General features: G+C 33.1%; 5 protein-coding genes, 1 long non-coding RNA gene and 1 other non-coding gene across 16 annotated transcripts; 5 read left to right on the top strand and 2 right to left on the bottom strand.

Moving 5' to 3' along the window:
- The first annotated feature begins 5,693 nt into the window (after positions 1-5,693).
- On the top strand, positions 5,694-6,807 carry LOC131655544 (protein MIZU-KUSSEI 1). Its single transcript, XM_058925393.1, has one exon. The coding sequence runs from the start codon at positions 5,782-5,784 to the stop codon at positions 6,553-6,555; it is 774 nt and encodes a 257-aa protein (XP_058781376.1). The 5' UTR covers positions 5,694-5,781; the 3' UTR covers positions 6,556-6,807.
- Positions 6,808-14,593: 7,786 nt separating this feature from the next.
- Positions 14,594-19,478, top strand: LOC131661164 (4-alpha-glucanotransferase, chloroplastic/amyloplastic). The gene is made up of 15 exons (XM_058930596.1): positions 14,594-15,129; positions 15,220-15,308; positions 15,396-15,456; positions 15,969-16,047; positions 16,883-17,019; positions 17,132-17,290; positions 17,403-17,479; positions 17,816-17,955; positions 18,035-18,066; positions 18,145-18,219; positions 18,351-18,423; positions 18,532-18,620; positions 18,821-18,865; positions 18,955-19,107; positions 19,197-19,478. The coding sequence occupies exons 1-15, from the start codon at positions 14,725-14,727 to the stop codon at positions 19,299-19,301; spliced, it is 1,719 nt and encodes a 572-aa protein (XP_058786579.1). The 5' UTR covers positions 14,594-14,724; the 3' UTR covers positions 19,302-19,478.
- A 134-nt stretch (positions 19,479-19,612) lies between these two features.
- LOC131661165 (F-box/kelch-repeat protein SKIP6-like) lies at positions 19,613-22,261 on the top strand. 3 transcript variants are annotated; one of them, XR_009301133.1, is made up of 3 exons: positions 19,613-21,000; positions 21,517-21,579; positions 21,849-22,261. XR_009301133.1 is itself a non-coding variant. In XM_058930597.1 (2 exons), exon 1 carries the CDS (start codon positions 19,928-19,930, stop codon positions 20,981-20,983), a length of 1,056 nt encoding a protein of 351 aa, XP_058786580.1. In that variant the 5' UTR covers positions 19,613-19,927; the 3' UTR covers positions 20,984-21,000; positions 21,849-22,261. The 3 variants fall into 3 exon arrangements, 1 of the variants encoding a protein (XP_058786580.1); XR_009301132.1 differs by having other exon boundaries at positions 21,517-21,590; XM_058930597.1 differs by lacking the exon at positions 21,517-21,579.
- On the bottom strand, positions 19,724-19,804 carry TRNAL-AAG (transfer RNA leucine (anticodon AAG)). The gene has a single exon. It is a non-coding gene; the product is annotated as a tRNA-Leu (tRNA).
- Positions 22,262-37,114: 14,853 nt separating the features above from the next.
- On the bottom strand, positions 37,115-40,410 carry LOC131655543 (uncharacterized). Of its 8 annotated transcripts, none has more exons than XR_009299813.1 (8): positions 39,976-40,410; positions 39,689-39,852; positions 39,464-39,535; positions 39,267-39,313; positions 39,059-39,116; positions 38,694-38,786; positions 38,058-38,577; positions 37,118-37,836 (listed from the first exon to the last, which is right to left on the bottom strand). It is a non-coding gene; the product is annotated as an uncharacterized LOC131655543 (long non-coding RNA). The 8 variants fall into 8 exon arrangements; XR_009299812.1 differs by lacking the exon at positions 39,464-39,535 and having other exon boundaries at positions 37,119-37,836; positions 38,058-38,306; positions 38,399-38,577; XR_009299815.1 differs by having other exon boundaries at positions 37,116-37,836; positions 39,283-39,313; positions 39,464-39,852.
- An 839-nt stretch (positions 40,411-41,249) lies between these two features.
- LOC131661163 (large ribosomal subunit protein eL6z-like) lies at positions 41,250-42,848 on the top strand. Its single transcript, XM_058930595.1, has 4 exons — positions 41,250-41,564; positions 41,714-41,820; positions 42,282-42,463; positions 42,551-42,848. Exons 1-4 carry the CDS (start codon positions 41,299-41,301, stop codon positions 42,704-42,706), a joined length of 711 nt encoding a protein of 236 aa, XP_058786578.1. The 5' UTR covers positions 41,250-41,298; the 3' UTR covers positions 42,707-42,848.
- A 9,740-nt stretch (positions 42,849-52,588) lies between these two features.
- LOC131661162 (developmentally-regulated G-protein 3) lies at positions 52,589-60,162 on the top strand. The gene is made up of 10 exons (XM_058930594.1): positions 52,589-52,864; positions 53,402-53,455; positions 54,533-54,706; positions 55,562-55,633; positions 57,204-57,263; positions 57,454-57,563; positions 58,396-58,695; positions 58,947-59,138; positions 59,504-59,555; positions 59,693-60,162. The coding sequence occupies exons 1-10, from the start codon at positions 52,823-52,825 to the stop codon at positions 59,741-59,743; spliced, it is 1,107 nt and encodes a 368-aa protein (XP_058786577.1). The 5' UTR covers positions 52,589-52,822; the 3' UTR covers positions 59,744-60,162.
- The last annotated feature ends 11,927 nt before the right edge of the window (positions 60,163-72,089 follow it).

Below are 72,089 nucleotides of genomic sequence, written 5' to 3'. Positions count from 1 at the left end.
ACCTCATCATCTTTAATCTCCAGCTTCTCTGATTCAAGCCAAAGGCGTGATTTTGCGAATGGAAACTATTGAGGTTGAGACTTATCCCATTGGATTGATCTCTTCATCGTCTATTCAACCATTTGCACCATGAAAATTTATTCAAAGTGTGTGATGTGTATTTTGAAAGAAAAAAACAAAAAAGCTTTGAAAATGATTTTTAAAAAATAAAATATGTAAATGTATTAATTGAAAGCAACCAAGGATAGAGTTAGCTTCAGCATGATGAGCAATACATCTTAGTGTTTTAGTTTGTTCAAAATGATGCTTCAAACTACTTGTATGAAGTATGGTGAAATGCTTCTGAAACTTGACTTGATTAGGGATCTTCAGTGGATGATTTGGCTTACTTTTGATGTGGTTAGCTTTAGTGAAGATCAAGGAAGGTGTTTCAATCAAGAATTTGGACTTGGAAGCTCTTGCAATATGAAAACAAAGTGAGAAAATTTGAACGTTTGAAGTGAGTTTGACAGGGTATTTCTGGCTTTCAAAAGCTTGTGAAATGAAGGAGTATGAGTCTCTATTTATAGCAAATGATGATGGAATGATGATGGGTGAAATGATAAATGTTTGATTGAATTCATGTGCACCCTTGAAGCATGAAATTTTTGACTTGCTTAAGCTCAAAGCTCAGCCAAAAACTTGTGTTTCAATTCTGCTTTCAACTCTAGACACTTGCTAAACATGATTAAAGTGAAAAACGTGTGCTAATTGGACTTGTAATTGGGAATTAAGAAGTTTCAAATTCTGATCATGGCAAGTTTTCAGTTTTGAAGTGACCGTGTTTGAATACACGTGCCCACTTCCTCAAGAAGCTTTATGACCACATTCCTTTTGCATAGTACTCTCTTCATGGCAAAGAGTACAATGTGCCAAGAAAGGTTCCATTTGGATGCTTATGGAAAAATTTATGCTCAATTGAAAAAGGTACAAAAACTATCTTGACACGTAGAAAATTTTCTAAGTATAAGTGCTTCAAAATGACCTATAATGTTTTTAAATCTTCCCTGGTCTTCCAAGCATTTTCAGTCTTTGAACCTTGAAGTAAACTTGTAAAGGACATCCCAAATAATTCATAGTAAAAATAACCACCTCAAAATGACCTATAATATGATCACCGCATTGTAACCAAACATCGATGCATTCATGGGGTTGTTCTCGACCATTCATGGGCATTATGACACTTGGCATGTAGGGCCTGAAATAGCTATCCACAATCAGTCTAGGAGTACTAAGGTGACTGTGTGTCATTGTTGGGGAAAATATCGCCCCACTATGTGCAGTCGATGGAATGGTCGTCGTGCTGGCTGTGGGGGCCACTTTTTTAGTCGAATTCGCAGCGACTCTGCCTTCCTATGTAGTATTAGAGGGTTGTTGTCCATTGTTGTTATTTCTTGGACTAACCATTCTAGTGTATTTTATTTTGGTTCTACTAGGATAATCTTTGGAAATTTAACGAGTCCTCAATCTCATGCACACTCCGATTCAGAAGTTTCATTCATGAAGAACTTAAAAGGAAATACTAAAACTTTTAGCACAAATGATCCCACCGGGTGTGTCAGTTTGTTTACTTGGAAATTTGGTAAACTAAGACAAGTTTCAATTCACTTAAGGGATTAAGCTCGAAAATATCTCGGGCATATTGTGCAAAAGTTTTTAAGTTTGAACATTCTTAACAATTAAGTCATAAACTATAAAAAGTAATGGTTAAAGGCCTTTTACCCCCTGCCATATAGGCTTGTTTTAATTTTCCCCCCCTTAAAAAAAAATGTTGTATCTGACCTCTCAAAATATATTACCATCATTAAAGACCATGTTCCATTTTTTTGTGCAAAAAATACCTACGTGGAATTTTGTTAATTTTCTTTTTTTAATTTTACTTTGTCACAAGTAAGACTTGAATTCATGCACTTTAACTCCTTACCACCAACGCACTTACCACTAGGCCATATGAATTTACTTGTAACATTTACACACAATGCATATATATTATTATCACTTAATTATAAATTTTACTTTAATTATATAATAAACTGAAATTAATTATATATAAAATAATTAAACAGAAATAATATATATAAATAAACTGAAAATAATTGAAATAATTGAAATATATTAATTTCAATAATTAAATATATATATATATATATATATATATATATATATATATATATATATATATATAAATCGAAACTAATATAAACTTAAATTATAATTTATTATCTTAAATATATAATTTTATTCTAATAAATAAACTGAAACTATTATTAAGCACTCCCCTCCACTCAAATGCTTGAGCCTTTACCCTACACTATAACAATTGGTTTGTTAATATTTCACATGATATTTATATGTAGTAAACATTGTCAACACAATGTATTTCACATGTTCTCTTTAAAAATATTTAGAAATTAATATTTTAAATACATTTGAAAAATTAATATTTTAATTATTTTAATATTAACAACTATTAGATTTATTTTAATTAATTTCCAGTTTTAATGTTTTGTTTTAAGTGCTTTTTATAATATATAGCATATAATTATAAACTGAAATTAATTTATAATATAGTATAATTTGGGTAAATAAACTGGAATTAATTTTTCATATTATTTCAAAATATATACTATAGTTTATTGTTTCAGTTTATTTCTAAATTTATCTTAATTTATTCTTATATATCACTTTAAAAATAATTTTACATCAAAACACATTTTAATAGTATATATTATAATAAAAAAACACTTAAAATCGGAAATTAATTAAAATAAATTTAATAATTCTTAATATTAAAATAATTAAAATATTCATTATCCAAATGTATTTAAACTACAAGGCAAACTAATTCAATGTATTGACATGTTTACTACATATAAGTATCATGTGTAATATTAACAAGGCAGTATATGGCAGGGGGTAAAAGGCCTTTAACCCAAAAAGTAATGCAAAGAAAACTTTAAATGTAGGAAAATAACTTGAACGGAATAAATGGCTGTAAATAAAGAACTTAATTCATAAAATGCAACACAGTCACATACATTGTAGATCACTCGTTTCTCTCAATACTGATACTTTGAGTTTCTCAAGTTTGTGTAAAATTGTATACGTCAAAAGCATAAACAAACACTACTTATATACTAGTTATAAAATAATCATCCATAACAATCGACTTAACAATTTTTGCCACATTTCCAAAACCATGAAAATTGACTTTTTCAAGCTTTACATGTATCTTCAAATAACTTTCTAATCTTATCCAATCCATCCCGATGCTCTGTGTCGAAAATACGAGATAACAATTTTATCTTTGATTGACTATAGAAACTTATCCTTTGTCTTAAACAATAGCAGTTTGAAAGTCTATGACTGGAATATGGGGTTGGAATGGTTCATATGTTTTTCTTGTAGGTTTCTGTTCTATCGATGGTGGCTTAAGCTCTAGTATGAGCTCCTTTAAAGGTGATATTTTTTTTGTATAGGTTTTTTCCTTGTTGTTTATTTATGTCGACTTTTTAATTTTTTCAAGTTTTATTGTTGGCTATCTAATACTGTTTTTTTCTTCATGTTTTCAACTAGGCATATCTTGTGTTATCTAAAACAACAACTTTTGTATTTTGTTGGATTTCTCTCTCTCTCTCTCTCTCTTTCTCTCTCTCTCTCTCTCTCTCTCCATAGATGTTTAAAAAAACATGGATGTATCTTCTTCTTAAATTTTTTTGGCATACGTAACATTTTCATACGCGGATCCTTTGATAGTTTTTTCTCTGTTGCCTTCTATTCAACTTTAATTTTAACCTTTGAATTACAGTATAGGCGGAAAACGATCCATTAACAACATTTTTATATGACTCATTCACAATATTTTCATATTTTATCACATGGTTACAATTTGCATGTATGAATGTTATTATTGCAAAATATGTGGAAGTTAGGACCACCAACGGGCGCCAAATGCTCCAAGACCACAAGAAAAGAATACACCACAACTCCACCCAAAAATTCAAGGCATTAGGTATGCAAATCATCTCTTTTATACAACTCACACTTGCACCCAACAATCACCCCGACAAGTGTGGGTTCCCATATCATATGTCATGATCCAACACCAATCTAACTCTAGCTACCTCACCTAGAGATTTAAGATTTAATCACTCACATTTGCATTCTACATATATTGTTGATATGATTCAATTTGCACTTTTAGATATTCATGTTTAAATTATTTTTATGTTTCTCTAATTTAATATTCAATTATAAATGTTTATATATTAAATCATCTAGTAAACTAGACACATTGTTTTTGCCATTTTATTAAATAAGTTTTGAAGGGAACATGAAGCACCTAATTATAACTTAAACAAGACATTATTATTTTAAAAAAACAATAATAAATTTCTTGTTTTTTTGTAAGATAATTTTCTTGTTCTTAATAGGTTATTTTTTTTACGCACTTTCTAAGATCGACTTCAAAATAAAAATAGATGTGATATTCTTCGTTAGAAATGAAATATAAGTAGAACGGATATTAAAATGACTTGGATCTTCTCCTTCAGTTTTCTCTCATCCTTTCTCCTTCATCTCTATCTTTATCTTTCTCTTAATCTCATTCTCACTCATCATTAAAAAAACAAAATATAATTAAGAGAGAAAATAAAATTAAGAGAGATAGAGAAAATGGAAAAAAAAGGAGAGAAAAATAAAGGAGATGATCCAAAGTAGTATTGAAAAATTAATATATTTGATCTTAATTTTTAATTTGATACATCAACTTTTTATATACCACTTTTTTATTATGTTTCATTCTCTACTTTTGATGGAGTATAACTCAAGACGCCGTCTATTGTGAGAGACGTCTTTTTTTCTCCATTTTTCATTAACTTTGCGGGGGTTATTTTTTGTAGGTCAAAAATCAGCTATTTACAAATTTTATTTTTATTTATTAATAAAAAAATATAATGTTCATCAATCAATATTTTGCGGAGTTTTTTTATTTTTCTGAGGTTAATAACCTCCGGTAAATACTTTGAAATAAAAAAATTAGAAAACAACAAATCATACTCGCTCACATGAGAAGGTATCTCAATGTAGCCTGAACCATAACTCGATGAATAGATATTCATAACTCGATGAATAGATATTGAATCATTAGGTTTATCTAAATTATTGTCTCCAAAATTTAAAACTCTAATTAAATTCGAATCAATATCATGAGATAATTTATTTTTTAAAATTTATTGAGTAGTAAATCTATTTAAATTAGATACAAATTATAAAATTTTGTCTCTTAGAAAACAGATAAAAATGTATATGTTGGCTAATCTTTATTATAAGAAATAATTTATTTTTTTTATTTATTAAAAAATTAATATAATTAGTCTATATTATATATATATCCTATACAAATTTTATTATGAATTTAAAAAATAATTTATTTCATATATAATAATAACTACAATCCACTAAAAAAACAAAACTAGCATACTTATAAGTTTTTTTTTCTATTTAAAGTTTATTACACCACTTGGTCAATCAAGAGTAGTTATAAAATTAAGACAAAAAATAGGTTGAAAAACAAATTAAGCCCCGAAGAACCATCTTAAGCCTCAAAAAATCAAGACAAAACGTTGAACGTTCAATTCTCAAAACCTGTTGCAACCAATTCTCTTTCTCTTTCTCTCTCTTTCTCTCTTCTCTGATGGCACTGATCTTGATCTTCTCTTCCTTGTTCTCAATCACCAACCAATGGGAGAGCCAAGATCTTCATCACCCGCCTCAACATCTCAAAATTCTTCAACTTCAACAGCAACAACAACATTACCATCTCCACCACCACTTCCTACAAATATCTCCCTCGTTCAACCCTCTCAAAAACGAAAACACAAACCAAAAGTCATTCGTGTCTTCCGCTCCGTCTTCCGTTCGTTTCCCATCATAACACCAGCATGTAAATTTCCAACAATCCCAACAGGACCTAATGACACCCACCACCATCATCATCACAAAAACATCGGTGGAAGCATCGGGACGAAAATCTCTGGAACGTTATTCGGTCACCGGAAAGGACGTGTTAGTCTCTCCGTTCAAGAGAATCCAAAGTGTCTACCTTCATTGGTTGTGGAACTTTCAATGCAAACAAGCGTGTTACAAAAGGAAATGGCGGCGGGAATGGTGAGAATTGCACTGGAATGTGAGAAAAGGCAAGAAAAAGATAAGACATTGTTGATTGAAGAACCACTATGGACGATGTATTGTAATGGGAAGAAAACTGGTTATGGCGTGAAGAGAGATGCTACAGAAGAGGATCTGCATGTTATGGAACTTCTTAAAGCTATTACTATGGGTGCTGGTGTTGTTCCATTGAAAAATGAAGTTGATGATGTTGATGCAGAAGTGGCTTATATGAGAGCTTCTTTTGAACATGTAGTTGGTTCTAAGGATTCTGAGACTCTTTATATGTTGAGTCCGGAGGGAAATAATCCTGGGCCTGAACTTTCTATATTTTTTGTGAGGATTTAAGAACTGTTGTTTAATTGTAAGGTGTTGTAAGTTTGATGATGAGGTTTGGTTCATACTTTATAGGTTTGAGATGAGTGCAAGAGGAATTGATTAACTAGAATGAGATTATCTAAAACTAGGGTAGTAAAATTTGATGTGTGTATTGGTGCATAAATTGGTTTATATTTATATATGATTCGATTTTTATCTTGTTTGGCAAAGAATTGATGTGTAAATATAATTTTTATGCTTTACCTTGGGCTGCTTATCGTATGTGATGTCTGTTATAAATATTATTATTAGTCACATAGTTTGTAGCTTGAGATCATAATCAATTTTGAAGACATGTATCTCTCCCAGAAAGGTATACCAGTCACACTAACTCCTTGAGCCATTGTGCTTCTATGAAATGAAGGAATCAAATACATAAGACTAATGATGTTTGAAAGTGTATCATTACAAATAGTTTTATTAAAATTGGGATTTGTAAGTAGGGTGTGTATTGTATATTTAAAAGAGATTTTACCTTAGATAAGTGAGTGCATTAAGAGAAGTGTATCATTTCAAATAGTTAATTTCGATGCCGTATAAATCTAACATGTCTCACAAATAAAAACATATATGTGCTATTTTTTAATAGATGAAAAACTTTTAGCATTAAGTTGGTATGTTGATTTCTTTAATCTGTCTACATTTTTTTCAGTACCATATTTCATTATTCACAAATTTTGAATCATATTTTATTGCTTTTCATAAGTTGTTATTTTTGGAAAAATGGAAATACATTGAGAGGGTGAAGTATTTTCACACTGTCAACTAATGATAAATATGCATCAAAATAAATCTCATTTTTAATTTAAAAAAATTGAAATTACATGACAAATTAAAACATTTTGATTAGTTGTATATGTAAAATTGTTTTACACTGACAGTGCACTATCTTTAAATTTTTTTTAAGCCTTGTCAATGCTTCAAACACAGCAATTCCAATGCACTGTATATTTATTCTATAGGTTATATTTTTAATTACTATCATAAGTAAAATTATGGACAATTCATATTATATATTGGAAGCACATGTATTATATAAATAAATCTATTTTCTATAGTAATGATTTTAAAAATCTTTCACCATAAAATAATAGTGACATACAAAATGAAAGGGTGTCCATCTAATTTTTATTCATAACGCTTTAAAGCGTTATGAATGCCTCAAAAAATCACATAGTTTAAATAATTAATAGTTAGATTATGATTTAAATGCATATCTGAGCCTTGATTTTAAATCACATGGTTGTTATTAAAAGTTCTCAGTTCTTATAATAACCAAAGCTCTCATTTGATACGTCGCCATATATATATATATATATATATATATATATATATATATATATATATATATATATATATATATATGTCTTGCTAACGAATGCCCTCAGAGCACTCTTTAAGCATACTAAATAAAGAAAATATTATTTATAAAAGTTATGATTTCAATTTCCAATGCATTTTCAATGCACTCATATCAAGTGAGAGCAATTTATAATGACTGATGAGAGGATTAAATATTAACTTTTTATATTCATCAAGAGAGAAAAATTAATAGTCACATTAATGCATTAACATTCTCTCTCTTGATAAATCCAATGGTTGATATCTATTCATCTCATCTATCATTTTAAAATGCTCTCACATATCAAATTTTATTCTCTTTAATGAGTATTTAATTTAATAACCCCTTTATGACCATTAAAATAGAACATGTGAATTTTCCAGTTATTGCTAATCTCAAGGATTCTTTGATAATTAAAGTAAGAAGTTAGAAGCATTATTATTGTTAATGTTGTTGTGTACCTAATTCAAAATGGAACAAGGGGGTTAAAATTGGATGAATCATACACCGAATCAAATATTTTTTTTATGTCCGAGTAATTTGATGATATAATTATCCTTTATAGAAATCTTTCCATTTTGTAGAGGTTTGTCGGATCTATTACATCAATTGTCAGAATTTTTTAAATAATGGAAAATTGAAAATTGAAATCATAACTTTTATAAATAATATTTTCTTTATTTAGTATGCTTAAAGAGTATCCTGAGAAATGAGAACTTTGGTTATGAGCAAAATTCCACTTTTTAGTAGGGATTGAACCCAGGACTATTAATATAGCCAGCCAATACCCAACCACTAAACCAACTCCTTTAATTTGTTTTAATCTTACTTCTTAAATAATATATTATATATTAACGTTTTTTATTATATTATATATATATATATATATATATATATATATATATATATATATATATATATATATATATATATATATATATATATATATATATAAACGATAAACATCAACAAACAAATTTATAAACATTATTTAAAACTGAACTATATATGAAACAAAAAACGTCAACATAAAGTTATAAAAAATATATTAACATATAAAAATTGAATTTTATAAAAAATAATTAATTAATACAGTTTATAAAAATGATAATTTTAAAAAATGCAATATAAAAAAAACGTTATATACTGAATAAATAAAAAAACGTTATAAAAAAAATAATATAAAAAACGTAATATAAAAAATGTTAATTACATATAAAACAAAAATAAAAAAAACGCAAATAAAAAATGTTATATACTGAATAAACAAAAAAAAATGTTATAAAAAAAATAATATAAAAAAAATGTTATATAAAAAATGTTAATATAAAACAAAAATAAAAAACGCAATTTATAAAAGAATTATTAATTTATAATAATCAAAAACTTTAAAAAGTTGAATTAGGAAAACGTTAATATACAGTAAAATTGTTAATATAAACTAAATAAAAGCCTTTATAATCAATAAGTTGTTGTAGATATATATATATATATATATATATATATATATATATATATATATATATATATATATATATATATATATATATATATATATATATATATATATATATATATATATATATATATATATATATATATATATATATATATATATATATATATATATATGGAAAATTTATTATTAATTGGTAAATATCATCATTGTTACATTTATTAGTAATTCTTATTTTATGATCGGTATCCATGATTTGCGTTAAGTTAATGTTGTTCATTTCTTCTTCTATAATAAGATGTAGTCCCAGTTTCCAACGAATTTAAACCTAAAGCTTTATGCGCTCATAATATATCAAAACTTTGACGATTTTCTACAAATATATTATTCTTACTTTGAAGCTACATGGAAAATATAGTTTCAATTGATAAATGGTATTTACCCCTGAACAAAAACATGAAGGAACAATTACATCTAAGTTGATATCAAGTTCTAAAGAGACATCCCAAACAAAAGAAGAAATTGAAGGTAATTTCACATATTTCCTTATTCATTATATTTTGTTACTTTGTCTAATTCACATTAACGAAACTCATTCTTTTTATTCTACGTCGCTGATAGATAAGACATTTCGGTTTGAAAAGACATATAAAATCAAAATTGAAAAGGTTACAAAGAAGAGCATTAATTCTAAGACTAAAGATTTATCTTCAAAGATCTTGAATACTTCTTGAAAACAAGAGAAGAAAGACAACAAGCCTTCATCAAGTAAACAACGAGCTAGTAAAAAACCATTAAAACAACAATTTAACTACGAACTTGCAACATCCATGCGACATTGACTACGAACTTTTGGTATCTCGAAGAATTTACCTTGGTTGTATACACACACACACATAGGTTTTATAGTGTTTAAGTTGATGTTTTAATGGTCATAAAGGAAATATTAAACTAAATTCTCATTAAAGAGAATAAAATATGATGTGGATATGATTGTATAATAATTTTTAAAAATAGGGTTAGCGCGAGGGATTCCTCCTTTATTAGTAAGCAAATATTACGGAAGGCAATAAACCTCACATCACTACATTATAAAATATCTAAAACCTCGATAGTGCTTTTGTTTACCATTAACAACAAACCCTTATGTTGTTCTGTGTTCTATCTCTCAAACAACATTGTTTCAGTAAAAATCCAGTACCTACACAACAAGTTTTTTTATTTACATTCCTATGTATTATTTCTTTCCATGTGTATGTATTGTATGCTACATGTATGGATTTCTCAAAGTTTTATTTTCTTATATTTATGAAAATATCAGTATCACCATTGTCATATATATATATATATATATATATATATATATATATATATATATAATATATTAGTAATTCGTATTTTATGATATTCCTAAGTTGCCTTAAGTTAGTGTTGTTTATTTCTTCTACTATAACGCGATGTTGTCCCAGTCTCCTAGTGATTTAAACATAGGGCTATATGCGTTCATAATATATCAAAACTTTGATAATTTTTTCCAGATATAATATTCTTACTTTGAAGCTGTAAGAAAAATAGTTTTAGTTGATAAATGGCATTTACACCTAAACAAAAACATGAAGGGACAATTACATCTAAGTTGATATCAAGTTCTAAAAAGACATACCAAACAAAAAGAAGGAATTGAAGGTAATTTCACATATTTCCTTGTTAAGTTTATTTTTCTACTTTGTCTAATTCACATTAACAAAGTCCATTCTTCATATAGTGTGTCACAAATAGGTAAAACAATTCGGTTAGAAAAGACATCAATAAAATGAAAACTGAAAAGGTTACAAAGAAGAGCATTACAGGGTCATCGACATCATACTAGTACTTGATACGTTTCACACTCAAATTATGGGATATACATTTGACAATTATAATAAGTCACATCACCCCAATACACTATAAAACAGTGATATGTTATCTCATACACCCATGTACACCTTAGATAATGTCGAGTATTACATGATCGTCAACATCATACTAGTCATCCTCATATCGAGTCTAGTATTATGGAATTGGTGACATCCTAGTAGTCATTCACCAATCCAGTCTAGTATTATGTGATCATCAATATCCTACTACGATTTGATAAGTTTCTCGCTTTGATTGCAGGTTATACAATTTTGGGGTGCAGTAAGTCGTATCACTCCTCACGTGTATCCAATTAATTCTACCGGCCTTCACCACAACATAATCTTATCCGTAGAATGATCCTACAATCCTAATCTAGGTATTATCAACTTACAAATTAGCACCTAAGTTTATACCTACAAATTTGTTCAACCAACTAGGGTTTTCATCGTATCCTTCTTGAACTCATCCTTTCATTATCTGACCACCTCAAAGAGAAATACAACTTAACAGACATCATACCTTATCTAACTATCTCGTTCCACTAATTAATACCTAGTCTCATTCCTAAGTATACAATGCTCTCTTAAACTCTATCAATCCTTACTTGATCCTAAACATGTTTATGTATATGATCACCATATTCCCAATCAAGTGAGTTCTTGGTTTCAATCCTACATTTACTTATTTTTAAGATTATAATTGTATTAATCACTTAAGGAATCATTACCCAACTTAAACTGGAGTTTAAGACATGAAAATCAGGGTTTAAGACACATTTTGACTTCATGATTTGAATCAGGAACTTTCTTGATTCCAATCACACAACCAATCCTGATTCAAATCACATCAACCTTGATTTGAGTAAAAAAAACTATCATTATTCAAATCACACACCTCTTGATTCAAATAATATGTCCATAATTAAGAAAAACACCATTTGACTCAACCAGAACAACTCTGATTTGAATCAAATCGTCCTTGACTCGAATCACAAGTCTAGAACCCAAAAAATGACACTTTCTCGGACCAAAACTCATCCATAAGCTACCATTTCAATCCTAACCATTATATATTATCTAAACATATTCATTCCATAATTAACATAGAGAATCACAAATATTCTACAACATAACCAATAAAAGGGTCATAAATTCATATCATTTTTCAAGATCATACATTATCACGTACAAGATTTTATACATTATTATAATCATCACCTAAGGGATGGGAAATCCACCTTCTTTTTTTGCGGAACTTGGAGATGATGTTTATGAATCTATTCTCCTTTTCTACATGCAAGCATTCCAATTATCAAATCCTACATGATTTCCATGCACTTCTCAAGGACAAGCCTTCCATTTCTCATTGGGTGGTTTAATCATGACATACAAATTAGAATGATGATTATATGAATGAAAATTGGATAAGAGAATGATGATGAAGTTAAATTGCTTACCAACTAACCTTGAGAGTGAAATGGGTGAAACTCGTTTGCCCTCCTTCGAGGGCTGCTCTTGATGATGAAGAAGATGGATGATGAGTTCTTAAGCTCCATATATTCTCTATCTCTACTATTTCCTCTCATGTGTGATTCTTCACTCTTAAAGTGAATGAGAATCTCTCAATTTTCTCCTAGGTGGTGTTCCTGAAGAACAATGTGATGATTTTCTCGAAGCTGGTCAGGAGAAGCCGCAGTGAGTATTGAGTTTTTTGGTTTAATGATTGCTTGCCCCTATCGTTCCCAAGCCACCTTCTATACAGTGTTAGGCCCGATATGAAATCATCTCATATTCATGGTTATTTACAGGGCCGACCCAATCAAATTGGAGGCCCTGTTTTGAGTTTAAAAATGGACCTAAATTAAAAATTATTAAACAAAGTATTTGATAATTAGTAACAAAAATTAGAAATTAAGAATTAATTAAGCCAAAAAAAAAGTTTGTGTGTTTATTTGAGGATGTTTTAAAATTCTTTCACCAAACATATTCAACATACTTTCAAACAAACAAGTTCGTGTGTTTATTGGTTAATCAATTTCACAAGAGACAATTGTTAACATGCCAAATGAATAGAGAAATCACATATGAAACCATCGTCATCTATAAATAAAGCAAGTCCACAATTGTCTATCATGATATATAATTATCTCAAAAAGAGTAGTATATTACTAAACAAACAACAAACAACAAACAATAGAGTTTCTAATTAATTTCTTCTACTTTTTATCTACTAATTATTCAACTTATTCAACAAACAACAAACAATTTTCTGCATAGAACTCAGATCTTCTACTTTCCTCTACTTTTGATTTCTAATTAATTTCCTGCTACTTCTTCAACATTCAAGAAACAAGAATATTAATACAATAGAAGAAAAACATGCAAATAAACCTCTTACCACTGATATAATGAGTACACAGCACTGCCACACCGCCATCATTTTGTCGTGTCGACGTCGTCATAAACTTGTGGTGGACAGTGATGCGGAAAAATAGCGTTTTCTCATGTCTCCGTCAACGTACTTTTTTTTGACGAGGTTGAAGTGATTAAACGAATGTAGGAAAAGAGAAAACAATTGAAAGAAAGAATAGCGTGTTTGTGTTCTATTTGGTTTGTATCCTGTTTGAATTTGTGTTTTTAAGGTTTTTGTTTTTTTTGCAGTATAATAATAAAAAAATTGGGCCCTCAAAATTTTGGGGTCAAGTGCTATAGCATAGCCTGCACAGGCTAATGGTCGGACCTGGTTATTTACTATCTCGATTTTATTGTCATGAGGGTATCATGAAGGGCATTGATGATGTTTAATGAAAATGTTCCTTGTCTTTTAAGCGAGGTTCGGTAGAAGGAGAGATATCAGGCTAATCCAGGATGAATATCTCAAACGTTCATAAGCCTTCCCGGTTGATTTTGTAGAAGGTGGGTGTATGAATAATCTGGTATGTATGTCTCGGATGAAAGTCATCCCGTTTGGTTTTGTAGAAGGTGGGGATGTCTAGCTAATTTGGACTATATGTCTCATAAGTCTTCCAAACGTGAGGTCTGAGAAGGAAAAAATCTATAAATTGTCTGGTGGTCTCTGAGACTCCTCTCCCGGACATACATCTGAGATGTACAGGTGGCATTTATATAAGCCTTGCCAAATGACCAAAATGCACCCTTCACGTAATTAGTGTAATTTCCATCATGTCCACTTGTTCAATTGAGTGGCTTTTCACTTGATTCTTACTACATTAAGTTTTAAAAAATTAGTTTTAATATTAAAACAAAATAAATGACAACAAGGATAGAAAGCGTGAAAAGTGAGCGGTTCGTTCAAACACCTCAAGTAATTGTCACCCCTCTCTCAACTCACGTGTTTCCATTCCTGCGTCCACGCCACTCTTCATTCCCACCTCTCTCGCTAAAACACAGAAACAACCCAACTCACCAAAACTGAGAAAGAAATGTCTTTGACTCTCAGTCTCACCATTTCAACACCGCGTTTCTCACAACTACATCACTATACCTCATCACCCATTCTCAAATTCAAACCCAATTCACCACTTTCCTTCACTCGTGCTACTTCCTCTATGTCCACCTCCTCCTTATCTCATCTCACCGTCGACGAAGATTTACCGCCAAATTACGGAGACTGGCTTCCCAAACCCGAACTCCACCTCCGTAGAAGAGCCGGTATTCTTCTCCATCCGACTTCCTTTCAAAGCCCCTACGGAATCGGCGACCTTGGAATTGAGGCATTTCGGTTCATTGACTGGCTTCATCGAACCGGTTGCTCTCTTTGGCAGGTTCTTCCTCTCGTGCCTCCCGGAAGAAAGGCTAACGAAGAAGGATCACCTTACTCAGGCCAGGTGCTTAATTTTGTTCTAGACTTTGTTTAACATCATGGAGTTTCGTTTCAACTCTATAAGGCAATGTGGTTATGAATTTTGGTTTTTCAGGATGCGAATTGTGGTAACACACTTTTGATTTCTCTTGAAGAGCTTGTTGAGGATGGATTGTTGGAGAAACACGAGCTTCCCGAACCAATGTGAGAGTTTTTATATGTATGACCAATTTAGTTTTGAACTATTTCCTTTTTGGTGTTCATCTTATAGTTTTTATTGAATGAATGCAGTGATGCGGAGCGTGTGAATTTTTCGGTTGTTGCTGAACTTAAGGATCCTTTGATAACTAAAGTAAGATGTTAGAAGTATGGTCATTGCTAATGTTGCTGTGTGCCTCATTCAAAGTGTAATAAGGGGTTAAAATTGGCAATCATGCACTGAATTGAAGAGTTTTTATCCCTGAGTAATTTGATGATATATCCTTTATAGAAATCTTTACATTTTGTAGAAGTTTGTCGGATCTATTTCATCAGTAGTCAGGGAACATTTTATCAGTTTTATAGTCATTTAATCAGCCACACTAATTTCATCACTATAATTTTGTCAAGGAATATGCATGATGCATGTAGCTTTTGCTTGAGTAATAATCTACAGATACGATTTTATTTTCTTGGAAAAGTTTAGTTTCATAATGGTGAGTTGCAATAGACCGCAAGTGCTCTATGGTTAGCCTGATCCTAGGAGTTTCTTAGTGGTCTTTTGAGATTCTTCCTTTTATCATACTAGCATTACCTTATTTTCTTTACATCATTGAACTTTTCAATGCCTTGTGTGTATATGGTATTTATGTTAATTTTTCTCAGGCTGCAGAGAGGCTTATTTCAAGCAAAGGGGAACTCAAAACACAGCTTGAGAATTTTCGCAGGGATCCTAACATATCAAGTGAGGCACTCATTTAGTTGCTATTTTAATTCTATACCCATGTTTCGTGTTAGCTTATGTGTTTCACTTTAGTGACAGCAACAGCAACTTATAAATAAAGTTGATTTATCTTACATGTGAATGCATTGTAAAGTTGATTGATTTTGTGAATGCATTGTAAAGTTGATTTGAAAAGCATCCTTGATCATGTTTTGTTACATTTCCCTTAATTAATTTTTCATTTATCTTAAATTATTCAATTGGACAATGCCAATTTATAGAAACTTTCTCTGATGGGAAAATTCAATTAAACACAGTGCAATTACTTTTAGAAACTCTCCTTCATTTCTGATCTATGATTGAGCCAAGGCAATCAATTCAAGCTAGAAACAAGCTAATAATTGAAGACTGTGAGAATTTCTTACTGATGCTTGCACAGTGGAGCTAACTTAGGGATTCTAGGATTATGTGATGCAGAAGTTTGAAGGAAAGAATCATTAGGATTTGTGATTGTAAAATATGAGGGGACAAAAGACTTTAACATTATTTACTTGGCATTTCTTTCATATGAGGATGCATCTATCAGGTATGGATCCTCTCCATTCTTAAAAAAGAATGGAGGTCTTCATTACTCTAATTTAGAGTGTACAAAGAACACATTTCTAGAACTTGTGAATTGTGACACAATTAAGTTATACATCCATAGTAATGGAGCTTTCCATTTATTTTGAGAAATGGGTAGGATTTCTTTACTCTTGAACGTGGCCTGCATTCTTTGTTTCCAAAAGAGGTTTTGTTTAAACAACTCATTTGGGAATTTTATTTTGCAAGGCCGTAATATCTTTTAATGTTGTAGGTTGGCTTGAAGATGCAGCTTACTTTGCTGCTATTGATGACAGTTTGAACACACTCAGCTGGTACGATTGGCCCGAACCTTTAAAAAACCGCCACCTTGTAGCTCTAGAAGATATTTATGAACAAAAGAAAGATTTTGTAAGATCATAAAAAATCCTTCTTGCTATAATTATCATTAATAATTTCTCTTTGTATGCCCTGCTTATAGACAGAAGTGGTCTTGATGTATCGTTTATACTCTTGCGTGCAGATAAATATATTTATTGCTCAACAGTTCTTGTTCCAAAGGCAATGGCAGAAAGTTCGCAACTATGCACAGAGTAGGGGAATCAGAATAATGGGAGACATGCCCATTTATGTGGGTTATCACAGTGCAGATGTTTGGGCAAATAAGAACCAGTTTTCACTGGTTAGTTGTCTCCAATGAATATGTTTCTGAAGTATGAAGTCTTAACCAACCATTTTTTTGGAGTATTTTGTAACTTTTGATAATAAATCATCTCCACTTATTTATCTGGTAGAACAAGAAAGGCTTTCCTCTTTTAGTCAGTGGTGTGCCTCCTGATGCATTCAGCGAAACTGGTCAGCTGTGGGGAAGGTTTGATGCTAATCCCATGATAAATGTTTGGCCATAAATCTTAATTTTCCACGTTCTTTATTCAATTCTTGTCCCAATCTCAACATAAAATGATTTTATTCCTTAAAGGTATCTATCTGCTCATTATATAATCATGATCAGCACAAGTCTCCACTGATGTCATTTTAGTTCCTTTCATCTTTTTGTGATTCAATATCTTGCTTGGTTTGGTTCTCTAATCCCGTTTTCAGCATTTCCCCTCGGTTTTTCAGCACTTACGCATTGTAGAAGGCTCCTCTCCCGTTCAATTTACTGATTCCTTATTTTTAACATTTTTACATTTAAATGAAAAAAAAGCCCCCTGTATGATTGGAAAGCCATGGAGAAAGAGGGGTACTCATGGTGGATACGCCGCATACGACGTGCACAAGATATTTATGACGAATTTAGAATTGATCACTTTAGAGGATTAGCTGGATACTGGGCTGTTCCCTCTGGTGAGTATACAGAGTTTATTTTACCTTTTTTGCTCGATGTAATGTTTGTGTAACATGTGTGATTTGTATGAATATGCAGAAGCAAAAATAGCTATGGTTGGAAAGTGGAAGGTCAGGTCCTGTCATTTTGTCCTATCTTTGATCTATTTGATCAAACTATTAAAAGCTTCATATATAAATGATTTATAGGTAGGACCTGGGACATCCTTCTTTGATGCCATTTCCAAAGCTGTTGGAAGGATTAATATCACAGCAGAAGACTTGGTACGTATTATCAAAGCCAGCTATAAGTTTTACCGTATTGCTTCATCAGTCTTATGGGGGCCTTGCTTTTAATTCATAAATAACTCTTGCCGGGCCACCGCTTAATTTTTTGGTTTTGAAATCTACGGTAGGGAGTTATCACTGAGGATGTAGTGCAACTAAGGAAATCCATTGGAGCCCCTGGAATGGCCGTCCTCCAGTTTGGTAATGATTAATTGCTAATTATGTTTACCATCCAAACTATCATACTCTAAAGCAATCTCAATTATGAGAGCCTGAATATTTTCTTATTATCATTGTTACTCTGTCCAGCGTTTGGAGGTGGTCCTGATAACCCTCATTTGCCTCATAATCATGAGTGTAATCAAGTTGTCTATACAGGAACTCATGACAATGACACGGTAAGAATTTATTCTGCTATGTGTTTGCTGATGTTTCATATATCTTCTTAGAAAGGACCTGGGCATGCTTTGTAGATGTGCGTTACCAACATGTTAGCTTATAATATTTTAGTTGTTTTATTTTCATACTCTTATCACTGTCTTGAATAATTTTCTCATGTCAACGATAACAAATCTTGAAAAATGTGTTTCTGCTACAGATTAAGGGTTGGTGGGAAGCTTTAAAGCAAGAAGAGAAATCGCATGTGGGTGGCATAGCCGATATGTGGTAATGAGGTGTTATTGCTTAATCAAGTTGGATGAGTACATCACCTCCTTTGTTTTCATATTTCAGGTATTAAGTTATATTTCATTAACCGAGCAAGATGATATTCCTTGGGCACTAATCCAGACAGCCCTGGCTTCTGTTGCTCAAACATCAATAATACCTATGCAAGATATTCTTGGACTCGGGAATTCTGCCAGGATGAATATTCCTGCAACTCAGGTAAAAGTCCAGGCATAGTTTGTTCTAGCAACAATAGTTTACTTGAGCATAACTAAGAAAATCAATTGTTAATCTTATGATCGATACAGTTTGGAAACTGGGGATGGAGGGTTCCAAATTCTGTGAACTTTGACAGGCTAGACACAGAGGCAACCAGATTAAAAGAGTTGCTTTCATTGTATGGCCGGCTTTGAGATATGAAATCCCTTTTAAAGTGTATTAAGAAGAGTTTTCCATGCAACAGACAGCTTAAGTGGAAAATGTTAAGCATAGTCTTGTTCAAGAATTTCAATAAAGTTGAATGCTTTTGTAAAAAAAATGTTAAGCCTAGTCTTGTTCAAGAATTTCAATAAAGTTGAATGCTTTTGTAACCTTGGTGAACCTGACAGTTCAGGTAAAAAAAAGCAATTCTGCCATGTAAGAATTTTGTAATATGACTTCTATGAGGATCAATATGTCCAAATAAATGTATGAATTCAATAGTTGTGGTTGTTGTGATGTGATTAAGAGATTAAAAAGCAGTTAAAGCCATGGACATCAATAGTTGTGGTTGTTGTGATGTGATTAAGAGATTAAAAAGCAGTTAAAGCCATGGACAAAAATAGAAAAATATATTTGTTGAGAGTGGGATTTGAACCCACGCCCTTTCGGACCAGAACCTTAATCTGGCGCCTTAGACCAACTCGGCCATCTCAACTTGTTGTTGACATTTCTCCGAAAAACAATATTATACAATAATAGTTATGCAACCAACAAGGAAAAAAAATGAAATTATGCATCATGTGAGAGGAGGTAGAAGGCGATGAGGTAGCAGATAGGTATGAAGAACCAGAAGTTGAACCTGATTCCGTTTCTACCGGACGATGTCGCTGTGAACTGTCTCGTACGTGTTCCACGCTCTCAACACGCAACCCTCTCCCTTGTTTCCAAATCATTCCGTTTTCTCCTCTCTTCACCACTCTTCTTCACCGCTCGCTCTCTCCTTCACTCCACCCAACACATCCTCTACCTCTCTATTCGTACACGAGCCGCCACTCTCCAATGGTTCACGCTCCATAACAACAGTCACCTCATTCCCCTTCCTCCTCTCCCTTCCCCCGCAATCGGATCTGCCTACGCAGTCATCGGACATGCAATCTACGTCATCGGCGGCTCAATCAATGATATCCCCTCCCGTCATGTTTGGATCCTCGATTGCCGCTTCCACCGCTGGCTTTCCGGTCCTTCCATGCGCGTCTCACGTGAGTTCGCAGCTGCTGGTGTCGTCGACGGCAAGATTTATGTCATTGGTGGTTGCGTTCCTGATAATTGGTCTAGGTCAGTTAATTGGGCAGAGGTATTCGATCCTGTTACCAACAGGTGGGAAGGCATTTCCAGCCCACCGGAGATTCGCGTGAAGTGGATGCACGCCAGCGCTGTCGTGGAGGGTAAGATTTACGCCATGGCTGACCGCGGTGGTATTTCGCTTGATCCTGTTAGCGCCGCATGGGAGAGTGTGGGGAGTGAACTTGACCTAGGGTGGCGTGGGAGAGCAAGTGTTGTGAATGGGATTCTGTATTGCTACGATTACTTGGGGAAGATCAAAGGTTTTGACGTGGAGAAAAGGTTGTGGAAGGAATTGAAGGGTTTGGATAAGGGTTTGCCGAGGTTTCTTTGCGGGGCAACAATGGCTGATGTTGGTGGAAAATTGGTTGTGGTTTGGGAGAGCCAAGGGAATGCGAATGGAAAGGGGAAAGAAATGGAGATTTGGTGTGCTGAGATTGATGTGAACAAGAACAAAGATGGGGAATTGTGGGGTGAAGTTTGTTGGTTAAGTAATGTTCTCTCTGTTCCAAAAGGATCCTCCATTGTCCATTGTTCTTCTGTTGCCGTGTGATTATTGTGCCTCACCAGGTATTCAAATCTTGTTTTCTTTCCGTATTAAGTATCTGTTCATGTTAAATTAGTTAAATTAAATGTACAGAATGGAATGGTCAATTGGTGCTATAAACTTCTCTTCTGCCTGTCACTTGTTAGAGATCATAGGTTATTAAGCAACTGGTCCTGTTGTTTATTTCATTAGAACAGACCTGTTGTGTTAAGATTTTGCAGGATAAAGACTTTGTATTGAGGAGTTACCATGAGTCATAACTTTTTAATGTGTTGCTTTCAAATTTCAATATATTTCTTCATCCATTTGATGGGGTAGGTTCAAAATTGAAATTGAAGTATTGATCACCCTTTCAAAACATGTTGGTTAACACTACCTGACAAGATTTCAGCTTGATTAAATAGAACTAGCTAGTTCAAGGCTTCTAACTGTGACTAGGATGGAAATGATTAAACAGTTTTAGGGGAAATTATTTTTTTACAGTGGATTGAGTTTGACTTCTGATTGGCATATACACCCTCTGCGTATTCTTTTTTCAGGTTTATTGAATGGTGTTAGAAATGCTACTCCTTTTGCTGAATTTATATTCCATATAAGACGAAGTATGTGGATTGTAAGTATGTGGTTTATGTAGATAAATCAGTTATTCAATGAGTGTGAAAAAAAGAATATTTGTTTATAATAATGACTGGAGGGTGCAACTTTTATGGCTGACAGTTATCTTCAACAAATTCTGTATATTACATTTTTTTATATCTGTTCTAATTTTAAGAAGTTATACTAGTTTTTCCTCTCTCCTTGTAGGCAACACGTAATGAATGATTTATGTTATGCTTGTGGTGAAATTATTTCTGCTTTTTTTTTTCTTCAGGTCACCAGTTTCTACCAACACATGTCCTGCAGGATAAAGATCCTCAAACACCCAGTGATTACACTAAATTTCTCCTTGGTCTTGCAAACTCTTTCTAGTTTGATCGGGTGTCATTTATTGCTCCACTGGCGTATTAATAAACAGGAGCTGCTCTAGTAGTAATAGATACATATTTATAGCTGTAGTGTTTTGTATGTACAGTTTTGCACTTTCATAGTTATGTCTTCCACATATTTTCGATGTGTATCCTTGCCAATCCTTATGTTGCACATAGTTGGTGAATATTGAGGCTTAACTCATTTGCACAACTTGGGAATCTGAGCTTATGAGTTATCTATCAAAATTGCTGGTATGTGTGTGTTCAGTTGGAAGTTATGCACGTGACTTATATATTTGTTTCGTCTTAGTTGTTATTGATGTTCGCTATGTAGGACATATTGGATCTACTGGGCAATGCTCATTCCACATTTCTACTCACATCTCTTCAGACATCTTAAATTGCAGTATCAGAATCGTGCAGGTGTGGAAGGGATATGAGTGGAAGGAACGGGTAATAAGCATTACTCAGTGCTACATCAGGCAATCTTTGTCATTTCTTAAGTGAGTCCATGGGTTTGGAACTTAGCCTTTTGGATTTATTTGGATTCAGATGGAAACAAAATTTATTTTTATCAGAAGAGATGTTATGCATGGAATATGGTGAGTATATGGAGTAGGGATGGCAAAAATATCATATGCGGATAAAATCTGTCACGGGTACAGAGCAGATAGTTTAAAAAATATCCGCAGATAAAATAAATGGATATTTTAATACCCGTCTATTGATGGATATGGATACGGCTTTAATGTTATCCATACCTACGGATATCCGTATCGTTAATAAATTATAAAAATTATTTAAATATTATAGTTTATTATATTCTATCATTTCATCTTCTAAAAAACTAGAAAACTAGTCTTCTTTATATTATATACAAATTTTATTGGCCATTTCATATTTAAGTTTCTACTATACTCCATATCTCATTTCAACAATTCCACTGTTCAACCAATCAGTCCGTTTTTCCACCATAACTTACAATCACAATATCATTGTTTTTTTTGTTAAAAATAAAATGTATGGATATTATGCTTTGGGGAAAATGAAGGAAATTAATGTGATAAAATTTTCTTGTTAAAATAAGATAGATTTGTATGACTGTTATGCAATAATAACATCTTGTGTCTTAAAAACAAGTTGAAAATATTTTTTCAAAACATAATTTTAGAAAAATAGTATTATCCATGGATATCTATAAATATCCATGGATATCTCAAAACCTGCGGATTACCTGTTTAACAGATATCTGACGGATATGGATATCATATCTATCTAACGGGGCGGACACGGATATCATACTATCCGTTCTATGGATATCCATTTATATCCCTAATATGGAGTGATGCATAGGAAATAAAGAAACAAAGACATTTAAATAGTAAGTAAACAGTAAACACACTATAGAAATGTTTGAAATGTTTAGGAGGAATGTGATGGCGTGTGAAGAAGGAAAAAAAAATCAGTGTGCCACATTATCATAAACTTATTTGAAATTTTTTTAAAATAAAAATTGTTTTAAATAAAAGGGTTAAATATACAATGCCCCCCTACCATTAGGGCGAGTTTCGGTTTTGCCCCCCTGAAGTTTTTTTTTTGTAAACTGCCCCCTATAAAACACAGATTCTGTTTTCAGAAGCCCCTATCCCTTGTTTGGCTGACTGGACATGAGGGATCTGCTTATGTGGCACCAATTTTGCTGATTGTGTATTAGTTTCCCTTTATTTAAATAATGACATGTCAATATTGTTTGAAAACATAGAAATAAAATGTTAAAAAGTATCCTCCTATGGGATTCGAACCCAGGAGTGTACCCATATATACTAAGCTCCAAACCATTAAGCCAACTGTTTTTATTTGTTAATACATGCATTGTAATGTTTTTATAAATTGATTATTCTAAATCTCAATTTTTATAAGTTTGAATTTTTTTCTAATTGAACTTTTAAAGTTTTTGGTTTTTATAAATTGATAATTCTTTTATGAATTAAATTTTTGTAACACTTTCAAGTTTTTAATATTTTTTTTAATTAACATTTTTATATAATTTTTAATAACGTTTTTAATAAAGTTTTGCATTAATGTTTTTTAATAATGTAATTTAATTAACGTTTTAAATCAACGATTTTATATATATACTGAATGTTTACATTTAATTAACATATAAAATAAAAAAAGCTTTTTTAATCAACGTTAATATATATACTGAAAGTTTTGTTAATATATACTGAACGTTAACATTTTGTTAACATAAAAAAGTTTAACATATATATAAAACAAAATAAATGTTAACTATATATATAAAACAAAATAAATGTTGTTAACGTTATTATAATTTTTTTTAACATATATATAAAACAAAAAAAATGTTAACATTTATATTAGGAGACCTTAAAATATTATAAACTAAGTATTAATATATAAAGTATATTTTAGTATAACTAATATAAATTAATATAAAAAGTTAGTATAGCTAATATAAATTAATATTGCTTAATTTTTTATAGGAATTGCTCAGTTTTTTTAAAATTTTATAAATTTAAGATGTTAATATATTATATAGGAATTGCTCAGTATTTTAAAAATTCAGTTATATATAAAAATTAATTGTGTTAAATTAATTGTGTTATAAATCATTTATATATTTTTTTTATAATGATTCTAATATATATTATATAAAACAAACAAAATTATAAATTAATATGTATATTGTCTAAACAAACAAAATTATAAAAATGTACGGTTTTTTAAAAAAAAATATTCATTTTATATGTACAGTTTTCTTAAAAAAAATTATTCATTTTATATTACAGTTTTAATATAAATATATTTTATATAAAAGTATATATATTAATAGTTTAAAAAAAATTCAGTAATTAATATGTACTGTTTTTATTCAGTTAAAATATTAATAAGAAAAGTAAATAAAAAACGGAAGGTTTCAACAAAAACGTGTAGCTTAGTTGGTTGAGATATTACTCATTGACATGCTTGTATTAGGTTCGATCCTTGGTTGAGCCAAAAATTTTAATTGATTTTTGCTTATTAAACATTTATACAATAAGTAAGCAAGTCCAGTCAGCCAAACAAGGAATTCAAATGCCCAGTCAGCCAAATCCCCCACGTCCAGTCAGCCAAACAAGGGATAGGGGCTTCTGAAAACGGAATCTTTGTTTTATAGGGGGCGGTTTACAAAAAAAAAACTTCAGGGGGGCAAAATCGAAACTCGCCCTAGTGGCAGGGGGGCATCGTATATTTAACCCTAAATAAAATATATAACACTATAAAAAATTCATTTATGAAGATGGAAAGAAATTAGTGTACTTATTTGAACTTATTTATTGGCACATTATAATGAACTTAGTTGAAGTTTTTTTTTAAATAAAAAGTGTAAAACTATTTTAAATAAAAATGTATAAAACTATAGAAAATCATTTATGAAAAATAGTTGAAACAAATAAGTCTCGAGTAACTTTTCCCTTCAAACTTAAGGCACATTAGTAATACCATTTAAATTGTTAATTCTTCGTCCTGTAGATTAACCATTTTACCATTTTGGTTGTATACGCGTGCAATTATGTTTATCTCCTTAATCTTTTTAGGGGTTTTTGGCGAAATTTTAGTTTTATCTCCTGAATTCGAAGATGCATATTCGAACGCACCGCATTTCATTTTTGTATGGGTGCTTTCGGAGATATGTTTCCGAATTCATCCATTTGTGGGTTTCGAAAGTACATATCCGAAATAAACACTGAATGATTTTCAGAAAACAAAATCTAAAAATCAGATAAGCTTAACATAAATTTAACATAGATAGTCGAAATTTCATAGATATTGAAACAAAAAGTTTACATTACATGTTGTTATAAACGGGTAACTAGGGTAACTGGGGATGTTGCAACATTTTGATAACATCTTCTCTCGATCTCTGAATCATCACATCCACTTCAATCGGACCCTTAGTAGAGTATTAGCGGAAAGTGATTCACATAATCTTTAAATCGTCATCTGCAAGTATATTTATCGACGCAACTTTGATTATCAACATTTCCGAAATAATTTCTTTCACCTTCGGCTTAAGTCGATCTACAATTGGATGACATTGTAGCTTGTTGTCTGTCATACCCCAAAATTTGTCCATCTCATTTCTCCTATTTCAAGCTCATACCAAAGTTCAAGGCTCAAAGATACATCCTCCTAAACAATGGCTCAATGAACTAGGGTTTTGATTTCTCTGAAGAAAATCAATGAATCAAAGCCTCCAATGGATTTCATATGTCCTATGATGTTTCAACCTATCTCTATGGCAAAGTACAAGCCTCAATTCCAAGGATTGCCCAGTCAAATGATCAGAAAGTCAACAGTCGACTAGTTTGACCTAAAAGTCAACTGTGGCCAAAGTACAGTCAAAACTCCTGATTTTTGTCTACATCCTTGCTTTGAAGTATCATTCATCATTTGATCAAGGATTGATCATGATTCATCAAGGAAAGTTCAGAAATCAACAAAACCTAAAATTTCTAAATTAGGGTTTTTTGACCTAAAGTCAACTAAACTCTGACCAGCCATAACTTTCACATGGAATATCAGAAATTTCCCATCCAAAGCTCATTTTGAAGGAAATTGAATTCTCTACAACTTTGTCTCTCACAAGCCAAGTCTAAAAATGCTTCACTTGAAAGATATGGTCAAAGAGATTATAGGTCCTCCAAAAAGTCAACAAAAACACCTTTTGGGTCAAAGCTCGTAACTTGCAAATGGATAACTGAATTGAGATGAAACCAAAATAGTAATTTAGAGGACACTTTAAGCTTTCTAAAATGATCAATAACACCTTCATAGGGTTAAAATTGAGAAAGTTATGGCTTGCACAAGTTGGGCGATTTTGAGAGAATGCATGAAAGGCAAAGTGGTGAATTTTGAGTTTTTAACTAAATGGGCCCAAATATTTGACTCCAAACTTGTCCATGGGCCTTAGGATGATCTTTAAACTAATAATTTTATATCTATAATATTTATCTTATTTACTTGAATTTTCATTCATTTAAATATTGAATAAATAATTATAAAATATGAAATAATTACTTTTAATCAAAGATTTGATTTCCAATCAATCTAAATCAATCAAAAGGGGCCAAATATATGATTAAATTCGTGCAAGGGAGATTTGAAAGATATTTGAGCCAAAATAGAAAGATTTATGTAATATTTTCTTCAAAATTTTCAAGTAACCTAAGAGGGAAGGATCCAAGCCCAAGTCTTGCCCTAAATCATTCCTATATATATGTCCAACATTGCAGCCACGAGGGAGAGAGTTTTTGCAGCCAAGATTTAGGGTTTGCATGTTACAAAACTCAAGAAAACTAGGGCATACAAGGTGACGGATTGCAGCAAGTTTCAGTCACTCCCAATCATCTTATTTAAGCCCTGAGGCTTCCTGGAACACGATCCCACCATCGGTGAAGCTTAAGGCGTGCCCAGGACCATCTTCATAAAGTTGCACCTTTGGTAAAAGTTTTTGAATCTCAAACCTTTGTTTTACGCAAAATAAATGATCTTTATGCATTTGTCCATGTTCATATTAATGTTTGGAAATGTTTGGGACAATCATGAATGAGTTTTGATGCCTAGACCGGAAGCCACCATGGTTAGGGCTTCGGAATTTCGTTCTTCGTATGGCAGGTTACAAGCATTTTTATGGCAAACTAATGTCACCATCGGATTCGCAGGGTCCGAATTAGTGGACCAGGGTTTTTGTTGCACACGTTTTTGTTCGGTTTTGCAGGTCCGACAGCAGGCTCACCGGAGAAGATGGAAGTAACCACCAGCGGCAGTGGTTTGATATCCCCAGGGTTTGGTCAAAGCCAGCATGGCGCAACGGCGTGTTTCAATTGGCTTTTGTGTAAGTTGATGGGCCATTGACTGCAACGGTGGCGTTTTAGGATAACATGATTGGATGGATTGTTAAGTGCGTGGGGCCCGGTTGACCATTTGCTTAGATCCACGAATCAGATACGTTTCATTCTTTTTATTCAATTCGTTTTATTCATTTAACATCAAAAACGCATAGCACAGGTGGAATAGCGCTCATGAATGACTGAGAGGACCTGGGTTCGAACCCAGCGTCCTGTAACTTATTTTCATTATTTGTTTGATTGTACCTGCTTTCAGATCCAATGCGTAGCTTCCCTGAAGCCTCATGGTGCATCCTCACGTCAATGCCTTTGGATCTCAATGAGACCAGATCCAACGTCCACAAAGCTGATGGCTCACCATGGACCTCTCTCTGCAAATCACACAGGATCAGAGCTAAGTGTTTTTAATTTTTTTTTTTAGTTTAATTACATAATCCTTTTTTATTTTTCTCTTGTTTTCTTATTAATTATTTTATCTACAAAATACATGTTAACTAAATAATGTCATATTTTGACAATTATTTATTTTTAATCGAAAACTCGATTTTTCCATAATTTTAACGATAACAATAAAAATTATTTTGTTTGCCTTATACGGTTTGCCTGGCCTTTATTTATTCTATTAATGTGGTTAACTTTTGTCCCATTTGGGGTTTTCCTTTTGCCTCGCCTTTTTTATTTTGTTTGCCTAAATTATTACTATTTTAATTTTTGACCTGTTGCATTATAATTGTTGAGATCTTTAATCTTATGTTTTTTTAAAATCCTGGTTTACCCCGGTAAATCAGGGTTGTCGATCAGTCAATGCACTAACATTTCTCTTCTTTGTGCCTAATTTTCAGGGTTAACCAAGATCCTTCAACCACGCGCCACATCAGATCAAAAAGCTAAGTTTTCTAAATTTTTTGTTTAACATCATTTTATTTTTTATTTTGCCCTTTTGATTAAAATAGGGTTTGCATCAATAGTCAATGAATCTGTAATACACTAACCCTTATTTATTTGCCTTTTAATTTTTAGAATTGATCAAGGGTTCGAGGAAGATCAAGGCATTCAAGGATTTTGATTAATTATTGTTCCCTCTTATTTGGTGCCTTTATTTCCCCTTTCCCGCAGGTGTTTATTGTAATAGCGTAGGACTATTAAACTGTTTTACTTTTCTGCTGTGGTTAGTAATCCTAGGGAGTGCAACCTTGAATCGAACTAGGATAACTAATTACAAGATAAATAATTGAATTTAATCACTTGATTATGCACCCACACACCTTTAGGGTAACCCCTCTTGTTGCCTGTTGCCTTATTATTTGCTGCCTTGTCGCCTTTTTATTATTATCATAAAATAGTCAAGTCCCTCGATTCCGAGGATACCTAAAGCAAATGTTGCCCTCAGTTCGTTTATCATCAAAGTTGTTCCTCGAAGTTGCCTCGGTAAATGATGATTTGTCCCTATTGCTAAGGTATCCTCGCACGATGCCTAAAAAGATTAATGACTATTATATTCTTCCTTTAGACTACCTGCCCTCTTTATGGCAGGGACAATCTTGTGGCGAACGATAATATCGATGACCCTTTTAAATCCAATGAAAGGACTATCTGCCCTCTTTATGGTATGGATAGCCCTTTCCCATTAAAGTCTAAAAGAACAAAATTCTTAAACTTAAGGGTAATTGCTTTTTTAATTGCTTGCTCTTTTTCAAATTTAAATTCAAATCAAAATATTTTCCCACTTCTTTTCAAAATCAAATTCAAAAAGACTACGCTTATTTACAAGCTAAAGTTCTTATTCAATTTCTATTCACACACTACTTTTCAAACAATTCAAACATTTCAAAGTGAGCTAAGCAATTAAGAGCCCATGGATAACCATGGATACAAAGGGTGCTTTAAACCTCCCCTTTGTATAACTTACCCCCCGAACTCAAAATCTTTTTAAAAAGGTATTTTCCTGTTCTTTTAGCCTTTCCTAAAATTGGATAAAATAAAAGTCGGTGGCGACTCTTGCTTACCGCGACATTTTCTTTAAAGTCAGTTCACCGTATTACATTGTCCAAAGCATGATTATGTTTACCAAAAATGACACTAAACTGCTACGTATCATCCACCTTACATGATCCGCACAATTTAAACGGACACTCACATTTTCTCGATCTAGTATCATCATGTTTTAACGTTCGAATTTTTAAAACATATTTTCCACCTCTCTTGATTCCCATCGTGGCAAATGCTTTCCTTCTACTAGTGTCGTTGTTGGACCTCCAATCACAATGCCAAACTCGATTTTACTAGCTTCCATTCAGACTCATTCAAGCATATGTTGACAAACATTGAAAATTTGATCATTTGTAAATTGTTGTCGCACATCTATCTCGACAACAACTATTCTAACATCGTCTTTCACCTCATATGGCTTAGCATCATCATTAACCTTGTCCGAAACAGCTTTGGGAAACATGTCGGGGTGCACCATTTCTAAAACGGGCAGAAACAAGAAATTTGTTAAGAATTTTGTTTATGTAAAAGTCAATTTCGGATATGCACTTGCACATCCAAAGCGACACGGTTTTTTCATCCCAAAATTAGCTTCAATGGAAGGAAATGAGAGATAAAATGAGGAATGGTTATCTTAAATTGTAGTTTTTTATGCTCTCTTTGACATGATAAAACACTTGAAACTTGGTTTGAAGAAGAAAAATTGATTGAGAATGGATGAAGTTTTTTGGAGGATTTTGGTTATGGGGTGAAGTGAAGAGAACGAAATAGTCCATGCAGAAAGGTGGTATAAGTTGAATATTTTCGGAAATGCATCTCTGAAAATATCACTGAATATTTAAATTTAACTTTCAAGTATACATAAGGTGTTTTCGAAGATACATTTTCGAAACACCTTAAAATTTGATTTAGGGAACGATCGGAGTTTTCAAGGTTTTTTTTTTTCACCCCTACAAGATATACAAAGAAATTTCCTACACATAAACCTCTTAAATTTGTTCCATTAGGCATGTTGATTAGTTAATAATAAAATATAATAGATGATAAGTGTTGCATGCTTGATATAGACTTTATTTGAACAGAATTAACTTAATTGTTCTGTTTAAACTTTATGATTAGTAAGCTTTTGAAAACAACTACTTTTGTATTTTGATCTTTGTAATCTTCTTTTGTCTTCACTTCTTGCTCTTTTGTGCAAGTAGTCATCCCATTCAAGGCGTTAACAATGTAGATGATAAAGTAGGAGGGAAGAAATAGTCTAAGATTTTAAATTAATAATGTGAATAAGATAACTTAGAGCACCATTATCGGCTTCTTTGCATCGTTTCTACACTTTTACCAAAGTTGTTGTGTCAGGAGTTATTGGATATTTGTGGTAGCATGGTCGTGCTTTAGTTTGAGATCGTGTCCCTAGAAAACAACGTTATTTTCATATAAGTTGGATTAAATATTAATAAATAATTAAACATGTAATGTTACATAATGTCTAGTGGGACCTATTTTAAAAATTTTAAAGAGTTGTATGAATATTTAAAAAAATGTAGATGAGTTGTTTAAATAATTGGGAAACGTGTAATAATATAAAAAATTAAGTGTGGTCCATGTAAAGAATTCAAATGAGTGTAATGGATGTGGATGCTCTTATAAAAATAAAATAAGAGTTTAAAGGGAGATATATAATAAAATATAGATAGACTAAATTATCTTTAGTCCAATTATAACAAAAGATCTATTAAATATTATCACAAGAGAGCCATGCTCTTGAATGAACACTTTTAAAACAATATCAGTACACCATAACTTTCGAATGAAATTTTTTACTCTCTTAACACTAATGAAACTCTGGTGAGAAATAACTTTAAAGAAGAATGAGAGGAAAAAAAAATCAAATAAAGTTTCTATTCATAAAGCTGGTGTATTTTGAAATGAGGAGAAACCTTCTTCATATAGGAAAAAATATGGCTAAAAAATTAAACAATATATGGACCTTTTTAATAACTTAATAGATTAACCAAACTAAAATTAGAAAGTTTGAATATCTACATCACTTAATCAATACCAACACCCTTAATCGATTGGGAGGAGTTACACTTTGTTTATTTGATTAGAGGGAAATCTTAGCCGATCACTAGTGTGTTTTTATTTTCCTAATTGACTAAGCAAGCTTTTAATCAATTAAGTGCTTACTCATATTGGTTTTAAGAAGATTTATCAAAAGATAATAGATTTCAAAACATTTTAGCGTGTGTGTGCGCATTGCCTAAGTATCTCAAGACTTGCTCCTGTTCCTTTACAATAAACTAATTTAATCCAGGGAAAAATCTTAAGTGCGGGACTAAGAAAGCTCTTACACTTTCACATCTTTAACTCCAAATCATAACTTTAACATCCTTTGCAAGACTCAAAATTGTCTAACACCTTCGATTGGAGTTTGGCGCTTGACTAATGAGGTTTAATGTATCTCTTTCTTGTTTAGATGTCATCATCAAGAACCTTTAGAAGATTCAATGTGATAAAAAATATTTGAAAGTTGTCCTCAACACGTCCATTTGAAAAATGTAATCATCAATACCGTTTGACAATTGTCTTCAACACTATAATTTTTCAATTGTCATCAACACCACTATTTCCATCATAAAAAACCCTTGATGATATTACCTGCATATTACATAACTCGAACACCGCTCAATTTAAACCACGTAAGTTTGTGCCAATGTAGGATGATAGTCTCTCTCAGATGAAACATTTCACTATCTTAACATTAATGAAACTCTAGTGAGAAATAACTTTAAAGAAGAATGAGAGAAAGAATGGTTGAATATAGTTTCTATTCATTGAGTTGGCTGGTGTATTTTGAAATGAGAAGAAACCTCCTTCATATAGGAAAAAATATGACTTAAAAAGGAAACAGTCTATAGACCTTTTAAACGAGTTAATCGATTAACAAAGATAAAATAGGAAAGCTTGAATTTCTATATCACTTAATCAATAATCAACACCCTTAATCAATAAGTAGGTGTTACACTTTGTTTATTTAATAGATGGATATCTTTAATCGATTATCCAATGTGTTTTTATTTTCCTAATTGATTAAACATGTTTATAATCAACTAAGCACATGCTCAGATTGGTTTTAAGAAGTGTTATCAAAAGAGAAGAGGTTTCAAAACACTTGCGTGTGTGCATTGCTTTAGTATCTTAAGACTTATTTTTGTTCCTTAGCAATAAACAGATCAAATCCAAGGAGAAAATCTTAAGTGTGGGACCAATATAGATTTAACACTTTCACATCCTTAACTCGAAGATTGCAACTTCAACATCCTTTATGGACTCGTTTGGGGGCATAATGAGCTTGGTTGTAGTAAGCTACCATGTCTTCAAATTTCTAACCATACTTGGCTAGTGTCATCTCCCCTCGACGGAGTTATAGGAATTCAAATTCCTTCAGAGCCTTCAAGCTATCTGGAAAATAGTTGTCCAATAACATTGCCTTGAAGCGATCCCCCACCTTCATAATATTTTGGGTAGTCATCCTAGTCGATGCACTCACCTACCACATTGCAGCAGGACCCTGCAACGTTTGTGTCGCGAATGTCACATTTTCCTCCTTAGTGCATTGGATGGCTTGGAACACTCTTTATAGCCCGGTCCACTAATCATGAGCCAACAACAAATTCAAACTGCCTGCGAACTCTGGTGAATTCATTATAAATAATTCTCAAAAACCCCGCTCCTAACATTTTGAGGGGCAGGTTGCAATTGAGGTTGTGTGTGTGCTTGCAATTGTTGCATAACTTGCAACAATTTGGTTTTGTTGATGTTGCATTTGTTGCGAAACTTGAGCGCACTAATTCCCCTCTTCCAACTCTGAGGCAGCACATCGGGTTCGAGGCCTTCCACGTACTTCAGCAATCACTTATCTGTCATACATTTATAGAATTAAGTTGATTAGGCCCAACGCCATACGATATGACATTAAGGTTCATGTTGGGAAGCGTGCAAACGAAGCAAAAAGGATTAGTTTATGATATTTTATGCCTGGGTTGAGAATCTATCTGTTCTGATATCAATTTTATTACCCCATACATATGTGTGTAGAATAATAAGTACATGGAATCCAAGTAAAGCGCAAGAGATCTAAACGATATCATCATAAGCATAAGTGTCACCAGATGGTCTTGCATTACGATTTGGTTACCTTTGAAATCTCATAGCAATGTGAAAGACTTTCCTCGACTAATTACTTGTCTCTCGAGTGGGATCTGGGTCACAGACAATCACGAATAGAGGCAAAATCTTTCCTCGGCTAATAACTCTACTTTGAGTCAGATCCAAGCAACCGATTTCACATACAAAGTGAAAGTCATTATCCAGATACCTGCTCGTCTCTTGAGTAGGATCCAAATCATTAACTCACTTCATGAAGTGTCTTATTTTTCTCGGCTAGTTGCTCATCTCTCGAGCATGATACGGGTCACAAACACTTCTCTCGTTAGATTATACTTCCCTGGCTAATAACTCCACGTCCGAGTCGAATCCAGGTAACGAATAGTCTGATAGGACTTTTAGAGCGACTTTCCCTGGCTACTTGTTTGTATCTCGAGTTAGATCCGAGTCACGGTGGTTCCTCACCAATTCGTCCATTCCCGGTCGCAACTATCTATAAATCAAACTCGATTCTCAAACGTTACTTGATTTCTCATTATCGGTAACTATTCACGATAAAGGTGGATAAGGCATTACAACCAATTATCCTAAGGTTCGTTGGAATTCTACATTATTTTCTCATGACGATAAGGGAGAATCGTCATGTACGAATATTCCAACTTTAATTCATTCTAACCATCCCAGGTTTCCTCGCCAACCATGTTGTCACACTCATCAATTAATTTGGGGAACTTATATTAATCATCTAATGCTAAAAGTCAACGAGTTTCTGAACTTGCAATGTTTTCGTAAAAAGCGTATTGATTCGATCCTTATCATCACCTTAGACGCTTTAGATCGAAACAGGGAAAAATTAGGGTCCGAAAAGGCATTTTGTAGTGTCGAGGCAGAGGCATAACATTGTCTGGCTGTGTCATGCAACACGAACCATGTTGGCTTGTGTCTCTTCTTCCCACAAAACCTGGGAAAAACACGGGCAATGACACTGTTTTTCCCAACGACCATGCCCATGAATTTGGTGTGCTTTCCACACTTTCCTGTCCAAGTTACCTGCATCAGTCACAACACAACCTGTTCATAGACATAATTTCCCATAGTAATTACCTAATACAATCAATTTCACAAGGCATAAGTATCACATGGTCAATTCTTGGTTCATTTCCCTAACATGCACATGACTTCTCACACCTCTACATATCAACCAAGGATCCTCATGCTCATCAACATGGATATATGTAACAAGTAGTTAATTCAGACATTTATGCTCATAGCAACATATAAATGGTTGAATTAGGGACCACTTTCATACATAGGCATCATTCTATGGAACACACATACGTCACACAAGAACACAACTTTATTTTGTCAAGAATTAGAACCATAACCTTTATGCAACCCCTAAGAGGTGAGTTCCCAATAAAACTTAAATTAGAACCCACCTTGAAGAATGAGTTCATATACACTGGAAAGGGTGTAGAATTGATGGTCAAGAGTTGCTTCACTTGAATTTAAATCTCCAAAACTCTTCATATGCAACAACGGGGTTAAACTTGATTAACTCAATTAGCTTTTCTTAAGTCTCAATTTTCGATTTCGGAAAGGAAGAATGAGAGAGAGATGTCCACTTAGGAACATTCTGGTTTGGCAAAAAGTCCATTATGTCCTTGAATTAATCCCTTAATTACTAATGATGCAACTTATTCCTTCAACCAATTAATAATTTGCCCTTTCAAGGTTAGAAATGCCAATTAATCTTACAAACTCCACTAAGATCCACACTAATACTTAATTAGTGCGCTAGTTGAATTGATCTAGAAGTTAGGACATTACAATTTTGCAAAAGAAAAAAAAGAAGACTCTCTCAGTCATATAATTTTTGGACGGAAAAATTGTAAACTCTCTCTAAACACACAACTAACTAAACCGTGAATACACCCTAATGACTACATTTTATTATGTTAAAGAAAACTCAAACTAATTGTATTTACTTTTAATACTCCAATTCTATTTTCATGTTACTATCCAATATGAGACTTAGATAAATATACTATTTAACCTAACAAAAAACTGCACTTTTATCGGCACAAAACTAAAAACAAACCTTTCAGGAGATTTGATTCCTTAGAAATATATATATTAATTACAAAAGACAAACAAAAAATATAAGGAATAAATCAAAACGTCTTGAGTAGTACGTATATAACAAAACTAGTGGGAAACCCGTGCGTCCGCACGGGTTCTGGTGTGGACCGCGAATATGTCATCAGTTTGTCATGAGAATTCAAACAAATTAGAAAAAATTAAAAAAATAATTGGAAAAAAAATAGACTGCAAGATAATTGTATAAGTTTTTAAAAATTTCTATTGTTAAGAAAAACTATTAAACACATAATTTGTAAAAAAAACAACTCTGAAAAATAAAATAAAATAATTTTTTTTTAGGATTGATAGAGTTGTAATAATAAAAGAATTTATAGAGTTTAATAAATAAGATAAATAAATATTTAAAAATAAAATTTATTGAAAATCAGTAGAAATATAATTTTACATAAAAGTACAAAAAGAGAATGATATAAAATAATTAAGTTTAATGCTGTATTTATTAAAATTTGGACTATGGTTTAAAATATATAAAAAATGAAAAGTCGCTAGTATAATTCACATGAAACATACATATTTAATGTAATAATTCGTACATCCGCACAAGTACTAATGTGTTACCTGTGCGTTCACATAGAATTTGACCTGCTTACCCTTGCACGGGTACTGGTGTGGTACGAACGCTTTTGCTTTCATAATATAATAAAAAAAGTAAATAAGATAAATAAAATAGTTTTACTAAAGTAGTTGATTATTCAAAAAAAGAAAGACATATTTTAAAAATAAAAATAAAATTGTATCGAATTTTCAATTTTTAAAAGAAAGATATTTTAATTATTCATATATCATCTTAAAAATTATTGTATATTAAATTTAAAAAATTGCAAAATAAAAATTTAAATACATACAATAGTAGTGAAAAGTTGTCTTTGACAAAAGGAATAATTTACTTACATATAGACAATGAGATTGAAAAAATAGGTTTGAAGAGAGTAAGAGATATACAACACCACATGAGATTAGAAGATTGTTGAGCCCTAATATGATGCCAACTAAAACTCGAAAAGCTCTTCAAACACTCTATTCCAAGTCCACTTCTAATATGATAATTTGCTTTAGGCCTAACATTTCATTTGATTGATCTTGAGAAAAACACTTTCTAAAGAGAATAATTTTATGCACTTGTAAGGTAAAATAACTTATCATGTCAACTAATTATAACTCATTTTTAGGATGACATTTAGACCCTGTTTGCAAATTGTTGGCCAGTCTATTTTTCTGTTGTAGCAGTAGCAAGACATCAAACGTGCAACGAATGCAAAGCACGCAGGCATTGCGCTAAAGTAATTCCTGGCATATGCTTATACAAAATTCATTGAAAAAAAAAAGTCAAAAACATAGGATAAGAATACTTCATTTCAAAACATGGTTGAGTAAATATTCTCCAAAACCAATCTTACAATGTTAATATTACAACTACAAATAGATATGAATCTGGAACTCACAATATATTCAAGTATTTGAGATCGATGTAGCGATTACTATATCACATCTTAAAAAGTCCAAGAATAGGTTGCAGCCGAATGTTGAAATATGTAGCCGGAACCAAATAAGCACATACTAGAGACACGTAAAGTTTACACCAGACAGAATGTTGCACATACATAGGGCATAATGTTGGTTCAAGCACTGCCTTTTCAAATATCAATGAAATAACTCCCTGCAATTGCAACGAAATGATATCAAATATCAGTTTTCTATAAAAGTAACAACACGAGACGACCACCATCCAAGAACGCCGGGTGTTTTCCTTGCTGATATGTTAAACGCAAATATTCACATCTATCCAATGCCTACGAAGGAGCCAAATTCAAATCATATGTCATCTAGTAAAATAAACAGACTTGTCAAATATTAAAACCATCAAAGTTGAGCGCTTACAGAGTGAATAATCCCTTTGGTTGTATCATTGAATGCACCAGCACTACCACCGGCAGCACTAATCCAGTCAACGATCCTCTGTCTGTGTGCGTCTTGATTATGATCCATTTCACCATATGTATAACTAAGTGAATCCCAATACTCTACCACAAAAAAAGTAAGGTTTGGTTGCATCCATGTAATCCTTTACATAACCACCCCAAAATCCTCTAACAAAGCCAAGCCTCCATCATCATATCCAAATTTTCCCTGAAAATGACAAAATTAGAAAAAGAGAAAGATAGAGTGCTTGGAAGGTGTTGCTACAGATACCAGATACCGTATCAATTTTCCAACATTACCAATGAAACCATGAATAAACATTATGGGGTGATGAAAATGAGGATTTTAAATATTCTTCTAGAGTAGCTTCGACATCCATGGTCTGTAAAGCAGCAATTTCGCATTAGTACCAAGCTGAATAAATTCTTGTATAATTCTTCCATCCTCGCCAATTCTACGAAGGACGTTAGCAGTAGAGCTGAACAATTTCAGCAAATTCTCAGTCATATCGCATTCGCTTATTGGCTTATGGTAGTACAGATCAGAAACTACTTGAGAACAATTACAGTATGTAAAAAGTCTCACAAAACTAACCTAGTCATTGTATGATCAACCATCCTTTGAGATAGCCGATGAGAAGATGGAATTTGTGTCACCTCTAGCCAGATGAACGTATACATGAACAATCTTCAAATGAATAAATTGAAATTTAGTTAGTTCTCCGGAAAATAAAATTTGAGTCATGTAATATAAATGACACACGAGATTCTAATGCCAAAGAGATTGATGAGGAACTTCAATATAACTGTAACATACTGTTTGAACAGGGCAGATTTCCTTCTCAAACTATGCTTGTAAATATAGAGGAAAGACATGTAACCGACTTATTGCATCTAATAACATATTCCAATTTTAGTCATTTAAATCCAGTCAGAATGTGGATGTTTAGAATAACATACCTCTTATTTTCAATATTCCTTTTGACATGAACTTGTTGAGTGTTAGTAGGTCCCCGTGCTGCAAGCAAAAAACTGTTTAAGGACATATAACAAAAGAAAAAGAAGAAATTTGAAATATTGTAATGACATTGTAGCAGACACTCAGGTTGTAGCTTGAAGACATACAAAATGATAAAATAATAAAATACTCAATCATTTTATCGAATACCTTATATGCACCTTACCACATTCTCAACAATGAGTTCCTGCATATCTCTGCAATGCAAATAAAGTCATTAGAAAAATATAATAGCAACCATAAAATGGAAAAATAAATACCTTCAAAGGTTAATGACAAAACTAATAATGCTCATAATAAGATTAAAAGACCAATCAATTGAGGTTTGACATTAAAGTATTTTCTACCTTTTGTCAATCCAAAACCAGTGCCACTTCCAAAGTCAGAATAATGCTCATATCATTGAAGCTATTTTCAATCTTCCGGTACCCATTTATATGATAGAAACGAATGAATATAAAAGAAGACACACACATTGAAAGAACTCTCAATTTTGAAATCAACTGATATCAAATAACTTAACAGCGGCTGCACTATTCATGCAAGTGTCTCCTTAAGATAGAAATATTTACCTTCATTTACATTCAGATCTCCAGAAATAGTTGTTCTAATAGAACAAAGTGCCCTCTCTGCTGCCCCTATTGCCATTTCCCGAACTTTACCATTTCCACGAACCCCGCATCAGCTCCATAGCAACATTGTTGTGGACTTTCATCGAATATGTGAAATGCATTATCTATCAAAAGAAACAAAAGGATAAAGGGGGCAACATTCAAGTTTTATTTCGATTAAAACAAATAGACAAAGAAGGAAGAAAAACAAAAGAAAATAGAGAAGACAGAAGAGGGAGAAAATCAACCTGTATCGGAAACAACTGTGTCCCACTCAGTCCAACCGCGACACCACCGCAAACTAAATCGCATGCTGGTTCCCTTTTCCGACCAAGAAATCGCCGCCATCTTCAGTCACGCTTCCATATCATCACCGTATAGTCACCATGAATCAATACACAAAACCATAACGCCATCGTCAGTTTACACTTCAGATCCACCATTTCAGATGCAAACTCACGGTTTCGACAGAAATCTTGTTAGGTTAAGAGAGGAAGAGATGAAATGCATAGAGTTTAGGTTGAGAGCAAGAGATAAAATGTAGAGAGTTTAGGTTTCAGATCTAAGATCTAAGAAGAAGGAGGAGGAGGAAGAAGAGAGAGAGTGTGTGAGAGAAAGGACGTGAGAGAGAGTGTCAAAAGATTTCATTTGTTTTCAAAATTGAATTTTGAATTGCAGCTTGGCAAAAGGTAAAAGAGGAAAAGTAATAGCAACTAAACCATATGACATCATCAATCAGTTCAAACATAGCAAGCAAAAGCATAAAACAACAACAATTTAATTAGAATAGAACAATATGACATCATTGGTTAGAAAAAGTAAATTTTAGACACTTTTTACCCCCAAAACAATTAGGTGTAATTTTTTGAACAAAGGGCAATTGAGTCTTTTCCAGGTACACTTGTTTTCTTATTTTATAGATGAGTTTTAAAAGATGGCAAGAAAATGGAGCAAGAGAAAAGAAACTAGAACTGTGTTGAAGAAGTTCAGATGCGATTTGAAAGATAAAGTGAAAATGGAGCCGGAGAAAAGAAATAGAAATTGTGTTAAAGGTGTTCAACAGTGCTTTGAAAGAGGAACAAGAAATGGAGCTAGAGAAAAAGTTCACTTAGAATGAGATCAGGAAATGAAAGTTTTTGATTAGAGAACAAAAATTGTACACTATTGTTAAGTCAGTGAGATATTGTATCAATGTTGAAAAATACGTTGAGCCATGGTTGCTAAAAAAAACAACATATGTGACATAGTGTAGAATCAACCACGACATTTTAAAATTTTCTTTAAAAAAATACAACATTTTAAAATTTTCTTTAAAAAAATACAGTATAATATACACGTATACTATACTATATATTAATTAAAAATCCGAGTATGCTACCAAAAAAACAAATAAAAATAAATAAATAAATAAATAAGAAAATGTGAAATTGGGCTGGGCTAGAAACTGGTCTGGTTAGGGACTCGGGCCGGGAAAAGAAATGACCTAAAGAGACTGAATATATAAATAGCTTGAACTGAAACCCTCTTAACAAAATTAGGGTTTTTTGTTGGAAGAAGCAACAGCAGCTGCAATGGCACCAGCACAGAAAGCCGCAAGAACACCCAGAGTCACCCGAAACCCCGAATTAATCAGGGGTATCGGAAAATACTCCAGGTCCACGATGTACCACAAGAGGGGACTCTGGGCCATCAAGGCTAAGCACGGCGGCGCTTTCCCCCGCCACGATCCAGCCCCTAAGCCTGAAGCTCCAGTCGTGAAGGCGCCCAAATTTTACCCGGCTGATGATGTTAAGAAGCCACTCCGCAACAAACACAAACCAAAACCCACCAAGCTCAGGTTCATGGTCTTTCATTTTTGTTTGTAATTGTTAATTTTTTGTTGCTTTAGTAGGTTCGATTGGGATCTGATAGATTTTGTTTAGAGGAATGTTGATTTTAGGTTGGAGGTATTAGATAGGAAATGATGAATTTTATACTCGTTTTCAGGGCTAGCATTACTCCAGGAACAGTTTTGATTCTTCTTGCCGGAAGATTCAAGGGAAAGAGAGTAGTCTTCCTCAAGCAGCTTCCTTCTGGACTTCTCCTCGTTACTGGTAATTGTTGTTTTTATAGAATAAGCATTCTTACCATGGGTTCATTTTGTTAGATACATTCTATTGATTTAATATAAGTTATTCTCATGATAATTTGATGGAGGGATCTTCATTTGTTCTTAGGATTTTTGGTTTTCATTCAGTGTATTCAGTTACACTTTTAGACATAATTTAACACACCATAGTTTATTCCCATCTTATTTCAAGAAACTCAACTTTATGCCATCAAATATGATTATTGAATCAAGCTGTGTTCTTGAATGTACCTTAGAGTTCTGCTGTTATATTTCACTACTTCACTTGTGCACTGTCATGATAAACCTAGCTGTTGTATATGCGGGGTGTAGTTAATGTATGTGTTAGCTTTATTTGCATTTTATCCAGTGTGATATAATCATCACATAAGATTTACGGTAGTCATTTGTCTCTGGTTGTCATAATTTGTTCACTCACCATTTCAGGTCCATTCAAGATTAACGGTGTCCCCTTGAGGCGTGTCAACCAATCATATGTTATTGGCACATCAACCAAAGTAGATGTTTCATCAGTTAACGTTGACAAGTTTGATGACAAATACTTCTCAAAGGAATCCCAAAAGAAGACAAAGAAAGGAGAGGGTGAATTCTTTGAGGCAGATAAGGAGGTTTGTTTGCTGTATATGTTGTTTTGATAATAATAATATGGTCTATTATGATTTGCCTTTGTTTGCTGATACTTGTTGACTTTGTAGGATAAAAAAGTGCTCCCCCAGTCAAAGAAAGACGATCAAAAGACTCTTGATGCTGGTTTGTTAAAAGCCATCGAAAGTGTTCCTGACTTAAAGACTTACCTTGGTGCCAGGTTTTCGTTGAAGGCAGGCGTGAAGCCTCATGAGTTAGTGTTCTAGACAACACAAAGAGTCTTGAAATTGTTTTTTGCCCTTGTTTTTGGTTGTTTGTCAAACCCAGATCTGAAGTTTTAGTCATTTACAATTTTCTTGGTATTAAACTTCCTAAAAACTTGTTATTTATGTTAGTTATTTTCATTAATATATTTTGTCCCCGTGCATGGTTTGTTATTGAACTTTTTTGCTGGCATACAACATTAATGTTTTCATACAAAAAAAGACCATTTCCCCCGTCTGTACCTTATTTTTTATATATTATGTTAGTGATTGAACTTTCTATAATACGTAATGAGTTTTATGTTTATAAATATAACCATAAGTTTACAATAAAGTTAGTTATGAGTATGAACAGTTATGAATCTTGTTTAAGAAGGGACATGGGTCTTATGTTAGTTTATTGATTAGTACTAGTATTCTTAGTGTATCATTCTTAAGCACTGGATATATGTTTGACTCTAACTTTAACATATTATTTTGGACTTCGTCTATTTTGTTAATTTAATCCGAAATTCACAATGTATTAGTAATTAGAGTTTTCTTTTCATTTGGGTTTAAATTGATTCATTGCATTTTTTTAAGCTACTAATTCAATTTTTTGGGACTTCAAATAACTGCCGATTAGATCCGGGTGCTTTGTTTGAGTTGGTAAAAATTAAAATGTAATTGAATGAGTCCTAATTGAACATTCCATCTTAGCTTTTCATTTGTTATGGTGTACGAGTTTAATTTTTATTTTAGTGTTTTTGGTTATCTAGGTACAGATATACTGAATTGGAATCAAATTTAAATGGAAACACATTCCAGAGGAACATTTTGTTATTCACTTCTAATCCTATTGAATCTCTTCACTTAGTTCTCTATATTGATGGTTTGCTTGATGATTATGTTGCTTCTTTCGATACTCTAAACTTAGAAGATTTCATTTCTTCTCTTATAAGTTTTTGCCATGGCTTCAGCTCTAGATTTGGGAGCCTCATGGTTGTTATAGGTCATTAAATTGAACAAGTCCATAAGCTGCCTGAAATTTAACCACTCTTCTCACGAACATGCCAGTGATGCTCCTCCATCTTCCACTCTTCTTACGAGTCTATCAATCAAGTTGACCGGTTTATTCTTTATGCGATTTAGAACCTTGTGAATGTCTTTTCAGTGAGATTTCTACATTTCTTAAACACTAAACATATTCCGTGCAAGATATTAGGATCCCTATGGAACGTGTGTGAAATTAGAATCAATAATAAATTATCCTATTATAACATCCATGTAAGTTTTGCAAATGGTGGTAAAGGTTATTCTTCTCTTAAAAGGAAGAAATCACAAGTTTCAAATGTTCACGAATTCTTAAACAAAAATTTGACGCCGACCTTTAACTAACATTTTAGAGAAAATTGTAATGGGATCAATTCTCGTTACTTATGAACAACTTCCTAGCCCAAGCAATTCTCAACTATAAGAGATAAATTCTCCACTATAAGAGATAACTAGCAGAAAGATTTTAGAAATTATGAACTTCCTATTTCTGGTTGGCTGCATCTAGGGTGGCTCAACATTATTCATTGCAGTCAATAGTCTTAGTGGATGATAGTATATTAAATATTAAAAAAAGTTGATCTTAGAGGAGTTCACGAGACTTAAAGTTAAAATTCAATCTTGAAGATCTTTTCATTCCTCCATAGTCCTACACCTCAACACTGCTTAAAGATATCCAAAACTTCCATCAAAAGAATACACCACGACCACCAGCACCACCTCTTGTTACTCTCCCAACTTGCGCCATTAGATCTTGTTTTATCTTTAAAGCTCTTATAAATCTCAACTCCAATACCAACTCAAATTTACCTGGTGTAGAAGACAATAGAAGTCCGTTAGGTTTTTAAGTCCATAGAATAAATACGATGTTCCATTGAGTACTAACAATAGTTATGGAAAGAGAGTGACAAATACCAATGATTCAACTATAGAGTATGAGTTAATTGTTTACATATCATTAGATTTCACCATGGTTATATTTATAATTAAAACATGAGAATTATTATATTTTTTACACATTATAAACCAATTGTGGAGGTTTTAACCTCCGAAAACAATACCCATCCAGCGTAAACAAAACACCAATTTTTTTAATACATATGTTGACTCAGATTTTTAACAACTGCCTTATTGTTTTTTCATAAAATTTAACGGAAAAGAATAACTAGACTAACATAACAATCTTTAAGAAACTAATATGTAATGTTTATTAGATAATGGACTAACATAAAACTTAAAATTAAGTTAAAGAACTTCTTCACTGATTAAACTTAAATGAGATGTAATGAAACATATTTCATCGAAATATAATGAAACACACTTCACTAAGGACTCTTTTTGCCCTATTCTAAAAAATAACTGAATATTATTTAATATATTTCAATTTCATTCTTTTAAATCAAATATGACGTAAACATGAATTTATTTTACTAGAGGGTTCGCTAGGACTAAGATTTTTGGTGTTTATTTTGATCTATTAACTAATAATTTTTTTTTTATAAAACTATTAAGTTTCTGTAGCAATTCAATCAGATTTATTTTAATCTGATATAACTTTTTTCGTTTCTTAGCTTATTAATATGTGTTCAGGTTAAAATCCAAACGTTTTCTTTTTTGGTTACAATCAATCACAAATTTGTTTTACGCAAACAAGAGTCAGAGAACCCCACAATCCCATAAGATAACATTTGTTTGTTGCAATTGGAAGAACAAATACTCTTATAGCTATCATTATTAGGTCACTTATTATTCATTCCCAACATTCATCCTCAATTATTTGTATGAAATTATTTTGTTAAAAATTCAAACTTGTAGTTTATGCATGTTTGTGCCTCAATGATTCTTTCTATATTCCACTTCTTTAGATTAAATAAGGTATAAATAAAGGTTTTAATTTGATTTCCATCTCTCTTTGGGCATCATCTAGATCGACTCCCAAATAGGTCACGATCATGTCTAATGCATCAATTAAGGTGATTATGGAATGCTCTAATACCTTTCCCCCGATCGTAAGATGTAGCAAAGATGACTCATCATACAATGTGATGGACACTAACCATGCAGAAGATAAAAAATTATGTCTCTGAGTGTCATCTCTCACGAAAGCCGATAACATACAATGATTAATCACAATATAACCAGTCATGCCTAAATCTTGCAGCTCAGATAATTGCATGACATCATAAAACCATTATTCCTCAAGCTAGTGCAACTTTGCAATCTTTCTACAATAGTTGATGCATTTTAAAGCATCACAATACTACCCAAAAAAATCGTTAGAAAGTTCAAATATTATAACACATGTGTTTCAAATAATAGATAAGATATATTTTACCTCTATATCCCTCATGTGTTTAACAACATGGTTTGTATGCATATGCAGTAATGAAGTGTTATATGCAGAGATGGATCCGGGCATTACATAATGGTGTGGCTAAACATGTAAGACACTATGAATTAATCGTCTATTTCTTAAAATTTGTCTAAAGTAACATCAATGTTAATTGTTTCAAAAACATCTCTTTCTATCAAAGTTACAAGACGGTCATTTAATCACTGATCACTCATTTTATTACATAGTGTCATACCCCAAAATTTGCCCCAACTATTTCTCCTATTTAAATTCAAATCAAGGTACAAAGCTCAAAGACACCCTCTCCTAAATAAGACTCAAAGAATTAGGGTTTTATTGTTCTGAGAGAAAACCAATGAACCAGAGGCTCCAAGGCAGCCCATATGGTCTATGATACCCCACAATGCCTCCATGATAAAATACAGGTCTCAGTTTAAAGAGTTGGTCACTCAATTGCTCAGAAAGTCAACAGTCGACTGGTTTGACCTAAAAGTCAATTGTGGTCAAAATACAGTCAAAACTCCTGATTTTTTGTCAACACCCTCATGTTGAAGTATCATTCACCATTTGATCAAGAATTGATCATGTTTCATCAAGGAAAGATCAGAAATCAACAATTCCAAAAGTTTCTAAATTAGGGTTTTCATTGAGAGCAATTCAAAGAGATTCAAAGATCCCAACACACTCAGTGAAGATCGTGGAAGCTTTCTGGATCATCACCCAGCCTTCAAACACACAGAATCGTCCTCAATTCATCACGGTTTGCACACTTTTCAAATCCTTCTATTAGCTTTATTCATGCATCATCAATGAATTTAATTCACATATTTGTGTTTAATATTGTGTGACGATCAATTCTGGAGATTTCTTGGTGTTTTTATGTCGTTATGAACAACATGCCATGTTAGGTTTCGAACCTTCAAATTGGGGTTTTTTTTATCACGCAAAATTAGACTCTAGGACAGGTACTACTGGATTCGCATGGCTGAGACGAGTCTATCCATGGCCTCACGCCAAATTTTTGTGGCCGTTTGGTTGCATTCGTGGTTTTGCAGGTGTGGTATGTAAGGCCTTTTTACAGCATACTTGCAACCAACGGTGTAAAAGGCATTTGCAGGTTTTTTAAATGAAGAAGATGACTTCGTGTCATCTCGTGATTGGCTGAATTCAAACAAAAAGCGCGTGTCCCACTTTTGTTAAACAAATGGATCACGTGCGCGTCCATCCACGTGAGCATGATGTGTTGTCGTCCCACAACCGTCAGATCACTCTCCCAGCAGATCCAACGCGTCTGGAGGTGAGGATGTACCATGGACCGCACACGCCAACCATACAGAATCAAAAGTTGAGTTTTTTGCAATTTTTTTTATTTTTAATTATATGACCCCATATTTTCTTATTCAGTATATATATATATATATATATATATATATATATATATATATATATATATATATATATATATATATATATATGTATGTATGTTTTAATAATAGTTTTTTATATATAAACTTGTTTTATTTATTAAACCTTTTTTTTATAAACATAAAATTTATATTTTCTATTAATTTTATTTAATTATTTGTTTTAAATTATTTTCTTTTATCCAAATAATTTTATAAAATCATAAATGATTCCTTTAAATTAATAAAATCATGGGAATGTCATATATTTAATCAAATTTAATTTTTCCATCGATTTAATTAATTAGGTTGAAAAACCAATAATTTATTAAACCGATCGTTTATTCTTTTAATTTTATTTTATTCGTACCCTAAATCAGGGTTTACGAAGAATTAGCCATACACTGAAAAAATATTTCTTTGTGCATTTTTTCAGGGTTAGCAACAGGGTTTCCTCCAACTACGCGCCACGCCTATTATGAAGCTAAGTCCCGATTTAACCCTTATTTAAATATTTGTTATTTTATCTAAAATTAGGGTTTGCTTTCAAATATAATGAACTCCGCCTACACTAACTTCTTTTTCTGTCTGCCTTTACTTTGCCAATTTTTCAGGGTTAACCCCGAGTCTACGAACCATATCAGATCAAATCAAAAGCTAAGTCCTATTTCTTATTTATTTTAAATATTCATTCTATTTTATTTTGTTTCTTTCATCAAATTAGGGTTAGCCTTAATTGTCATTGAATTAGTCATACACTCACTACTTTCTATTTATTTCCCCCTTTTCCATTTTTCAGGGTTTGCCAACCGCCAAAGCTCAATAGTCGGTAACCCTAGAACCCTGATTTACTTTCTTTAATTATTACTTGTTTAGACCTGTTGCACTATTGATCCGCCGGTTTCTTTTTCCCCTTCCCCATATTATTGTGTGGTTAGTAATCCTAGGGAGTGCAAGTCTGTTAATCAAATTAGGGTCACCTAATTACAAGATAATATAATCGAATCTGATCACGTGATTGTTGCACCCACGCACCTTTTATGGTACCCCTCTTGTTGCCTGTTGCCTGTTGCCTTGTGTTTTTTGCAGAATAGCCTTGTCCCTCGAATACGAGGATACCTCAGCAATGTTGCCCTCGGTTCATTCAAAGGTCATAAGTCCCTAATGATGCTGCATTCGATTCGCCAAATATGACCTAGTCCCTCGAAGTTGCCAACGAAGTGCTGAGGTATCCTCTGGTTGCCTAACGAAGATGGCTATTCTGATCCTTCCCTTAGACTACCTGCCTCCTCTATGGCTAGGGACAGTCTTTGGCGAACGATAACTCGATGACCCGTTAACATCCAAACGAAAGGCTTCATGTCCTCTTATGGCACGGATAGACCCTTTCACCCTGAAAGGCTAAAGAACATTTTTCATCTAACTAGGTAATTTGCCCCTAATTGCTTTGCTCTGGTTTAAAAATCTTTTTATTACACTTCATCTTAAAAACTTCAATAAGGCTACGCTCATTTACGAGCTAAAGTCCTTGTTTCTCTTCTTCTACATTTCTGAACTTTTGGCTTCAAAACTAAAGAGCAAAGCAATTAAGAGCCCATGGAAAACCATGGATACAAAGGGTGCCTTACACCTTCCCTTTGCATAAATTACCCCACGAACTCAGTTTTTATTTAAAAGATTTTTCCTGTTCTTTTAGCCTTTATGATATTTTGATAAAATAAAAGTCGGTGGCGACTCTTGCTTACCGCGATATTTTCGGATAAAAGTCAGTTCACCGTTTTACACATAGCTTGGATTAAAGTTTGAATTAAAAAATATCAATTATTTACAAATTCAAATCACTTTATTTATATCAATAAACACACAATTTACAATTTTTTTGTGCTAATAATATTTTAAATTAATGTTTCCTCATAAATATATTTTTGGTTAGGTTCTAAATTTTCAACAATTTAATTTAATCACTTCACAAATTATCCCCTAGATTCAGTGTTTAATTTGTACACTTAGGGAGAATTCAGAAAAAAAATATATTATAGGGTACTCCAAAAAATATATATTACAGTGGTAAAGCAAAAATTGCCTATATTATCGGGGTAAAGTGGTATTAATCCATATTTTAATTATTTAAACTTTATTCTATAATTTTGAATAATTTTAAAATTTAATTATTAAACTATTATAAATTTAATTATTTAATTATTTAAACTGTGTTAATTTATCTATAGTTTAAAATTTTCAAACAATTTGACCCTCTTCTAAATTCTTTGCACTCAAATAGAAGAATTAATTCCTTGAATGATATAAATTAAGTGACCAAAATTATAATTAAATTTATATTATTTAAATATTAAAATAATTGTAGTAATTTAATTATTTAAATTTATTAATTTATTTGTAACTTAAATAATTTCAAAGTCATATAAAATTCAATTATTAAACTATTATATATTTAATAGTATAATTATTTAATTCATATATAATTTAAATAATTTTAAACAATTTTAAAATAAATAACATTATTAGTAAAATATTGATCGTATTTTTCAATATAATTTTATAATAGTTAAATTATATATAATTTTGAAGTTATTGAAAATTATAAATAAATTAATAAAGTTTACTTAATTAAACCTTTAACCTGATTGTACTTTAAGGTCTAGTCAATTATATTTCATTTTAAAATGTTCACTTAAATTATATAACATACAAAATTATGAAGTGATATAATTAAATTGCAGGAAATTAAGAGTTAAACCAAAAATATATTTAACATGAAATATAATCTCAAAAGAAAATTGGTAATGGTATGTTTATGCTTATAAATAAACATAATTTAGATTTGTAATTTGTAAATAGTTTTAATTTTTATCTAAGTTTTTAATACAATCTAATAGTCAGTCGCATATTTATTAATGTGCTGCAATTAAGGAGAACTAGCTGTCGAGAATCAGTATTGAGTGATATATATTCATGATGTAATAAAGTTAATTTATTGCCAAACTGGTGGTGGTATATAAAAACATAGGTGGTGGTGGTATATAAAATCAAATATTCGGGTGTCGTTATAGCCACACCACGCCTCTACTTACATCCGCCCATGGTTATATGGATCTCTTATAAAAAACCTCGGGAACAAATTCATAAACGACAACATCGACGATAGGTGCATCAACATGGAATGAAAAGGTTTTCGGGGCACCACGAGGTCACACTTGCCTCTAAGAAGAAAAAGCTAAAGACATCTGAACTCCAGAAATGGACACTTCCGCATCAAGTGAACTAGCACCAAGCAGTGGTCGCGAAGGTCTAACTTTTTTCCTACGAACTAATGCATGTTGGGACACTCTATCGTGCCTCAATGGATCTTGTTTGTCATCCATTTAACCTATAATTAAACTAGACAAAACAAACAAAATCAAACCTAAATGATAGACATACAAAATCAAACAATGCAGACAAAATATGAAAGTGCACTTTTGTATTTCAGAAAAATCAAATTTAGACAATATACGAAAGTACATTTCTGTATTTTCCTGAAATGCAAAAATGAATACACAAAAGTGTCTCATGTCCTATGATCTAAATGTTAAAGTATGCATCAATAAACTACATATTATGTTAGTGTAACTATAGTCTAATATACTTTAAATAACTTATTTAATAATGTATGCATCACAAATTAAAAAAAAAATGAAAAAATTTATCATATGTGAGAAGTAGAAGATCTTGGATTAAACGGACTTGAGTAGTGATTGATAAAATTCTTGGATTATGCGCAATGTAGTGGAAAGTTTGAACAACATTGAAAATTGATGGATCTTAGAGGTTTTCACGCACAAGTTTTTTTGTTTAATGAAATTTTGCTAAAAATAAAAAAAATATACTTCTATAAATTTTATGGAAATGCATTCCGTATTAGTTTTGGCAAAATAAAAATGTGATACAATTACAAAGGAATGTAGTATAAAATTTTAATGCATCTAAAATGCATTCTTCATATTTTAGGGGTATTTTAAAATTTTCACAAGGATATCACTAAGGGTGCAATAAGGAAAATTATATCCCGTACCCCTACGTTTATCTCAATACCCCTACAATTTTAAAAAATTTCCAATTTTATCCTTTTTTTTTTTTTTTTTACTTTTAACTTTTTATTTTTATTTTTTATTTTTCATTTTCCTCGACCGGATATCCGGGCGTGGGTGTTCCGGTTTGTTGTGGTGGCATGTTTTCAACGAGTGCAGGTGCGCTTTTCGGTGGTCCGAAAACCTTACCTCCCTCTTCTTCATCTCTTCAACTCAGTTCAAGTTCCAATAGCTACAATTACTTCAATGATAGCAAAATCGGAGGACTAATTTCTGGCTCGGTTCAAATGTCGGCTACGGCTTTGTTACAAAAAGCAGCACAGATGGGGGCTACTGCAAGCAATAGTGTTAACTCTTCCATGATGCAGAAAAGCTTTGTTAGTAGTATGATTAGTCCTAATCATGATCATGTTTCTCGTTCCATCATGATGCAGCATAACCAAAATCAAAATCAACCCTCTTATGAACAATTCAATCCACTACTACACCACAATGATTTATCTAACATGGCTGGTGTTAGTGGTGGTGGAGCATTTACCAGCCAATTGTTTCAAAAACGAAAAAAAAAATTGAAAAACAAGAACAGGAATACCCACAAAGGGGATATCCGGTTGGGACACACAACAAACCGGAATACCCATCCCTAGGATATCCGGTTGATGAAATTTGAAAAAAAACAAACCGGATCACCCACGCTTGGGTTGTCCGGTTTTAAAGTACACTAACCGGAAAACTGCATGTTAGGATATCCGGTTCAGTCAACGCCACAGTCTCCAAAATCTCCACCGTCCGTACAAACAGTAACAATGAAAAATAAAAAATAAAATTAAAAATTTAAAAGTTAAAAAAAAGGATAAAATTGGAATTTTTAAAAAATTGTAGGGGTATTGGGATAAACGTAGGGGTACGGGGTATAATTTTCTGCAATAAGCAGCCCATTTTTAAAATGAAAGTCAAGCCCAGCCAAATAACTTCGAAATAGATTTGTTTGGGCCTAATTCCTGTCCAGTGTAGTTTGGATTCGACACGAGAATCGAATACTCTACCCTAAGTTCCACCATAACCATTTCTGCATATTTCTTCTAGCACCTTCGTCCCCATTCTATTCTCCAGTGCAACACCACTCTCTAATCCTGTAACAATTCACTGCCGCATAGTCATCCAAGTCCAATCTCACTTCACTTCTCTCCACAACTAAACTCAATCCCTTCTCCTCCGCTCCCGGGCTTATCCTTCTTCAACAATGGCGACGGTAATGCAGAAAATCAAAGATATCGAAGATGAGGTACATATGCTTTGCCACAACTTCAATCAACGATCCGTTAAATTCTATATTGAATTGAACACATGGAAATAGTTGTAGAAATACGATTTATTCAATGAAACTTAGCTTTTCTTATATCAGTGTTGATTTCACATTTTGAATATATATTTTAATAAAATTGATAGAATTGTTATTTGCATACTGCTGGATTTTTTATTTGTGTTTTAAGGCATTATTCGTTTTCTATAATTTGATTACAAATCACAAAATTTCCCCTTTCTTTATCCCTAATTTATAAATGTCTGTGATGAATTCAACATACTTATATTTGTCAACTAAAAGAACTTTGCTGCAGCTACCTCTATGTATTGAAACCTATTTGCATGTATATAAGTCGAGGAGAATGTTCTATTTATTGTGTAACTATGATATTAAGTATGCAATTGAAGCAATAGTTGATATGTACTGATTGTTTTTTTTTTGTTGCTGTATGTACAAGCTTTATTCTGTCATTTTCTTATTATTTTGTGTATGATCATGGTTATTTGTATTTTACAGATGGCCAAGACTCAAAAGAACAAGGCTACTGCTCATCATTTAGGGTTACTGAAGGTAAACATGTTGGTCCATTTTGCTTGGTTATTATATGGTATAAAGGGAAGATGCAAAAAAAAAAAAACATATATATGACCAGTGAGCTGTTGTAACTGTTTGATTTTTTTTGTTGGTTGTTTCTGTTTTGGCTTTAGTTGAGGGCTGGTATTTGGAGACAATGACACATATTTTTCGTTAAGCTTGTAAAGAAATGTTTATTTTAAGTGCAGTTATATTAGCATGATTGTATATTTTAGTTGGATCGGATAGTTGTTTAGGGATTGCATTCGGAAGGGCAGTTGTTCAAGATCAATGAAACTCAGATAATCCAAAATTGGGGAAGTATCCGTATTGGGACAGAGTGTTGGGCTTGAAAGAATCAACACAAAAATATATTAAGTTTAGCATAGATGAGAATATTGTATTGGATGTGTGATAAGATAGGATTATAAATGACAATATTAGGGAGTTGGGGTGACACCTATTGTAGAAATTATGGCGGAAACTAGACTTAAGTGGTTTGAACTTTGAACATGTAGAGAGAAGATCCATAGATTCTACATGCATATATTTTTTATAATACTTGTAAAAATATTTCAAATATTTCATGTATCCGTATCCTATTGAATCCGTAGTACGTATCCGAGCTTCATAGTTCAGGATCGTATTACTATTCCAACATTTCTCTATGGAAGTTGTTTGTAGGTATAGGCTGCATAGCATATTCTGCTCCAGCCATTGGTTTTGTTTGTCACCATTCATTACAGGGATTCTTATTGATTTGTGTAGTGATATGTTCCTACCTACCACATTCCCTATGTTTGAAATTTGGGTTTAAAAATGCCAAAATATTCAAGTCTATAACGCTGAACTTATGGAATTTTATATTCTTTATATATTTTTTCTTCCTTCTGATTTCTTTAGTCCACATGCATCCTTGCTATCATAGCACTAATTTTTATTTTCATATGCAATATTGAAGGCAAAATGATTGCTCTCTTATTAGAGTTTTACTTCGTACTATTACTACCCTACCCCCTATTGTCTTAGCATTTCCAGCTCTTTTTAAAACCTCTTTTCTACTATTGGTGCCAGGCCAAACTTGCTAAACTGCGGAGGGAGCTCCTTACCCCTACAACTAAGGGAGGTGGAGGTGCTGGCGAAGGTTTTGATGTTACTAAAAGTGGAGATGCTAGAGTCGGTCTCGTGGGCTTCCCTTCAGTTGGCAAGTCTACTCTGCTGAATAAATTGACTGGGACATTTTCAGAGGTATAGGAAGTATTCAAGTTCTCATGCATTGTCTTCTTCAATTATACTAAATGTCAATCTTTTATTTCTTTGCTGTGATTTGGAGTGAATATTATCCAATGGAGCCCAAAGAAGTTCAATCTTTTCACATGAAAAAGAAAGTCCAACCTACTTTGTTTTATTTATTCTATTTCTTTTCAAAAGCTAAATAAATGTTATAAACTTTTATATTTGATTTTTTTTTCCAAATAAAGTTATTTTTTAACGAGGGAAATCTTAAATAAACGCACTCTTAATGTTTAATTTACTGAACAAGGAAAAATAATACTCAACAATAGAATTGTATTGATATTATCTAAATTATATGTGTAGTATTTTTACAAAAGACAAGACACTGATGCTTATTGAAATTCGTATTAAACTGCTAATCGTATTAATAAGGTGTTATTAATACAAATACTGTAATTTTTAATGCTACTATATCATTTTATTTATTTGTATATGATGTTTTTAACCTGTTTGATTAATCAAACAATGCATGGGATATGCGGTTATTCCATCTTGTTCATATTATTCCTCATGTACTCCTATCCGATGCATTAGATGAGCAGTTGCTTCTTTTTATTAAATATTAAACTTCTCATTTATGTTATATATGCTCTGTTATACTAACTTCATCTCAAATGCACTATCTTTTTTCTTTTGGTAATAAGTCATTCATTGTGTTTATTTAGTAATCAGTCATCTTGTGCATACAGGATAGCTCTCTCTTTGTATTGGGTTTGGGTGATGCGATCATAACTATATTGTAAACTATTAAAGTTTTAGCTTGTGTTAAATAGTTTGTCTTAAAAGTTTACTTATTTTGACCTGTAGGTTGCTTCATATGAGTTCACTACCTTGACATGCATACCAGGTGTGATCACATATCGTGGAGCTAAAATTCAGGTACACATTGGTGAATATGTCACCTTACTAAGGGTGTGGAGTTCAGTTATTCTTTTGTGAGTTGAGGAATTTTGGATACCTAAAACTGAATTTAGTTTTACCTGTTTCTGACGATAGTTGAGAGAACAGTAAATGATATATGAGTAGTGTCTCTATCAGTGTTATCAAATATCCGCCATTGCAGATGTACATGATGGTTTTTAAGCTCGCCGCAATGGTATATATTGGCCAATATTGTCGGTTTTTCCGCCATAATCCGCTATAACGGAGCCGCAAAGCAGCCGGTATGGCAGGATTTTGGCTCTCCGCCATCGACAACACTGCTCTCTATACCAATAGCTTTTGACTATCAGCTGCACATGCACTTAGTTTCCAAGGAGCATTTATTTGGACACTTATACATGGGTTGAAACATTGTGATGGTGATTGTACCAGCTATATCCCTCAATCTAAAGCAAAAAAAAAAAAGGAAATCATTTAAAACAGATTTAATTCTTTCACTTCGTTGTATCTGTTTATATATTTGTCCACATTTTAAATGAATATATTTGAGGTTTTATTTAATTGCACTTTCGTTTTTTTAATTGAAAATTTGAGAATGTCTATTTTAGGTTCCTTATGTTTCCCAATCTAGATTTGTTTCTGTTCCTTCTGGTGAGGAAGCTTTTCTTTCAGAATGGTTGGGAACCTGTCGTCTGGGAGGAAGGGCCCATCCTTATCTTCCAGATGGTCACGGGCTAGCAAGAGGTGGGGGTATCTCCACACACTCTGATGCACGCTCAAGTCAGGGATCATCAGAGATGATAGTAATATTTAGTAAAAGGAGCCTATTGTGCGCACCTCATTCGTTGTTTGTAGCCCCCCTTTTATAGGAATCTTCCTAGGGTTTCTCATCTTTCAGTCCTTATCTGGACCGTTCATGTTGCCTGGCGTCAAAATATTATTCGTTCCCTCATCTAATGGTCCCTATTTGCTTCATTTATTGTTTGGATTGGGCTCTTCTTTAAGGGTGGGCCCAAACCTAATTACAATGTCCTAGATTCTTCTTTCGGACGATAAAGATGTTTATCCCATGACGTTATTATCTTGATGTCACCTGGTGGCATGAATATTCTTATCTCGGACCCTAGTAGCTTCGTGGATCATTATTTTCCACCAGGTCACCATTCAGGCCAAGACTGGATATAGCCTTTGTCCCCTGGTCCCTCTTCTTGGAGTTTTGACCAGGTAGGAACAGTCTCTATTGTCAAATTAGGCATTGGAATGCCTATTTGAAGTTTCTACAACTAAATAGAGGTATCTCTTTTGCAGTTTTTTTAAATATAATTTAGGCATTAAAGGGTTAAAGTTAACTTGTTCTCGAAGTCTATCTCATTATAGACAAGTTGATACCATTATTATTGTTTATTATAAAAACCAAGTTTTCAATGCTTAAAACTTTTAGAACTTAATGAATATATTCTGTAATTGCAACTTAATCACAAGACAATTTATGATAATATATATGATCGTGATACATATTCAAGTTATATTCAATTTTCAGTAGTAAATGTTTAATTTTGTGTGTCAGTTGCTGGATCTCCCTGGAATTATTGAGGGTGCCAAGGATGGAAAGGGTAGAGGAAGGCAGGTAATAATAATATGCACTTGTTATCAATTTCAATTGGTATTCTTGTTGAGATAGTAATACAGCTTTTGAGTTCTACCTAAAAAAATATTTCATTTGCAGCAGTGAACAACTGTTTGGAGTGCATCTTTCCTACCTCATTTACAGACAAACACTAATATATCTTGTTTTGCACACTGTTCTTCAAACGCAGGTTATTAGTACTGCAAGGACATGTAATTGCATTTTAATTGTTCTCGATGCAATAAAACCAATAACTCATAAGCGTCTTATTGAGAAAGAGCTAGAAGGATTTGGTATAAGGTAGCATGCTATATTGTTTGTTTACCATGTTATGTATGTCATCAATTATATGGCCATCTGTAGGGGACTCATCTTATTATTTTTTTGTTAATGTTGTTGTATACCGTAGCCTATACTGAAATGAATTGGTAACTTTTTGGTTTTTTTTCTTAAATATATGTCTTAAATGTAGCATCGATATAAATGAAGTTTATATTGGTTAGGCTTTCGATTCTGAAAGTAAGCATTTATGGTTATTGGTTGTTGGCAGCAGTTGAACACTTACACGTTGTACCTGGGGCAATTGTGATTTGATTTGGGTTTTAGTGAGTTGTGTATCATGCCATGAAGTATAATTTGAAGAGATTATTGAATCTTGCGGATGATTGTTTTTTATTGGATGTTTGTGGAATCAGCCCCTTATGTATAATCCTAGTCAAGTTTCAACAACCTTGCACATTTTATTTACATATCAACCAAAATTTTACTATTACAGCCACTGCTGAACTTGTTAGTACTCTCATTTAATTCTGTTAAGCATTGTAATTTGTAAATTAACTTTGGTCCAAATAAAGATGGATGGAATAAGAATATGGGATCATACATGATACACCTGTATAAGCAATGGAAGAAGTGTGACTGCTCGTAACCACTGACTTATATCGCAGATGGGCCCGGTTTTTTTTGGGAGAGGAATTTGATAAAATGAAAGAACTTGGTTATATATTTAAGAACTTTTTTTTGTCTGTTACCGACTCTCTGGTATGCCATTCAGATTACAAAAAAGCCAAAATCACACATTTTGATGTATTTTTCTTGTTTATATTTAACTTTAATTTTTTTTCTACTATAGATTAAACAAAGAACCTCCAAACCTGACTTTTAGGAGGAAAGAGAAGGGTGGGATTAATTTCACCTCAACTGCTACAAACACCCATCTGGATCTCGATACTGTGAAGGCTATATGTAGCGAGTACAGAATTCATAATGCAGATATTACTCTAAGGTATGATGCCACTGCTGATGACCTTATAGATGTCATTGAGGGCAGTAGAATATATACACCCTGCATCTATGTTGTGAACAAGATTGATCAGATCACACTTGAGGAACTGGAGATCTTGGATAAGCTGCCTCATTACTGCCCTGTCAGGTAATTCTTCTTGTCACCATCTTATTTTTACCCCATCCTTTTCTCCCTCTCAATAAAAAGAAATCATCGTAAGAGTTTTATAGATCTTTATTCTGCCCGCTCAATCCTCCATGCCCAGAAACTAATTTCCTTTTAAATTAGTGTATTCTTTCTTATTTGTCTTCGTTTGATTTTACATCTAGAATGCAAGTTTTAGAGAAACAAATTTACGCCTTCGTAGAAGTTTGAGTAATTTTCTATCTGTTATTTAGTGCACACCTGGAGTGGAATCTTGATGGGCTTCTGGATAAAGTTTGGGAGTATCTCTGTTTAACTCGTATTTATACTAAACCGAAAGGTATGAATCCTGATTATGAAGACCCTGTAATATTGTCGTCTAAGAAGAAGACAGTTGAAGATTTCTGCGACCGTATTCACAAGGACATGCTTAAACAGTTTAAGTAGTGAGTACCTTCTCCCAAAACTAGATATCTTATGATTTATTGCTTCATAATATTGAACAATTTCTTTATTTTTGCATAAATAAGGAGCAATACATGTGAAGATAGACTTTATTTTTCCGAGCTATAAAATCTGAATTGTTGTCAGTCTTGTTAGGAAACCTTTTGTTAATATGCTGCTAGTGCTCATCAGAACTAACTTTATATACTTAGAATGGATCTTTAGTTTGATGAGTAAACTTGGTTTGGGGGCAGGATGCATATTGTAGAATGAAGATAATTATCAGAATTAATATATCCTCTTCTACTGCACCTGACTAGTTTTTCCCTTGCCTTCATCCATTGCTTACATTTTCCAAATGATGCAGTGCTCTGGTCTGGGGTTCAAGTGCAAAACACAAGCCTCAAAGAGTCGGCAAGGTTGGTTCTGATTCTATATGCAAGTTTCTTTATTTTCTGTATCATTTTCTTTCTTAGTTGTGTTTCTTTTTTCTTTTGTTCTTCTCCCTAATTTGCAAAGATGCATGTAATAAGTGGAATGCCTTATTATGCCCCAGGAACATGAGCTTGAAGATGAAGACGTTGTTCAGATTATCAAGAAAGTGTAAACTTTTAGTCAGACTTCTGAAAACCGACCACAATGCCTGCATGAGATACTATAGGATGTCTGAGCATAATCAAAGGTCTCTTAGTGAGTTTTTCTCCAGGGTTGTTGGATACACTCCAGTTACTTGTTTCTCATTCAGACAGTGATTAGGTAAAATATACAAAGTGTGATGGGTAGTTAAACTATTTGTTGTGATGAGGGGTGCTTGTTTTCTGTTAGTTTTGGTAATGATCCATCTTGCAGGATTACACATATCTAACAGAATAATTGGGGACCGTTTTTGGGATATCCGGGTATGCTGGTGCTGGACATTTTGATGAAATGATGGCATTAGTTTGGTACTACTTTTTCCTTTTTTTGTAAAATGTTATTTATGCTTAACAATCTTATTCCCCGGAACAAGCGTTCATCTTGATAGAATTAGTGCCCCTTAAAGTACGACATGCCAGATTGACTGCTGTGATTTTGGTGAATGAAACTAATCAATGGTAGGTAAAAATGTTGGTTGCTAAGCTAAGTCCTTTTAGAATTGAATATTGGGAGGAAAAAGAAAATATGGCCTTCAAAATTGCTGCCATAATCGATAAATTATTTCAAATTTTCCAAAGCATTTTTCATATTGAAAACTGTCGGTGAATATATTTTCTCTGGTAATTGTTTATACATGGAATGACTTGCACATTAAGTCTGTACGTGGCTTTCTATGTGCCAGTATTACTGCCACTTAGGGCTGTTAAAAAAAATCCAAGAACTGAACCGACTTGACAAACCGAATTGATCTGAAGTTAAAAAAACTGAACCGTTATGTTTGGCTAGAGAACCAAACCATTATGCACAAATAGTTTTAGAATTGAACTGTAATCGAAACTGAACTTGAAAATGAAAAATGTTTAAAATAAGTTAATGTTTTTGTTTCAAAATTGAAAAATAGTTCAATGTTTTGGTTCTTTCATAAATGGTTTCATAAATGGTTGGATTTTGGAAAACTTGTTTTCTAATGGTTCGGTACGGTTTAGAATGTGCGCAGTTAAACATCTAGAAAAACAAAAGTATGAGAATAGTGGGTTGCAGTGAGGGAGCTTGAATGGAAGTTTGAAGTTATTCCAGCTGTGTCATCATTTCATCATTTTATTATCGAGTGTGTTTGAATTGACGGTGAATATAATTGATTTTAGCATAATAGATTGGGTGTGTTTGGATTGACGATTTTAGCATAATAGATTGGGTGTGTTTGGATTGACAGTGAACATAATTGATTTTAGCATAATTGAATTTGGTAGAATTGATTTTAACAGAATTGAATTTAATAAAATTGATATATATTTGGATACATGTAAGTAAATGTGAATTTAACAATAAAATTTAGTGTAAAAATCATTCAGAATTAATTATGTAGGTAGAAGTTACAAATTCTAGCTTTTTATACCTCTAAAATTGATTTTGGATGTTTCAAAAGTCAATTCAAACATGTTGTTTTATGCATTAAGAATTAAAGCGCCAAAAAAGTTAGGGAAGAGTGGTTCAAAACTGATCATACGAGAACAATAATCTACATAACAGCAGTACGATAGTTTTGCCTTATCTTTTAGAGATATCACTCTGCCCTAGCCACCATATTCATTCTCCAACCATATTTCATCACCAACCACCACATTTTAGAGCCATTGCAGTTAGTTTTGGAGTTGTGTTAAAGAGAATGAATTTACACATTTAGTTGAAACATAATATGTTGCACCTGTAATTTTATTCAGTATTCTTCTTTTCATTCTCACTTCATTAAAACTCGTCGCTTAATGTTAGTTTGATTTCCATGACAATCCCTAAGTTCTATGTGTTAAAACTCATTGCAATTAATAACTAATTAGGTTATAAATATGAACATAATCAATATGTTTCGGAATGTGATTGATGTTAAATGGTTAGGAATGTCTTTTTAGGTTATAAATGAAGAGTATTTAACATTGTTGTCTCTTCATGGTTGAATCTGAACCTATAACTTTCGGTTAAGTTGAAAAAAATATCATTATCATTTTATTTAAGTGTTCTACTATCGGTAAGTGCTCATGGTTGGATTCAAACGTATGACTTCTTTTTAAGTTGAAAGAGATTCTTTATCATAGATGATTCTATAAGTCACTCCCAAATTTTATTTGACACCCCCTAAATTTAATAAAAAGTTCATTATAACCCTACTCAAAATTTCCACCATATCACAAATCTACGTTTGGAAATTGAAAATTTTGAAAAATCTTTGGCGATACCGAAAATTTCAACTGCATACCGAAAATAGTAAGTAGGATACCGGAAATTTCACCTCCATAACAGAAATTCTCTAAAAATAATGAAATACCAGACACTTTGTGACATTTACGGATGACTTTTCTTGTAAGATATGGGTTTATTTTATGAAATATAAATTTGAGGTCTTTGTCAAGTTCAAACTGTGGAAGATAGAGGTTGAGAACTAGATAGAGAGAAAAATAAAATATTTGTGGTCTGATAATGGAACTGAATACACTGACAAGAAGTTCATACATTTTTGTGAGAATGGAATAATCACTTTTGTGAGAAAGACACCACAACAGAATGGTGTTGCAGAGAGGATAAATGGGACTCTAACGCATAAGGCAATGTGCATTTGGTTGAATGCTGGTCTTTCAAAAGGTTTCTGGGCAGCAACAATCAATATGACATTTCTATCTAGTCAACAAATCACCACGAGTTTCATTAGATGACAAAGTTGCAGAGGAGGTGTGAACAGGTGACTCTAGTGATCCGAGTAATTTAAGAATTTTTGAGAGCATATGAGCATATTTTTAGTGAGGATTGGTCTAAACACGACCCTAAGTCAAAATAATACAACTTTATCAGCTATAATAAAGGTGTGACGGGGTACAAATTGTGGGATCTGCTTAAGAGGGAGATGGTTGTTAGTATAAATGTTGTATTTGATGAGTAACCAATATTGAAAAAATCATATGTGACATTTGTGTCAAATACTAAGATAGAAAATTCCAGACAAGTCAAGATTTAGGTGGACATTGAGAAGCCACTCTAGACTCAAATTCAGGTGTAATGCAAGATTCAGATGGAGTACAAGACTATACACTTGTGCGTGATAGGGAGTCTCGTCGTATTACACCTCTAGTGAGATATGAGTTTGAATACTTAGCAGCATATACTCTTCTTACCAGTTCATGAGATCCTTCTACTTTTTGAAAGGCTATGGCTAGCCAAAAGAAATATAAGTGGATGTGTGTTATGATGGAGAAGATGGAGACCTTGAAAGAGAATGATTCATGTGATCTTGTTCAGTTGCCACAAGGAAAGAGAGCTATTGGTTGCAAGTGGGTGTACAAGAAAAAGCCAACATTAACAGAAAAAATAGGGAAAAGTTCAATGCTCGCCTAGTTGCAAAGGGGTATTCACAGCAGAAGGGAATTGATTATGATGAGATTTTTAGTCCGGTCGTTAGACACACTTCTATTATAGCAGTATTGGCCCTAGTAGCCAGCAAAAATATGTATTTATAGCAAATGGGTGTGAAAATAACTTTTCTCAATAGTAATCTAGAGGATAGCATCAACATGTAACATCTAGAGGTATTTAGTTATACTACACAAGGCAGACTTGTTTGCAAATTCAAAAGGTCTTTGTATGGCTTGAAGTAGTCTCCAAGGCAGTGGTACAAGCATTTGGATTCAAACATGCTCTGGATTGGCTACATAAGGTGTGATAATGATTGATGTGTTCATGGGAGGAGCCTTGATGATGACTCTTTTATTTTCCTGTTACTTTATGTTGATGATATATTGATTGCCGCTGATTTACTGTCGCACACGGGTCAAAACGAGTAATTAAAAACTTTAGTTTAGAGAAGCAACACTCGAGTCGTGTCGCAAGGACTCTTGATTTTTTTAACTAACTGATTGAAAAAAATTGAGGGGCTTGTTTTTGAAACGTGAATAGAAAATAATTAAGGTGAAATCAAATTTGATGAACAGGTTGGTCTACTGTTCGATTTTCGACTTATCAGTGATTTCTACCTTACCAATTCCCTAAGCGGCTTCGATCTTTATTCAATCCAAATATCTATTGACAAGCGCAATGGATATAAAACGGATTGACACTCCTATTTCCGAATGAAGCAAACGGATTAAATCAATAAGAGATTAAGCAAATGCGATTTTATCATATGTAATTTAACGACAAAGTTGTGTCAAAAGCGATTAAGGTTAAGGATGCAACAATACGAAATTAATCAAAACTATTCCATGAAACAAAAAATTAAGCAATTGAATTTCAGAGAACAAAATTGAAAGAGAAACAAAATTGGAAATTGATAAAAGTAAAAACCTCAAAGTTCGATGGAAGCACAATTCAAGAGATCAACCGAAAGATTTAGTTCTCCATGAAATCCTAGTAACTGAATGTTAAAATTTCGTGAAAATACTGAATGAATAGCAGTAGAAATGCGTTTCTGCTTAAATAATTCAAGAGAATCAGGCTTAAAGAGCAACCGACCCGAAAATTATAAAAATCGGCCCCAAAACCAAGTATTTTCTTATGTATGGAACTAAACTGAATTATTCGACCCTTTTGCACTCCAAGTTAGAACTTGGCTTCAACATGAAATTTGTAGCTTATCTTCTCAGCTTTCCAACACATATTAGAATGAACCAAACGGCATCTCGTAACCCAACTTATGATCTGTACAACGAGAAGGTACCAAATAATTGTTTATGCTGAAAAACACTTATTCAGAAAATAAGCATAACTCAACTTAACTTTCAAAAACCTCTCGAAAGAAATTAAAATAATGTGAGAAATCATATAAAATAAAAGGGTTAAATATGTTTTTGATCTCTATAAATATCTCAAATTTTGCTTTTAGTCCTTATAAAAAATATATTAACTTTTAGTCCCTATAAAATTACTTTTGCACTCACTTTTGGTCCCTCTACAGGGACTAAAATTGAGTCCAAAAGTAATTTTATAGGGACTAAAAGTCAATGTTTTTTTTATAAGGACTAAAAGTTATTTTTGAAGGATAGAAAAACACTTAGAAAGGGGGGGTTTGAATAAGTGTAGCTTTAAAAACTTGACAGATAAAAATAAATTGCACAGTTATTTTTATCCTGGTTCGTTGTTAACTAAACTACTCCAGTCCACCCCCGCAGAGATGATTTACCTCAACTGAGGATTTAATCCACTAATCGCACGGATTACAATGGTTCTCCACTTTGTCAGCAACTAAGTCTTCCAGAGTCTTCTGATCACACACTGATCACTCCAGGAACAACTGCTTAGATACCCTCTAAGACTTTCTAGAGTATTCTGATCCACACGATCACTCTAGTTACAACCTGCTTAGATAACCTCTAAGACTTCCTAGAGTATATTGATCCACACGATCACTCTAGTTCCTTACAACTTAATGTAATCAATTCTAAGAGTATTACAATTGCTTCTTAAAAGCTATAATCACAAACTGTGATATTTCTCTTAACGTTTAAGCTTAATCTCACTAATATATTACAACAGCAATGTAGTGAGCTTTGATGAAGATGAAGATTCTGAGCTTTGAGTAGAACAGAGTTTCAGCAAGTTAATAGGAGTTGTTTTTGTTCAGAATCGTTAACCTTGCTTCTCATCAGAACTTCATATTTATAGGCGTTGGAGAAGATGACCGTTGAGTGCATTTAATGCTTTGCGTGTTCCGTACAGCATCGCATTTAATGTTATACGCTTTTGTCAACTACCTCGAGCCTTGTTCACGCTGTGTCTACTGACGTAGCCTTTAATAGCTTTTAACGTTCCTTTTGTCAGTCAGCGTAGCCTGCCACTTGTACTTCCTTCTGATATGATGTTTGTGAATACAACGTTTGAATATCATCAGAGTCAAACAGCTTGGTGCAAAGCATCTTCTGATCTTCTGACCTTGAAGTGCTTCTGTGCGTGATACCATCAGAACTTCAGTGCTTCTGATCTCATGTTCTTCTGATGCTTCCATAGACCCATGTTCTGATTCTACTTCGACCATCTTCTGATGTCTTGCCAGACCATGTTCTGATGTTGCATGCTGAACCCTTTGAGACAAAGCTTCTGAGCGCTGAATTATGCATACTCTTTATATATTTCCTGAAAAGGAAATTGCATTGGATTAGAGTACCATATTATCTTAAGCAAAATTCATATTATTGTTATCATCAAAACTAAGATAATTGATCAGAACAAATCTTGTTCTAACAATCTCCCCCTTTTTGATGATGACAAAAACATATATAAATGATATGAATTTGCGATCAGAAAGAGCAGACGGCAAAAGACAAATTACACAACTATAGCATAAGCATATGAATATGTCTCCCCCTGAGATTAACAATCTCCCCCTGAGATAAATAATCTCCCCCTGAAATAAATAATCTCCCCCTGAAATAAATACTCGAAGAACTTTAATAAAAGACTTCCCTGATTATTTCGGTAGAGACGATCACATAAGCTTCTGTCTTCAGAGAATTCATAGCTTCTGACTTCTGCTTCCATTGGACAGCTTCAGAACTAGAATTTCTTTAGATCCCTAGAACACTCACAGCTTCTGATTCCTGCTTCCATCTAGGACAGCTTCAGAACTTGAATTTCTTTGATCTTCAGAACATTCACAGCTTCTGATTTCTGCTTCCATTTAGGACAGCTTCAGAATTTGAGTTTTCTGGATCTTTAGAACATTCACAGCTTCTGATTTCTGCTTCCCTCGGATAGCTTCAGAGCTTGAATTTCTACTAACATCACTTCATGCTAGATTTGTATCAGAACATTGTTGAATGTACCAGAGCATCATCAGAGCATCTCTACATCCTGAAATGTTACAGAACAAAAACTAAACAACAAAAGTCAGCATGAACGAGTCAGAACATAAAATGTATATTAGAACACATGATATGTATCAGAGCCATATAGGCTAAAATAATGTATCAGAGCAAATAGAATTTTGTCAGAGCAAATAGACAAATATGGATCAAATTCTATTATCAGTGCTTCTGATTCATTCTTCTTTCTTGCTTCTGATTTCTGAAGCTTGACAGCACTCAGCTTGCTTCAGTTCCCATGAGTTTATTCTTTTTACAGAATAACACTTCTTATGGTTTTGCTTCTTGTGTTTGCTTTGAAGATTCTCTTCACTTCTTTATACCTGCAAAACACTTAAACCATATAGAACTTGCAGTTCTTGTTAGAAAATGTGTGTGGGAGCTTTACCCAGCAACTGATAGATTAATCAAATCATTTATCATTTATCTTCTCCCCCTTTTTGTCATAACATCAAAAAGAATATATCAAAAGATTCAGATGAATAAAACGACAAATAAAATCACTGGAATGTAAAAACAAAGAAACTTTTCATTGATAATCAAAAGATATTACAAAAGGTTCCTATGTTTAACAAGCAGATGCAACAAGGAAAGAAAACTACTAAGACCAAGGACTAAGACCCTAGCTAAGACAAAATCTGCGCCAGCATGTCTTGAACCCTGTCATAATTTACTGCTTCTTGGGCTTCCAGGCGAGGGGTCAGGGAGACTTGATTCTGATGCAGATCTTCCACAATCTTTATCAGAAACAACATTCTCAGCGGGTGAAGATGAAGAGATTTCTTCGGAATGGGTTGAGGGAGAGGAAAGGTTAGATGAAGAGGAAGTTGAGTCTAGAAGGTAAAAGGATGAGGAAGAAGATGGAGATGATGGAGGGCTTTCACCAGGGGGTTGAAACACACGTCTAGAATAGTTTCCAGACAACTTTGCTTCGAATGGATTCACCTTGAGAGGGTCATAGGTGATCTTTATATTTTTGGGTTTGGACGAAGATGTTTCAACAGCTTTTCTCTTTTTGTTTTGATCATTTCCATGATTTCCTGGGCTTGATGAAGAGTTCATGATGGATTTGCAGATAATGAACAGCTAGGGTTTGATATGAATGCAAAGAGATAGAGAAAGGAAACAAAGACAGAGTGTAATAGAGAAAATATAAGAGGGAAGGAGAAGCGTTTGAAGAGTATTTAAACGAAAAAAAATGAAACAAATGATGGATAGCATTTAATGTTACGTGACATGAGGAGAGATAATAAAGACAAATGAGGTGACTAGCACAGTTACCTATGGTCGGCGTCCCTTCAACTGCACGCGCGCTTATCCATGAACAGTAATGACAGGTTTACCATCCCGAGATAAAACGTTACAGCTGTTTTGCTTTAAAAGAGGTTCTGAATCAACTTAGACAATGAAACGTTAGTAATAACCGAATCATAATTTCTAAAAGATTTCAATCAGAACTTCTGATTTTAAAAAAAAATCCACTTTCATTTCAGAAGATACTCATACATAAGAACTTCTCATCTTCTCATTCTGGGCATAAATCCATACTGATGTTCTTCAGAATGAACTTAAACCTATCTTCAGCCAGGGGTTTTGTAAAGATATCAGCCCATTGATGGTCTGTATCCACAAAGTTTAAAGATATAACACCCTTCTGAACATAGTCCCTTATGAAATGATGTTTAATCTCAATATGTTTAGCCTTTGAATGAAGAATAGGATTCTTAGATAAACATATAGCAGAAGTATTATCACAGAATATAGGAATGTTACTCTCATATATCTGATAATCTTCTAACTGACTCTTCATCCAGAGCATCTGTGTACTGCAACCAGCAGCAGCGACATATTCTGCTTCTGTTGTTGATAGAGCAATAGTTGCTTGCTTCTTGCTATACCAGGAGATCAAGTGACTTCCAAGAAATTGGAAACTTCCTGAAGTACTCTTTCTTTCAATTCTGTCTCCAGCATAGTCAGCATCGCAGAATCCTACTAAGTTGTATTCTTTAGATTTTCTGTAAACTAAGCCAACATTAGTAGTACCTTTCAGATACCTTAGAATTCTCTTAACAGCCGTTAAATGAGATTCTCTAGGATCTGATTGGAATCTAGCACACAAACAAACACTGAACAGAATGTCAGGTCTAGAAGCAGTCAAATATAGAAGAGATCCAATCATACCTCTGTATAACTTCTGATCTACCTTCTTACTTACCTCATCCTTACCTAGGATGCATGTTGGATGCATAGGAGTTTTGGCTTCTTTGCAGTCTAGAAGATTAAACTTCTTCAGAAGTTCCTTCACATACTTGGTTTGGTGAACATACGTTCCTTCTGATGTTTGATTTATTTGTATTCCAAGGAAATACTTGAGTTCTCCCATCATGCTCATTTCAAACTCAGCCTGCATAGACTCAGCAAACTCCTTTCCAAGTGTAGCATTAGATGTTCCAAAAATAATATCATCTACATATATTTGACAAATTAAAATATCCCTTTTAAAGGTTTTACAAAAGAGAGTAGTGTCCACTTTTCCTCTAGTGAAACCATTATCCAGAAGGAAAGAACTTAAGCGTTCATACCAAGCTCTGGGAGCTTGTTTCAATCCATACAACGATTTCTTTAGTTTAAAAACATGATTAGGAGACATAGAGTCTTCAAAACCAGGAGGTTGATGGACATAAACTTCTTCATCTATATAACCATTTAAGAAGGCACTCTTAACATCCATCTGATAGAGAGTGATGTTATGTTGAGTGGCAAATGAAATTAATAGACGAATAGATTCTAACCTGGCCACTGGTGCAAAGGTTTCTGTATAGTCAATCCCTTCTTGCTGACTATAACCCTGAGCCACCAGTCTGGCTTTGTTCCTTACCACTTCACCTTTCTCACTGAGCTTGTTTATGAAGACCCATTTTGTACCGATTATATTGAATCCATCTGGTCTAGGAACAAGATCCCAAACATCATTCCTTGTAAACTGATTCAATTCTTCTTGCATAGCAATTATCCAGTCTGGATCTTCTAGAGCATGATCAACAGAAGTTGGCTCGATCAAAGATACAAGACCTAATTGACAGTCTGCATTGTTCTTAAGGAATGCTCTTGTTCTGATTGGATCATCCTTCTTTCCAAGAATGACATCTTCTGAATGACCAGAGATGAGTCTGGATGATCTTCTGACAGATGGTTCTTCAGAAATGCTTAGATTCTCCAGAGAAGCTGATACTTGATCTTCAGATTCTTTGCTTCTGAGAAGCTCTGCTTCTGATGCGTTGCTTCTTGGCTCAACAACTTCTGATATATCAATATCACAATCTGCAAAATTATCAAACTGCTTTGGTTTTTCAGAACCAAGCTTATCATCAAACCTGATATTGATTGATTCTTCCACAATCAATGTTTCAGTATTGTATACTCTGTAGCCTTTTGAGCGTTCAGAATATCCAAGAAGGAAACATTTTTGTGCTTTGGAATCAAACTTACCAAGATGATCTTTAGTGTTCAGAAAAAAGCATACACATCCAAAAGGATGGAAATATGAAATGTTGGGCTTTTTATTCTTCCACAATTCATAAGGAGTCTTATTTAGAATAGGTCTGATAGAGATTCTATTCTGAATATAGCATGCAGTGTTTATTGCTTCTGCCCAGAAATGCTTAGCCATATTGGTTTCATTGATCATGGTTCTGGCCATTTCTTGCAGAGTCCTATTCTTTCGTTCTACAACTCCATTTTGCTGTGGAGTTCTAGGACAAGAGAAATCATGGGCAATACCATTTTCTTTGAAGAATTCTTCAAAGGATCTGTTCTCAAATTCACCACCATGATCACTTCTGACCTTTATGATTTTACACTCTTTTTCAGATTGAATCTGAATGCAGAAATCAAAGAACACTGAATGAGTCTCATCCTTGTGTTTCAAGAATTTTACCCACGTCCAGCGGCTATAATCATCTACGATGACTAATCCATATTTCTTCCCTCTGACAGATGCTGTTTTGACTGGGCCAAACAGATCAATGTGCAAGAGTTCTAATGGCCTTGAGGTAGAAACAACATTCTTGGACTTGAATGCAGGTTTGGAGAACTTGCCCTTCTGACATGCTTCACAAATAGCATCTGATTTGAATTTCAGATTAGGGAGTCCTCTGACAAGATCCAGTTTGTTAATCTGAGAAATCTTTCTCAAACTAGCATGACCTAATCTTCTGTGCCAGACCCACTGCTCTTCAGAAACAGACATAAGACAAGTCACCTTCTGACTCATAAGATCTTGCAGATCTGTCTTATAAATGTTATTCTTCCTCTTGCCTGTAAATAGGATTGAGCCATCCTTCTGATTTACAGCTTTGCAAGACTTTTGATTAAAGATTATATCATAACCATTGTCACTCAATTGACTGATAGATAAGAGGTTATGTGTTAATCCTTCTACAAGAAGTACATTAGAAATGGAAGGAGAGTTACCAGACTTTATAGTTCCAGAGCCAATTATCTTGCCCTTCTGATCTCCTCCAAACTTGACTTCTCCTCCAGACTTAAGCACCAGGTCTTGGAACATAGACCTTCTTCCTGTCATGTGTCGTGAGCATCCAGAGTCCAGGTACCATGACATGTTGTGCTTTGTCCTTTTTGCAGCCAAGGATATCTGCAATAGGAATAATCTTATCCTTAGGTACCCACATTTTCTTGGGTCCTTTCTTGTTAGATTTTCTCAAGTTCTGATTGAACTTGGGTTTAACATTGTAAGCAATAGGAGGAACAGCATGATAATTTTTAATGTGAGTTTCATGATATTTCCTAGGTTGTGTCACATGCTTTTTGGTGTGTGTTATGTGAAAACTTTGAGCATGTGAAGTGTGCCTAATATCATGGGAGTGGCCATACTTGAACTGATCATACAATGGCTTGTATGTGAATTTCATTTCATCAACAGGTTCAAGTTTGTATGGGGTTTCACCCTCAAAACCAATGCCAACTCTTTTGTTTCCAGACACAGCATATATCATAGAAGCTAGCTGACTTCTGCCAATACTTCTAGATAAGAACTTCCTGAAACTTAAATCATATTCTTTCAGAATATGGTTTAGACTAGGAGTGGATTTTTCTGAATCAGAAGGAGATCCAACATTATTGGATAATTTTAAAAGTTTTTCTTTTAATTCAGAATTCTCCAACTCAAGCTTCTTTGTTTCAAATTCAAATAGCTTTTTCAGCTCTTTGTATTTGAGACTAATCTGAGACTTGAATTCCAGAAGTTCAGTTAGACCGGAAACTAACTCATCTCTAGTAAGTTCAGAAAATACCTCTTCAGAATCTGATTCTGATGTAGATTCTGATCCGTCATCTTCTGTCGCCATCAGTGCACAGTTAGCCTGCTCATCTTCAGAGTCTGAATCATCTTCTGACTCATCCCAGGTTGCCATAAGACCTTTCTTCTTATGAAACTTCTTCTTGGGATTTTCCTTCTGA

This window comes from Vicia villosa, linkage group LG3 (genome assembly GCF_029867415.1).
Source record: "Vicia villosa cultivar HV-30 ecotype Madison, WI linkage group LG3, Vvil1.0, whole genome shotgun sequence".
NCBI classification, from domain to species: domain Eukaryota; kingdom Viridiplantae; phylum Streptophyta; class Magnoliopsida; order Fabales; family Fabaceae; genus Vicia; species Vicia villosa.
This window is presented reverse-complemented; position numbering and strand designations above follow the sequence as displayed.

What these genes read in the sequence shown, in the direction of transcription:
- LOC131661165 (XM_058930597.1), top strand. Translation starts at nt 19,928, where the DNA reads ATGAAGAACCAGAAGTTGAACCTGATTCCGTTTCTACCGGACGATGTC.
- LOC131661162 (XM_058930594.1), top strand. Translation starts at nt 52,823, where the DNA reads ATGGCGACGGTAATGCAGAAAATCAAAGATATCGAAGATGAG. An exon ending in TCAAAGATATCGAAGATGAG is followed by an intron (nt 52,865 to 53,401) that starts GTACATATGCTT and finishes TGTATTTTACAG; the next exon opens with ATGGCCAAGACTCAAAAGAA. An exon ending in GAAAGGGTAGAGGAAGGCAG is followed by an intron (nt 57,264 to 57,453) that starts GTAATAATAATA and finishes CTTCAAACGCAG; the next exon opens with GTTATTAGTACTGCAAGGAC.
- LOC131655544 (XM_058925393.1), top strand. Translation starts at nt 5,782, where the DNA reads ATGGGAGAGCCAAGATCTTCATCACCCGCCTCAACATCTCAAAATTCT.
- LOC131661163 (XM_058930595.1), top strand. Translation starts at nt 41,299, where the DNA reads ATGGCACCAGCACAGAAAGCCGCAAGAACACCCAGAGTCACCCGAAAC. An exon ending in CCAAAACCCACCAAGCTCAG is followed by an intron (nt 41,565 to 41,713) that starts GTTCATGGTCTT and finishes ACTCGTTTTCAG; the next exon opens with GGCTAGCATTACTCCAGGAA. An exon ending in TCTTTGAGGCAGATAAGGAG is followed by an intron (nt 42,464 to 42,550) that starts GTTTGTTTGCTG and finishes TTGACTTTGTAG; the next exon opens with GATAAAAAAGTGCTCCCCCA.
- LOC131661164 (XM_058930596.1), top strand. Translation starts at nt 14,725, where the DNA reads ATGTCTTTGACTCTCAGTCTCACCATTTCAACACCGCGTTTCTCACAA. An exon ending in CACGAGCTTCCCGAACCAAT is followed by an intron (nt 15,309 to 15,395) that starts GTGAGAGTTTTT and finishes GAATGAATGCAG; the next exon opens with TGATGCGGAGCGTGTGAATT. An exon ending in ATAAGAACCAGTTTTCACTG is followed by an intron (nt 17,291 to 17,402) that starts GTTAGTTGTCTC and finishes TTTATCTGGTAG; the next exon opens with AACAAGAAAGGCTTTCCTCT.